Source organism: Spermophilus citellus (assembly GCF_964194105.1).
Source record: "Spermophilus citellus genome assembly, chromosome: 5".
Lineage (NCBI taxonomy): Eukaryota > Metazoa > Chordata > Mammalia > Rodentia > Sciuridae > Spermophilus > Spermophilus citellus.
This window is the reverse complement of record NC_138186.1, coordinates 34,601,668-34,673,756: the sequence shown is the minus strand read 5'-3', so window position 1 is coordinate 34,673,756 and position 72,089 is coordinate 34,601,668.

Genomic DNA, 72,089 nt, shown 5'->3' with positions numbered 1-72,089 from the left:
TTTAACCTAGAAGAACAAAATTTGGTGAGCCAAGTGGGAATGGGGTACTGATCATTACCTGAAAGTCTCATCAAGATTGGGTGAAAAAATGTGTGCTGAGATTTCAAAAAACACGTAGTTCTTTGGAAGCTTGGCAACCCCTTTCCATGAAAGTGGTTTGTGCCAGTCTCTGCTTAGGGCTACATCAATAGGAAACAAACCATAGAGAGAGAACTTGGAACTACTTTATTTTGTCAAGTTTCAAAGACCTAGCACAAACCGTGGTTGATTTAGAGTTCCAACTACATGTATCCATATAGGAGAAAACAGAGTGAAACCTAAAAATTATAACTGTTACTGCCAACGAACGGTTTAACCTAGAAGAACGAAATTTGGTGAGCCAAGTGGGATTGGGGTACTGATCATTCCCTGAAAGTGTAATCAAGATTGGGTGAAAAAATGTGTGCTGAGATTTCAGGAAACTCGTAGTTTTTTGGAAGCTTGGCAACCCCTTTCCATGAAAGTGATTTGTGCTAGTCTCTGCTTAGGGCTACATAAATAGAAAACAAACCATAGAGAGTGAACATGGAACTACTTTATTGTGTCAAGTTTCAAAGAGCTAGCACAAACCGTGTTTGATTTAGAGTTCCAACTACATGTATCCATATAGGAGAAAACAGAGTGAAAACTAAAAATTAAAACTGTTACTGCCAACGAACGGTTTAACCTCGAAGAACGAAATTTGGTGAGCCAAGTGGGATTGCGGTACTGATAATTCCCTGAAAGTGTCATCAAGATTGGGTGAAAAAATATGTGCTGAGATTTCAGGAAACTCGTAGTTTTTTGGAAGCTTGGCAACCCCTTTCCATGAAAGTGATTTGCGCCGGTCTCTGCTTAGGGCTACATCAATAGGAAACAAACCATGGAGATAGAACTTGGAACTACTTTATTGTGTCAAGTTACAAAAAGGTAGCACAAACCGTGTTTGATTTAGAGTTCCAACTACATGTATCCATATAGGAGAAAACAGAGTGAAACCTAAAAATTAAAACTGTTACTGCCATCAAACGGTTTAACCTAGAAGAACGAAATTTGGTGAGCCAAGTGGGATTGCTGTACTGATCATTCTGAGAAAGTTTCATCAAGATTGGGTGAAAAAATATGTGCTGAGATTTCAGGAAACTCGTAGTTTTTTGGAAGCTTGGCAACCCCTTTCCATGAAAGTGATTTGCGCCGGTCTCTGCTTAGGGCTACATCAATAGGAAACAAACCATACAGATAGAACTAGGAACTACTTTATTGTGTCAAGTATGAAAGAGCTAGCAGAAACTGTGTTTGATTTAGAGTTCCAACTACATGTATCCATATAGGAGAAAACGGAGTGAAACCTAAAAATTAAAACTGTTACTGCCATCGATCGGTTTAACCTAGAAGAACAAAATTTAGTGAGCCAAGTAGGATTCGGGTACTGATCATTACCTGAAAGTGTCATCAAGATTGGGTGAAAAAATGTGTGCTGAGATTTCAGGAAACTCGTAGTTTTTGGAAGCTTGGCAACCCCTTTCCATGAAAGGGATTTGCGCCAGTCTCTGCTTAGGGCTACATCAATAGAAAACAAACCATAGAGATAGAACTTGGAACTACTTTATTGTGTCAAGTTTCAAAGAGCTAGCACAAACCGTGTTTGATTTAGAGTTCCAACTACATGTATCCATATAGGAGAAAACAGAGTGAAACCTAAAAATTAAAACTGTTACTGCCATCGAATGGTTTAACCTAGAAGAACAAAATTTGGTGAGCCAAGTGGGAATGGGGTACTGATCATTACCTGAAAGTCTCATCAAGATTGGGTGAAAAAATGTGTGCTGAGATTTCAAAAAACTCGTAGTTTTTTGGAAGCTTGGCAACCCCTTTCCATGAAAGTGGTTTGTGCCAGTCTCTGCTTAGGGCTACATCAATAGGAAACAAACCATAGAGAGAGAACTTGGAACTACTTTATTTTGTCAAGTTTCAAAGACCTAGCACAAACCGTGGTTGATTTAGAGTTCCAACTACATGTATCCATATAGGAGAAAACAGAGTGAAACCTAAAAATTATAACTGTTACTGCCAACGAACGGTTTAACCTAGAAGAACGAAATTTGGTGAGCCAAGTGGGATTGGGGTACTGATCATTCCCTGAAAGTGTAATCAAGATTGGGTGAAAAAATGTGTGCTGAGATTTCAGGAAACTCGTAGTTTTTTGGAAGCTTGGCAACCCCTTTCCATGAAAGTGATTTGTGCTAGTCTCTGCTTAGGGCTACATAAATAGAAAACAAACCATAGAGAGTGAACATGGAACTACTTTATTGTGTCAAGTTTCAAAGAGCTAGCACAAACCGTGTTTGATTTAGAGTTCCAACTACATGTATCCATATAGGAGAAAACAGAGTGAAAACTAAAAATTAAAACTGTTACTGCCAACGAACGGTTTAACCTCGAAGAACGAAATTTGGTGAGCCAAGTGGGATTGCGGTACTGATAATTCCCTGAAAGTGTCATCAATATTGGGTGAAAAAATATGTGCTGAGATTTCAGGAAACTCGTAGTTTTTTGGAAGCTTGGCAACCCCTTTCCATGAAAGTGATTTGCGCCGGTCTCTGCTTAGGGCTACATCAATAGGAAACAAACCATGGAGATAGAACTTGGAACTACTTTATTGTGTCAAGTAACAAAAAGGTAGCACAAACCGTGTTTGATTTAGAGTTCCAACTACATGTATCCATATAGGAGAAAACGGAGTGAAACCTAAAAATTAAAACTGTTACTGCCATCGATCGGTTTAACCTAGAAGAACAAAATTTAGTGAGCCAAGTGGGATTCGGGTACTGATCATTACCTGAAAGTGTCATCAAGATTGGGTGAAAAAATGTGTGCTGAGATTTCAGGAAACTCGTAGTTTTTGGAAGCTTGGCAACCCCTTTCCATGAAAGGGATTTGCGCCAGTCTCTGCTTAGGGCTACATCAATAGAAAACAAACCATAGAGATAGAACTTGGAACTACTTTATTGTGTCAAGTTTCAAAGAGCTAACACAAACCGTGTTTGATTTAGAGTTCTAACTACATGTATCCATATAGGAGAAAACAGAGTGAAACCTAAAAATTAAAACTGTTACTGCCAACGAACAGTTTAACCTAGAAGAATGAAATTTGGTGAGCGAAGTCTGATTGGGTACTGATCATTACCTGAAAGTGTCATCAAGATTGGGTGAAAAAATGTGTGCTGAGATTTCAGGAAACTCGTAGTTTTTGGAAGCTTGGCAACCCCTTTCCATGAAAGTGATTTGCGCCAGTCTCTGCTTAGGGCTACATCAATAGGAAACAAACCATAGAGAGAGAACTTGGAACTACTTTATTTTGTCAAGTTTCAAAGAGCTAGCACAAACCGTGTTTGATTTAGAGTTCCAACTACATGTATCCATATAGGAGAAAACAGAGTGAAACCTAAAAATTAAAACTGTTACTGCCAACGAACGGTTTAACCTAGAAGAACGAAATTTGGTGAGCCAAGTGGGATTGGGGTACTAATCATTCCCTGAAAGTGTAATCAAGATTGGGTGAAAAAATGTGTGCTGAGATTTCAGGAAACTCGTAGTTTTTTGGAAGCTTGGCAACCCCTTTCCATGAAAGTGATTTGTGCTAGTCTCTGCTTAGGGCTACATAAATAGAAAACAAACCATAGAGAGTGAACATGGAACTACTTTATTGTGTCAAGTTTCAAAGAGCTAGCACAAACCGTGTTTGATTTAGAGTTCCAACTACATGTATCCATATAGGAGAAAAAAGAGTGAAACGTAAAAATTAAAACTGTTACTGCCAACGAACGGTTTAACCTCGAAGAACGAAATTTGGTGAGCCAAGTGGGATTGCGGTACTGATAATTCCCTGAAAGTGTCATCAAGATTGGGTGAAAAAATATGTGCTGAGATTTCAGGAAACTCGTAGTTTTTTGGAAGCTTGGCAACCCCTTTCCATGAAAGTGATTTGCGCCGGTCTCTGCTTAGGGCTACATCAATAGGAAACAAACCATGGAGATAGAACTTGGAACTACTTTATTGTGTCAAGTTACAAAAAGGTAGCACAAACCGTGTTTGATTTAGAGTTCCAACTACATGTATCCATATAGGAGAAAACAGAGTGAAACCTAAAAATTAAAACTGTTACTGCCATCAAACGGTTTAACCTAGAAGAACGAAATTTGGTGAGCCAAGTGGGATTGCTGTACTGATCATTCTGAGAAAGTTTCATCAAGATTGGGTGAAAAAATATGTGCTGAGATTTCAGGAAACTCGTAGTTTTTTGGAAGCTTGGCAACCCCTTTCCATGAAAGTGATTTGCGCCGGTCTCTGCTTAGGGCTACATCAATAGGAAACAAACCATACAGATAGAACTAGGAACTACTTTATTGTGTCAAGTATGAAAGAGCTAGCAGAAACTGTGTTTGATTTAGAGTTCCAACTACATGTATCCATATAGGAGAAAACGGAGTGAAACCTAAAAATTAAAACTGTTACTGCCATCGATCGGTTTAACCTAGAAGAACAAAATTTGGTGAGCCAAGTGGGATTCGGTACTGATCATTACCTGAAAGTGTCATCAAGATTGGGTGAAAAAATGTGTGCTGAGATTTCAGGAAACTCGTAGTTTTTGGAAGCTTGGCAACCCCTTTCCATGAAAGGGATTTGCGCCAGTCTCTGCTTAGGGCTACATCAATAGAAAACAAACCATAGAGATAGAACTTGGAACTACTTTATTGTGTGAAGTTTCAAAGAGCTAACACAAACCGTGTTTGATTTAGAGTTCTAACTACATGTATCCATATAGGAGAAAACAGAGTGAAACCTAAAAATTAAAACTGTTACTGCCAACGAACAGTTTAACCTAGAAGAATGAAATTTGGTGAGCGAAGTCTGATTGGGTACTGATCATTACCTGAAAGTGTCATCAAGATTGGGTGAAAAAATGTGTGCTGAGATTTCAGGAAACTCGTAGTTTTTTGGAAGCTTGGCAACCCCTTTCCATGAAAGTGGTTTGTGCCAGTCTCTGCTTAGGGCTACATCAATAGGAAACAAACCATAGAGAGAGAACTTGGAACTACTTTATTTTGTCAAGTTTCAAAGACCTAGCACAAACAGTGTTTGATTTAGAGTTCCAACTACATGTATCCATATAGGAGAAAACAGAGTGAAACCTAAAAATTAAAACTGTTACTGCCAACGAACGGTTTAACCTAGAAGAACGAAATTTGGTGAGCCAAGTTGGATTGGGGTACTGATCATTCCAAGGAAGTGTCATCAAGATTGGGTGAAAAAATGTGTGCTGAGATTTCAGGAAACTCGTAGTTTTTTGGAAGATTGTCAACCCCTTTTCATGAAAGTGATTTGCGCTGGTCTCTGCTTAGGGTTACATCAATAGGATACAAACCATAGAGATAGATCTTGGAACTACTTTATTGTGTCAAGTTTCAAAGAGCTAGCACAAACCGTGTTTGATTTAGAGTTCCAACTACTTGTATCCATATAGGAGAAAACAGAGTGAAACCTAAAAATTAAAACTGTTACTGCCAACGAACGGTATAACCGAGAAGAACGAAATTTGGTGAGCCAAGTGGTATTGGGGTACTGATCATTCCGAGAAAGTATCATCAAGTTTGGGTGAAAAAATGTGTGCTGAGGTTTCAGGAAACTCGTAGTTTTTTGGAAGCTTGGCAACCCTTTTCCATGAAAGTGATTTGCGCTGGTGTCTGCTTAGGGCTACATCAATAGGAAACAAACCATAGAGATAGATCTTGGAACTACTTTATTGTGTCAAGTTTCAAAGAGCTAGCAGAAACTGTGTTTGATTTAGAGTTCCAACTACATGTATCCATATAGGAGAAAACAGAGTGAAACCTAAAAATTAAAACTGTTACTGCCAACGAACGGTTTAACCTAGAAGAATGAAATTTGGTGAGCCAAGTGGGATTGTGGTACTGATCATTACCTGAAAGTGTCATCAAGTTTGGGTGAAAAAATGTGTGCTGAGATTTCAGGAAACTCGTAGTTTTTTGGAAGATTGGCAACCCCTTTCCATGAAAGTGATTTGCGCCAGTCTCTACTTAGGGCTACATCAATAGGAAACAAACCATAGAGAGAGAACTTGGAACTACTTTATTTTGTCAAGTTTCAAAGAGCTAGCACAAACCGTGTTTGATTTAGAGTTCCAACTACATGTATCCATATAGGAGAAAACAGAGTGAAACCTAAAAATTAAAACTGTTACTGCCAACAACCAGTTTAACCTTGAAGAACGAAATTTGGTGAACCAAGTGGGATTGGGGTACTGATCATTCCGAGAAAGTGTCATCAATATTGGGTGAAAAAATGTGTGCTGAGATTTCAGAAACTCGTAGTTTTTTGGAAGCTTGTCAACCCCTTTCCATGAAAGTGATTTGCACCGGTCTATGCTTATGGCTACATAAATAGGAAAAAAACCATAGAGATAGAACTTGGAACTACTTTATTGTGTCAAGTTTCAAAGAGCTAGCACAAACCGTGTTTGATTTAGAGTTCCAACTACATGTATCAATATAGGAGAAAACAGCGTGAAACCTAAAAATTAAAACTCTTACTGCCAACGAACGGTTTAACCTAGAAGAATGAAATTTGGTGAGCCAAGTGGGACTGGGGTACTGATCATTACCTGAAAGTGTCTCCAAGATTGGGTGAAAAAATGTGTGCTGAGATTTCAGGAAACTCGTAGTTTTTTGGAAGCATGTCAACCCCTTCTTATGAAAGGGATTTGCGCCAGTCTCTGCTTAGGGCTACATCAATAGGAAACAAACCATAGAGATAGAACTTGGAACTACTTTATTGTGTCAAGTTTCAAAGAGCTAACAAAAACCGTGTTTGATTTAGAGTTCTAAATACATGTATCAATATAGGAGAAAACAGAGTGAAACCTAAAAATTAAAACTGTTACTGCCAACGAACAGTTTAACCTAGAAGAATGAAATTTGGTGAGCGAAGTCTGATTGGGTACTGATCATTACCTGAAAGTGTCATCAAGATTGGGTGAAAAAATATGTGCTGAGATTTCAGGAAAATCGTAGATTTTTGGAAACTTGGCAATCCCTTTCAATGAAAGTGATTTGTGCCAGTCTCTGCTTGGGGATACATCAATAGGAAACAAACCATACAGAGAGAACTTGGAACTACTTTATTGTGTCAAGTTTCAAAGAGCTAGAGCAAACCGTGTTTGATTTAGAGTTCCAACTACATGTATCCATATAGGAGAAAAAAGAGTGAAACCTAAAAATTTAAACTTTTACTGCCAACAAACGGTTTAACCTAGAAGAACGAAATTTGGTGAGCCAAGTGGGATTGGTGTACTGATCATTCTGAGAAAGTGTCATCAAGATTGGGTGAAAAAATATGTGCTGAGATTTCAGGAAACTCGTAGTTTTTTGGAAGCTTGGCAACCCCTTTCCATGAAAGTGATTTGCGCCGGTCTCTGCTTAGGGCTACATCAGTAGGAAACAAACCATACAGATAGAACTTGGAACTACTTTATTGTGTCAAGTATGAAAGAGCTAGCACAAACCGTGTTTGATTTAGAGTTCCAACTACATGTATCCATATAGGAGAAAACGGAGTGAAACCTAAAAATTAAAACTGTTACTGCCAACGAACGGTTTAACCTAGAAGAACAAAATTTGGTGAGCCAAGTGGGATTGGGGTACTGATCGTTACCTGAAAGTGTCATCAAGATTGGGTGAAAAAATGTGTGCTGAGATTTCAGGAAACTCGTAGTTTTTGGAGGCTTGGCAACCCCTTTCCATGAAAGTAATTTGCGCCAGTCTCTGCTTAAGGCTACATCAATAGGAAACAAACCATAGAGATAGAACTTGGAACTACTTTATTGTGTCAAGTTTCAAAGAGCTAGCACAAACCGTGTTTTATTTAGAGTTAAAACTACATGTATCCATATAGGAGAAAACAGAGTGAAACCTAAAAATTAAAACTGTTACTGCCATTCAATGGTTTAACCTAGAAAAACGAAATTTTCTGAGCCAAGTGGCATTGGGGTACTGATCATTCCGAGAAAGTGTCATCAAGATTGGGTGAAAAAATGTGTGCTGAGATTTCAGGAAACTCATAGTTTTTTGGAAGCTTGGCAACCCCTTTCCATGAAAGTGATTTGCGCCAGTCTCTGCTTAGGGATACATCAATAGGAAACAAACCATAGAGAGAGAACTTTGAACTACTTTATTGTGTCAAGTTTCAAAGAGCTAGCAAAAACCGTGTTTGATTTAGAGTTCCAACTACATGTATCCATATAGGAGAAAACAGAGTGAAGCCTAAAAATTAAAACTGTTACTGCCATCGAATGATTTAAACCAGAAGAACTAAATTTGTGAGCCAAGTGTGATTGCGGTACTGATCATTACCTGAAAGTGTCATCAAGATTGGGTGAAAAAATGTGTGCTGATATTTCAGGAAACTCGTATTTTTTTGGAAGCTTGGCAACCCCTTTCCATGAAAATGATTTGCGCCAGTCTCTGCTTAGGTCTACATCAATAGGAAACAAACCATAGTGAGAGAACTTGGAACTACTTTATTGTGTCAAGTTTCAAAGAGCTAACACAAACCGTGTTTGATTTAGAGTTCCAACTACATATGTCCATATAGTAGAAAACAGAGTGAAACCTAAAAATTAAAACTGTTACTGCCATCGAATGATTTAAACCAGAAGAACTAAATTTGTGAGCCAAGTGTGATTGCGGTACTGATCATTACCTGAAAGTGTCATCAAGATTGGGTGAAAAAATGTGTGCTGATATTTCAGGAAACTCATATATTTTGGAAGCTTGGCAACCCCTTTCCATGAAAATGATTTGCGCCAGTCTCTGCTTAGGTCTACATCAATAGGAAACAAACCATAGAGAGAGAACTTGGAACTACTTTATTGTGTCAAGTTTCAAAGAGCTAGCACAAACCGTGTTTGATTTAGAGTTCCAACTACATGTGTCCATATAGTAGAAAACAGAGTGAAACCTAAAAATTAAAACTGTTACTGCGAACGAACAGTTTAACCTAGAAGAACGAAATTTCGTGAGCCAAGTGGGATTGGGGTACTGATCATTACCTGAAAGTGTCATCAAGATTGGGTGAAAAAATGTGTGCTGAGATTTCAGGAAACTCGTAGTTTTTTGGAACCTTGGCAACCTCTTTCCATGAAAGTGATTTGCGCCAGTCTCTGCTTAGGGCTAATTCAATAGGAAACAAACCATAGAGATAGAACTTGGAACTACTTTATTGTGTCAAGTTTCAAAGAGCTAGCACAAACATGTTTGATTTACAGTTCCAACTACATGTGTCCATATAGGAGAAAACAGAGAGAAACGTAAAAATTAAAACTGTTACTGCCAACGAACGGTTTAACCTAGAAGAACGAAATTTGGTGAGCCAAGTGGGATTGGGGTACTGATCATAACCTGAAAGCGTCATCAAGATTGGGTGAAAAAATATGTGCTGAGATTTCAGGAAACTCGAAGATTTTAGGAAGCTTGGCAACCTCTTTCCATGAAAGTGATTTGCGCCAGTCTCTGCTTAGGGCTAATTCAGTAGGAAACAAACCATAGAGATAGAACTTGGAACTACTTTACTGTTTCAAGTTTCGAAGATCTAGCACAAACCGTGTTTGATTTACAGTTCCAAGTACATGTGTCCATATAGGAGAAAACAGAGTGAAACCTAAAAATTAAAACTGTTACTGCCAACGAACGGTTTAACCTAGAAGAACTAAATTTGTGAGCCAAGTGTGATTGCAGTACTGATCATTACCTGAAAGTGTCATCAAGATTGGGTGAAAAAATGTGTGCTGAGATTTCAGGAAACTCGTAGTTTTTGGGAAGCTTGGCAACCCCTTTCCATGAAAGTGATTTGCGCCAGTCTCTGCTTGGGTCTACATCAATAGAAAACAAACCATAGAGAGAGAACTTGGAACTACTTTATAGTGTCAAGTTTCAAAGAGCTAGCACAAACCGTGTTTGATTTAGAGTTCCAAATACATGTGTCCATATAGGAGAAAACAGAGTTAAACCTAAAAATTAAAACTGTTACTGCCAATGAACGGTTTAACCTAGAAGAACAAAATTTGGTGAACCAAGTGGGAATAGGGTACTGATCATTACCTGAAAGTGTCATCAAGTTTGGGTGAAAAAATGTGTGCTGAGATTTAAGGAAACTCATAGTTTTTTGGAAGCTTGGCAACCCCTTTCCATGAAAGTGATTTGCGCCAGTCTCTGCTTAGGGCTACATCAATAGGAAACAAACCATATAGATAGAACTTGGAGCTACTTTATTGTGTCAAGTTTCAAACAGCTAGCACAAACCGTGTTTGATTTAGAGTTCCAACTACATGTATCCATATAGGAGAAAACAGAGTGAAACCAAAAACTAAACTGTTACTGCCAATGAACGGTTTAAACTAGAAGAACGAAAATTGGTGAGCCAAGTGGGATTGTGGTACTGATCATTCCCTGAAAGTGTCATCAAGATTGGGTGAAAAAATGTGTGCTGAGATTTCAGGAAACTCGTAGTTTTTTGGAAGCTTGGCAACCTCTTTCCCTGAAAGTCATTTGCGCCAGTCTCTGCTTTGGGCTAATTCAATAGGAAACAAACCATGGAGATAGAACTTGGAACTACTTTATTGTGTCAAGTTTCAAAGAGCTAGCACAAACCATGTTTGATTTAGAGTTCCAACTACATGTATCCATATAGGAGAAAACAGAGTGAAACCTAAAAATTAAAACTGTTACTGCCAACGCACGGTTTAACCTAGAAGAACAAAATTTGGTGACCCAAGTGGGAATGGGGTACTGATCATTACCTGAAAGTGTCATCAAGATTGGGTGAAAAAATGTGTGCTGAGATTTCAGGAAACTCGTAGTTTTTTGGAAGCTTGGCAACCCCTTTCCATGAAAGTGATTTGCATTAGTCTCTGCTTAGGGCTACATCAATAGGAAACAAACCATAGAGACAGAACTTGGAACTACTTTATTGTTTCAAGTTTCAAAGAGCTAGCACAAACCGTGTTTGATTTAGAGTTCCAACTACTTGTAACCATATAGGAGAAAACAGAGTGAAACCTAAAAATTAAAACTGTTACTGCCATCCAATGGTTTAACCTAGAAGAACGAAATTTGGTTAGCCAAGTGGGATTGGGGTACTGATCATTCCGAAAAAGTGTCATCAAGATTGGGTGAAAAAATGTGTGCTGAGATTTCAGGAAACTCGTAGTTTTTTGGAAGCTTGGCAACCCCTTTCCATGAAAGTGGTTTGCGACAGTCTCTGCTTAGGGCTACATCAATAGGAAACAAACCATAGAGAGAGAACTTGGAACTAATTTATTTTGTCAAGTTTCAAAGACCTAGCACAAACCGTGTTTGATTTAGAGTTCCAACTACATGTATCCATATAGGAGAAAACAGAGTGAAACCTAAAAATTAAAACTGTTACTGCCAACGAACGGTTTAAACCAGAAGAACTAAATTTGTGAGCCAAGTGTGATTGCGGTACTGATCATTATCTGAAAGTGTCATCAAGATTGGGTGAAAAAATGTGTGCTGATATTTCAGGAAACTCGTATTTTTTTGGAAGCTTGGCAACCCCTTTCCATGAAAATGATTTGCGCCAGTCTCTGCTTAGGTCTACATCAATAGGAAACAAACCATAGAGAGAGAACTTGGAACTACTTTATTGTGTCAAGTTTCAAAGAGCTAGCACAAACCATGTTTGATTTAGAGTTCCAAATACATGTGTCCATATAGTAGAAAACAGAGTGAAACCTAAAAATTAAAACTGTTACTGCGAACGAACAGTTTAACCTAGAAGAACGAAATTTGGTGAGCCAAGTTGGATTCGGGTACTGATCATTACCTGAAAGTGTCATCAAGATTGGGTGAAAAAATGTGTGCTGAGATTTCAGGAAACTCGTAGTTTTTTGGAAGCTTGGCAACCTCTTTGCCTGAAAGTCATTTGCGCCAGTCTCTGCTTTGGGCTAATTCAATAGGAAACAAACCATGGAGATAGAACTTGGAACTACTTTATTGTGTCAAGTTTCAAAGAGCTAGCACAAACCATGTTTGATTTAGAGTTCCAACTACATGTATCCATATAGGAGAAAACAGAGTGAAACCTAAAAATTAAAACTGTTACTGCCAACGCACGGTTTAACCTAGAAGAACAAAATTTGGTGACCCAAGTGGGAATGGGGTACTGATCATTACCTGAAAGTGTCATCAAGATTGGGTGAAAAAATGTGTGCTGAGATTTCAGGAAACTCGTAGTTTTTTGGAAGCTTGGCAACCCCTTTCCATGAAAGTGATTTGCATCAGTCTCTGCTTAGGGCTACATCAATAGGAAACAAACCATAGAGACAGAACTTGGAACTACTTTATTGTTTCAAGTTTCAAAGAGCTAGCACAAACCGTGTTTGATTTAGAGTTCCAACTACTTGTAACCATATAGGAGAAAACAGAGTGAAACCTAAAAATTAAAACTGTTACTGCCATCCAATGGTTTAACCTAGAAGAACGAAATTTGGTTAGCCAAGTGGGATTGGGGTACTGATCATTCCGAAAAAGTGTCATCAAGATTGGGTGAAAAAATGTGTGCTGAGATTTCAGGAAACTCGTAGTTTTTTGGAAGCTTGGCAACCCCTTTCCATGAAAGTGGTTTGCGACAGTCTCTGCTTAGGGCTACATCAATAGGAAACAAACCATAGAGAGAGAACTTGGAACTAATTTATTTTGTCAAGTTTCAAAGACCTAGCACAAACCGTGTTTGATTTAGAGTTCCAACTACATGTATCCATATAGGAGAAAACAGAGTGAAACCTAAAAATTAAAACTGTTACTGACAACGAACGGTTTAAACCAGAAGAACTAAATTTGTGAGCCAAGTGTGATTGCGGTACTGATCATTATCTGAAAGTGTCATCAAGATTGGGTGAAAAAATGTGTGCTGATATTTCAGGAAACTCATATTTTTTTGGAAGCTTGGCAACCCCTTTCCATGAAAATGATTTGCGCCAGTCTCTGCTTAGGTCTACATCAATAGGAAACAAACCAAAGAGAGAGAACTTGGAACTACTTTATTGTGTCAAGTTTCAAAGAGCTAGCACAAACCATGTTTGATTTAGAGTTCCAAATACATGTGTCCATATAGTAGAAAACAGAGTGAAACCTAAAAATTAAAACTGTTACTGCGAACGAACAGTTTAACCTAGAAGAACGAAATTTGGTGAGCCAAGTTGGATTCGGGTACTGATCATTACCTGAAAGTGTCATCAAGATTGGGTGAAAAAATGTGTGCTGAGATTTCAGGAAACTCGTAGATTTTTGGAAGCTTGGCAACCTCTTTCCATGAAAGTGATTTGCGCCAGTCTCTGCTTAGGGCTACATCAATAGAAAACAAACCATAGAGATAGAACTTGGAACTATTTTATTGTGTCAAGTTTCAAAGAGCTAACACAAACCGTGTTTGATTTAGAGTTCTAACTACATGTATCCATATAGGAGAAAACAGAGTGAAACCTAAAAATTAAAACTGTTACTGCCAACGAACAGTTTAACCTAGAAGAATGAAATTTGGTGAGCGAAGTCTGATTGGGTACTGATCATTACCTGAAAGTGTCATCAAGATTGGGTGAAAAAATGTGTGCTGAGATTTCAGGAAACTCGTAGTTTTTGGAAGCTTGGAAACCCCTTTCCATGAAAGTGATTTGCGCCAGTCTCTGCTTAGGGCTACATCAATAGGAAACAAACCATAGAGAGAGAACTTTGAACTACTTTATTGTGTCAAGTTTCAAAGAGCTAGCACAAACTGTGTTTGATTTAGAGTTCCAACTACATGTATCCATATAGGAGAAAACAGAGTGAAACCTAAAAATTAAAACTGTTACTGCCATCGAATGGTTTAACCTAGAAGAACAAAATTTGGTGAGCCAAGTGGGAATGGGGTACTGATCATTACCTGAAAGTCTCATCAAGATTGGGTGAAAAAATGTGTGCTGAGATTTCAGGAAACTCGTAGTTTTTTGGAAGCTTGGCAACCCCTTTCCATGAAAGTGCTTTGTGCCAGTCTCTGCTTAGGGCTACATCAATAGGAAACAAACCATAGAGAGAGAACTTGGAACTACTTTATTGTGTCAAGTTTCAAAGAGCTAGCACAAACAGTGTTTGATTTAGAGTTCCAACTACATGTATCCATATAGGAGAAAACAGAGTGAAACCTAAAAATTAAAACTGTTACTGCCAACGAACGGTTTAACCTAGAAGAACGAAATTTGGTGAGCCAAGTTGGATTGGGGTACTGATCATTCCAAGGAAGTGTCATCAAGATTGGGTGAAAAAATGTGTGCTGAGATTTCAGGAAACTCGTAGTTTTTTGGAAGATTGTCAACCCCTTTTCATGAAAGTGATTTGCGCTGGTCTCTGCTTAGGGTTACATCAATAGGATACAAACCATAGAGATAGATCTTGGAACTACTTTATTGTGTCAAGTTTCAAAGAGCTAGCACAAACCGTGTTTGATTTAGAGTTCCAACTACTTGTATCCATATAGGAGAAAACAGAGTGAAACCTAAAAATTAAAACTGTTACTGCCAACGAACGGTATAACCGAGAAGAACGAAATTTGGTGAGCCAAGTGGTATTGGGGTACTGATCATTCCGAGAAAGTATCATCAAGTTTGGGTGAAAAAATGTGTGCTGATGTTTCAGGAAACTCGTAGTTTTTTGGAAGCTTGGCAACCCTTTTCCATGAAAGTGATTTGCGCTGGTGTCTGCTTAGGGCTACATCAATAGGAAACAAACCATAGAGATAGATCTTGGAACTACTTTATTGTGTCAAGTTTCAAAGAGCTAGCAGAAACTGTGTTTGATTTAGAGTTCCAACTACATGTATCCATATAGGAGAAAACAGAGTGAAACCTAAAAATTAAAACTGTTACTGCCAACGAACGGTTTAACCTAGAAGAATGAAATTTGGTGAGCCAAGTGGGATTGCGGTACTGATCATTACCTGAAAGTGTCATCAAGATTGCGTGAAAAAATGTGTGCTGATATTTCAGGAAACTCATATATTTTTGAAGCTTGGCAACCCCTTTCCATGAAAATGATTTGCGCCAGTCTCTGCTTAGGTCTACATCAATAGGAAACAAACCATAGTGAGAGAACTTGGAACTACTTTATTGTGTCAAGTTTCAAAGAGCTAACACAAACCGTGTTTGATTTAGAGTTCCAACTACATATGTCCATATAGTAGAAAACAGAGTGAAACCTAAAAATTAAAACTGTTACTGCCATCGAATGATTTAAACCAGAAGAACTAAATTTGTGAGCCTAGTGTGATTGCGGTACTGATCATTACCTGAAAGTGTCATCAAGATTGGGTGAAAAAATGTGTGCTGATATTTCAGGAAACTCATATATTTTGGAAGCTTGGCAACCCCTTTCCATGAAAATGATTTGCGCCAGTCTCTGCTTAGGTCTACATCAATAGGAAACAAACCATAGAGAGAGAACTTGGAACTACTTTATTGTGTCAAGTTTCAAAGAGCTAGCACAAACCGTGTTTGATTTAGAGTTCCAACTACATGTGTCCATATAGTAGAAAACAGAGTGAAACCTAAAAATTAAAACTGTTACTGCGAACGAACAGTTTAACCTAGAAGAACGAAATTTCGTGAGCCAAGTGGGATTGGGGTACTGATCATTACCTGAAAGTGTCATCAAGATTGGGTGAAAAAATGTGTGCTGAGATTTCAGGAAACTCGTAGTTTTTTGGAACCTTGGCAACCTCTTTTCATGAAAGTGATTTGCGCCAGTCTCTGCTTAGGGCTAATTCAATAGGAAACAAACCATAGAGATAGAACTTGGAACTACTTTATTGTGTCAAGTTTCAAAGAGCTAGCACAAACATGTTTGATTTACAGTTCCAAGTACATGTGTCCATATAGGAGAAAACAGAGTGAAACCTAAAAATTAAAACTGTTACTGCCAACGAACGGTTTAACCTAGAAGAACTAAATTTGTGAGCCAAGTGTGATTGCAGTACTGATCATTACCTGAAAGTGTCATCAAGATTGGGTGAAAAAATGTGTGCTGAGATTTCAGGAAACTCGAAGTTTTTGGGAAGCTTGGCAACCCCTTTCCATGAAAGTGATTTGCGCCAGTCTCTGCTTGGGTCTACATCAATAGAAAACAAACCATAGAGAGAGAACTTGGAACTACTTTATAGTGTCAAGTTTCAAAGAGCTAGCACAAACCGTGTTTGATTTAGAGTTCCAAATACATGTGTCCATATAGGAGAAAACAGAGTTAAACCTAAAAATTAAAACTGTTACTGCCAATGAACGGTTTAACCTAGAAGAACAAAATTTGGTGAACCAAGTGGGAATAGGGTACTGATCATTACCTGAAAGTGTCATCAAGTTTGGGTGAAAAAATGTGTGCTGAGATTTAAGGAAACTCATAGTTTTTTGGAAGCTTGGCAACCCCTTTCCATGAAAGTGATTTGCGCCAGTCTCTGCTTAGGGCTACATCAATAGGAAACAAACCATATAGATAGAACTTGGAGCTACTTTATTGTGTCAAGTTTCAAACAGCTAGCACAAACCGTGTTTGATTTAGAGTTCCAACTACATGTATCCATATAGGAGAAAACAGAGTGAAACCAAAAACTAAACTGTTACTGCCAATGAACGGTTTAAACTAGAAGAACGAAAATTGGTGAGCCAAGTGGGATTGTGGTACTGATCATTCCCTGAAAGTGTCATCAAGATTGGGTGAAAAAATGTGTGCTGAGATTTCAGGAAACTCGTAGTTTTTTGGAAGCTTGGCAACCTCTTTGCCTGAAAGTCATTTGCGCCAGTCTCTGCTTTGGGCTAATTCAATAGGAAACAAACCATGGAGATAGAACTTGGAACTACTTTATTGTGTCAAGTTTCAAAGAGCTAGCACAAACCGTGTTTTATTTAGAGTTAAAACTACATGTATCCATATAGGAGAAAACAGAGTGAAACCTAAAAATTAAAACTGTTACTGCCAACGAACAGTTTAACCTAGAAGAATGAAATTTGGTGAGCGAAGTCTGATTGGGTACTGATCATTACCTGAAAGTGTCATCAAGATTGGGTGAAAAAATATGTGCTGAGATTTCAGGAAAATCGTAGATTTTTGGAAACTTGGCAATCCCTTTCAATGAAAGTGATTTGTGCCAGTCTCTGCTTGGGGATACATCAATAGGAAACAAACCATACAGAGAGAACTTGGAACTACTTTATTGTGTCAAGTTTCAAAGAGCTAGAGCAAACCGTGTTTGATTTAGAGTTCCAACTACATGTATCCATATAGGAGAAAAAAGAGTGAAACCTAAAAATTAAAACTTTTACTGCCAACAAACGGTTTAACCTAGAAGAACGAAATTTGGTGAGCCAAGTGGGATTGGTGTACTGATCATTCTGAGAAAGTGTCATCAAGATTGGGTGAAAAAATATGTGCTGAGATTTCAGGAAACTCGTAGTTTTTTGGAAGCTTGGCAACCCCTTTCCATGAAAGTGATTTGCGCCGGTCTCTGCTTAGGGCTACATCAATAGGAAACAAACCATACAGATAGAACTTGGAACTACTTTATTGTGTCAAGTATGAAAGAGCTAGCACAAACCGTGTTTGATTTAGAGTTCCAACTACATGTATCCATATAGGAGAAAACGGAGTGAAACCTAAAAATTAAAACTGTTACTGCCAACGAACGGTTTAACCTAGAAGAACAAAATTTGGTGAGCCAAGTGGGATTGGGGTACTGATCGTTACCTGAAAGTGTCATCAAGATTGGGTGAAAAAATGTGTGCTGAGATTTCAGGAAACTCGTAGTTTTTGGAGGCTTGGCAACCCCTTTCCATGAAAGTGATTTGCGCCAGTCTCTGCTTAAGGCTACACAATAGGAAACAAACCATAGAGATAGAACTTGGAACTACTTTATTGTGTCAAGTTTCAAAGAGCTAGCACAAACCGTGTTTTATTTAGAGTTAAAACTACATGTATCCATATAGGAGAAAACAGAGTGAAACCTAAAAATTAAAACTGTTACTGCCATCCAATGGTTTAACCTAGAAGAACGAAATTTGGTGAGCCAAGTGGCATTGGGGTACTGATCATTCCGAGAAAGTGTCATCAAGATTGGGTGAAAAAATGTGTGCTGAGATTTCAGGAAACTCATAGTTTTTTGGAAGCTTGGCAACCCCTTTCCATGAAAGTGATTTGCGCCAGTCTCTGCTTAGGGATACATCAATAGGAAACAAACCATAGAGAGAGAACTTTGAACTACTTTATTGTGTCAAGTTTCAAAGAGCTAGCAAAAACCGTGTTTGATTTAGAGTTCCAACTACATGTATCCATATAGGAGAAAACAGAGTGAAGCCTAAAAATTAAAACTGTTACTGCCATCGAATGATTTAAACCAGAAGAACTAAATTTGTGAGCCAAGTGTGATTGCGGTACTGATAATTACCTGAAAGTGTCATCAAGATTGCGTGAAAAAATGTGTGCTGATATTTCAGGAAACTCGTATTTTTTTGGAAGCTTGGCAACCCCTTTCCATGAAAATGATTTGCGCCAGTCTCTGCTTAGGTCTACATCAATAGGAAACAAACCATAGTGAGAGAACTTGGAACTACTTTATTGTGTCAAGTTTCAAAGAGCTAACACAAACCGTGTTTGATTTAGAGTTCCAACTACATATGTCCATATAGTAGAAAACAGAGTGAAACCTAAAAATTAAAACTGTTACTGCCATCGAATGATTTAAACCAGAAGAACTAAATTTGTGAGCCAAGTGTGATTGCGGTACTGATCATTACCTGAAAGTGTCATCAAGATTGGGTGAAAAAATGTGTGCTGATATTTCAGGAAACTCATATATTTTGGAAGCTTGGCAACCCCTTTCCATGAAAATGATTTGCGCCAGTCTCTGCTTAGGTCTACATCAATAGGAAACAAACCATAGAGAGAGAACTTGGAACTACTTTATTGTGTCAAGTTTCAAAGAGCTAGCACAAACCGTGTTTGATTTAGAGTTCCAACTACATGTGTCCATATAGTAGAAAACAGAGTGAAACCTAAAAATTAAAACTGTTACTGCGAACGAACAGTTTAACCTAGAAGAACGAAATTTCGTGAGCCAAGTGGGATTGGGGTACTGATCATTACCTGAAAGTGTCATCAAGATTGGGTGAAAAAATGTGTGCTGAGATTTCAGGAAACTCGTAGTTTTTTGGAACCTTGGCAACCTCTTTCCATGAAAGTGATTTGCGCCAGTCTCTGCTTAGGGCTAATTCAATAGGAAACAAACCATAGAGATAGAACTTGGAACTACTTTATTGTGTCAAGTTTCAAAGAGCTAGCACAAACATGTTTGATTTACAGTTCCAAGTACATGTGTCCATATAGGAGAAAACAGAGTGAAACCTAAAAATTAAAACTGTTACTGCCAACGAACGGTTTAACCTAGAAGAACTAAATTTGTGAGCCAAGTGTGATTGCAGTACTGATCATTACCTGAAAGTGTCATCAAGATTGGGTGAAAAAATGTGTGCTGAGATTTCAGGAAACTCGTAGTTTTTGGGAAGCTTGGCAACCCCTTTCCATGAAAGTGATTTGCGCCAGTCTCTGCTTGGGTCTACATCAATAGAAAACAAACCATAGAGAGAGAACTTGGAACTACTTTATAGTGTCAAGTTTCAAAGAGCTAGCACAAACCGTGTTTGATTTAGAGTTCCAAATACATGTGTCCATATAGGAGAAAACAGAGTTAAACCTAAAAATTAAAACTGTTACTGCCAATGAACGGTTTAACCTAGAAGAACAAAATTTGGTGAACCAAGTGGGAATAGGGTACTGATCATTACCTGAAAGTGTCATCAAGTTTGGGTGAAAAAATGTGTGCTGAGATTTAAGGAAACTCATAGTTTTTTGGAAGCTTGGCAACCCCTTTCCATGAAAGTGATTTGCGCCAGTCTCTGCTTAGGGCTACATCAATAGGAAACAAACCATATAGATAGAACTTGGAGCTACTTTATTGTGTCAAGTTTCAAACAGCTAGCACAAACCGTGTTTGATTTAGAGTTCCAACTACATGTATCCATATAGGAGAAAACAGAGTGAAACCAAAAACTAAACTGTTACTGCCAATGAACGGTTTAAACTAGAAGAACGAAAATTGGTGAGCCAAGTGGGATTGTGGTACTGATCATTCCCTGAAAGTGTCATCAAGATTGGGTGAAAAAATGTGTGCTGAGATTTCAGGAAACTCGTAGTTTTTTGGAAGCTTGGCAACCTCTTTGCCTGAAAGTCATTTGCGCCAGTCTCTGCTTTGGGCTAATTCAATAGGAAACAAACCATGGAGATAGAACTTGGAACTACTTTATTGTGTCAAGTTTCAAAGAGCTAGCACAAACCATGTTTGATTTAGAGTTCCAACTACATGTATCCATATAGGAGAAAACAGAGTGAAACCTAAAAATTAAAACTGTTACTGCCAACGCACGGTTTAACCTAGAAGAACAAAATTTGGTGACCCAAGTGGGAATGGGGTACTGATCATTACCTGAAAGTGTCATCAAGATTGGGTGAAAAAATGTGTGCTGAGATTTCAGGAAACTCGTAGTTTTTTCGAAGCTTGGCAACCCCTTTCCATGAAAGTGATTTGCATCAGTCTCTGCTTAGGGCTACATCAATAGGAAACAAACCATAGAGACAGAACTTGGAACTACTTTATTGTTTCAAGTTTCAAAGAGCTAGCACAAACCGTGTTTGATTTAGAGTTCCAACTACTTGTAACCATATAGGAGAAAACAGAGTGAAACCTAAAAATTAAAACTGTTACTGCCATCCAATGGTTTAACCTAGAAGAACGAAATTTGGTTAGCCAAGTGGGATTGGGGTACTGATCATTCCGAAAAAGTGTCATCAAGATTGGGTGAAAAAATGTGTGCTGAGATTTCAGGAAACTCGTAGTTTTTTGGAAGCTTGGCAACCCCTTTCCATGAAAGTGGTTTGCGACAGTCTCTGCTTAGGGCTACATCAATAGGAAACAAACCATAGAGAGAGAACTTGGAACTAATTTATTTTGTCAAGTTTCAAAGACCTAGCACAAACCGTGTTTGATTTAGAGTTCCAACTACATGTATCCATATAGGAGAAAACAGAGTGAAACCTAAAAATTAAAACTGTTACTGCCAACGAACGGTTTAAACCAGAAGAACTAAATTTGTGAGCCAAGTGTGATTGCGGTACTGATCATTATCTGAAAGTGTCATCAAGATTGGGTGAAAAAATGTGTGCTGATATTTCAGGAAACTCGTATTTTTTTGGAAGCTTGGCAACCCCTTTCCATGAAAATGATTTGCGCCAGTCTCTGCTTAGGTCTACATCAATAGGAAACAAACCATAGAGAGAGAACTTGGAACTACTTTATTGTGTCAAGTTTCAAAGAGCTAGCACAAACCGTGTTTGATTTAGAGTTCCAAATACATGTGTCCATATAGTAGAAAACAGAGTGAAACCTAAAAATTAAAACTGTTACTGCGAACGAACAGTTTAACCTAGAAGAACGAAATTTGGTGAGCCAAGTTGGATTCGGGTACTGATCATTACCTGAAAGTGTCATCAAGATTGGGTGAAAAAATGTGTGCTGAGATTTCAGGAAACTCGTAGATTTTTGGAAGCTTGGCAACCTCTTTCCATGAAAGTGATTTGCACCAGTCTCTGCTTAGGGCTAATTCAATAGAAAACAAACCATAGAGATAGAACTTGGAACTACTTTATTGTGTCAAGTTTCAAAGAGCTAGCACAAACATGTTTGATTTACAGTTCCAACTACATGTGTCCATATAGGAGAAAACAGAGTGAAGCCTAAAAATTAAAACTGTTACTGCCAACGAACGGTTTAACCTAGAAGAACGAAATTTGGTGAGCCAAGTGGGATTGGGGTACTGATCATTACCTGAAAGTGTCATCAAGATTGGGTGAAAAAATATGTGCTGAGATTTCAGGAAACTCGTAGTTTTTAGGAAGCTTGGCAACCTCTTTCCATGAAAGAGATTTGCGCCAGTCTCTGCCTAGGGCTAATTAAATAGGAAACAAATCATAGAGATAGAACTTGGAACTACTTTACTGTTTCAAGTTTCGAAGAGCTAGCACAAACCGTGTTTGATTTACAGTTCCAAGTACATGTTTCCATATAGGAGAAAACGGAGTGAAACCTAAAAATTAAAACTGTTACTGCCAACCAACGGTTTAACCTAGAAGAACTAAATTTGTGAGCCAAGTGTGATTGCGGTACTGATCATTACCTGAAAGTGTCATCAAGATTGGGTGAAAAAATGTGTGCTGAGATTTCAGGAAACTCGTAGTTTTTTGGAAGCTTGGCAACCCCTTTCCATGAAAGTGATTTGCACCAGTCTCTGCTTAGGTCTACATCAATAGGAAACAAACCATAGAGAGAGAACTTGGAACTACTTTATAGTGTCAAGTTTCAAAGAGCTAGCACAAACCGTGTTTGATTTAGAGTTCCAACTACATGTATCCATATAGGAGAAAACAGAGTGAAACCTAAAAATTAAAACTGTTACTGCCAACGAACGGTTTAACCTAGAAGAACGAAATTTGGTGAGCCATGTGGGATTGGGGTACTGATCATTTCGAGAAAGTGTCATCAAGATTGGGTGAAAAATTGTGTGTTGAGATTTCAGGAAACTCGTAGTATTTAGGAAGCTTGGCAACCCCTTTCCAAGGAAGTGATTTGCACCGGTCTCTGCTTTGGGCTACATCAATAGGAAACAAACCATAGAGATAGAACTTGGAACTACTTTATTGTGCCAAGTTTCAAATAGCTAGCACAAACCTTGTTTGTTTTAGAGTTCCAACTACATGTATCCATATAGGAGAAAACACAGTGAAACCTAAAAATTAAAACTGTTACTGCCAACGAACGGTTTAACCTAGAAGAACGAAATTTGGTGAGCCAAGTGGGATTGTGGTACTGATCATTACCTGAAAGTGTCATCAAGATTGGGTGAAATAATGTGTGCTGAGATTCCAGGAAACTCGTAGTTTTTTGGAAGCTTGGCAACCTCTTTCCATGAAAGTGATTTGCGCCAGTCTCTGTATAGGGCTACATCAATAGGAAACAAACCATAGAGATAGAACTTGGAACTACTTTATTGTGTCAAATTTCAAAGAGTTAGCACAAACCGTGTTTGCTTTAGAGTTCCAACTACATGTATCCATATAGGAGAAAACAGAGTGAAACCTAAAAATTAAAACTGTTAGTGCCAACGAACGGTTTAACCTAGAAGAATGAAAATTGGTGAGCCAAGTGGGATTGGGGTACTGATTATTACCTGAAAGTGTCATCGAGATTGGGTGAAAAAATGTGTGCTGAGATTTCAGGAAACTCGTAGTTTTTTGGAAGCTTGGCAACCCCTTTCTATGAAAGTGATTCGCGCCAGTCTCTACTTAGGGCTACATCAATAGAAAACAAACCATAGAGATAGAACTTGGAACTAGTTTATTGTGTCAAGTTTCAAAGAACTAGCACAAACCGTGTTTGATTTAGAGTTCCAACTACATGTGTCCATATAGGAGAAAACAGAGTGAAACCTAAAAATTAAAAGTGTTACTGCCATCAAATGGTTTAACCTAGAAGAACGAAATTTGGTGAGCCATGTGGAATTGGGGTACTGATCATTACCTGAAAGTGTCATCAAGATTGGGTGAAAAAATGTGTGCTGAGATTTCAGGAAACTCGTAGTTTTTTGGAAGCTTGGCAACCCCTTTCCATGAAAGTAATTTGCGCCGGTCCCTGCTTAGGGCTACATCAATAGGAAACAAAACATAGAGAGAGAACTTGGAATACTATATTGTGTCATGTTTCAAAGAGCTAGCACAAACCGTGTTTGATTTAGAGTTCCAACTACATGTATCCCTATAGGAGAAAACAGAGTGAAACCTAAAAATTAAAACTGTTACTGCCAACGAATGGTTTAACCTAGAACAACGAAATTTGGTGAGCCAAGTGGCATTGGGGTACTGATCATTCCGAGAAAGTGTCATCAAGATTGGGTGAAAAAATGTGTGCTGAGATTTCAGGAAACTCGTAGTTTTTTGGAAGCTTGGCAACCCCTTTCCATGAAAGTGATTTGCGCCGGTCTCTGCTTAGGGCTACATCAATAGGAAACAAACCATAGAGATAGAACTTGGAGTATTTTATTGTTCAAATTTCAAAGAGGTAGCACAAACTGTGTTTGATTTAGAGTTCCAACTACATGTATCCATATAGGAGAAAACAGAGTGAAACCTAAAAATTAAAACTGTTACTGCAAACAAATGGTTTAACCAAGAAGAACGAAATTTGGTGAGCCAAGTGGCATTGGGGTACTGATCATTCCGATAAAGTGTCATCAAGATTGGGTGAAAAAATGTGTGCTGAGATTTCAGGAAACTCGTAGTTTTTTGGAAGCTTGGCAACCCCTTTCCATGAAAGTGATTTGCGCCAGTCTCTGCTTAGGGATACATCAATAGGAAACAAACCATAGAGAGAGAACTTGGAACTACTTTATTGTGTCAAGTTTCAAAGAGCTAGCACAAACTGTGTTTGATTTAGAGTTCCAACTACATGTGTCCATATAGGAGAAAACAGAGTGAAACCTAAAAATTAAAACTGTTACTGCCAACGAACGTTTTAACCTAGAAGAACAAAATTTGGTGAGCCAAGTGGGAATGGGGTACTGATCATTACCTGAAAGTGTCATCAAGATGGGGTGAAAAAATGTGTGCTGAGGTTTCAGAAAACTCGTAGTTTTTGGGAAGCTTGGCAAACCCTTTCCATGAAAGTAATTTGCACCGGTCTGTGCTTATGGCTACATCAATAGGAAACAAACCATAGAGATAGAACTTGGAACTACTTTATTGTGTCAAGTTTCAAAGAGCTAGCACAAACCGTGTTTGATTTAGAGTTCCAACTACATGTGTCCATATAGGAGAAAACAGAGTGAAACCTAAAAATTAAAACTGTTACTGCCAACGAACGTTTTAACCTAGAAGAACAAAATTTGGTGAGCCAAGTGGGAATGGGGTACTGATCATTACCTGAAAGTGTCATCAAGATGGGGTGAAAAAATGTGTGCTGAGATTTCAAAAAATTTGTAGTTTTTGGGAAGCTTGGCAACCCCTTTCCATGAAAGTGATTTGCACCGGTCTCTGCTTATGGCTACATCAATAGGAAACAAACCATAGAGATAGAACTTGGAACTACTTTATTGTGTCAAGTTTCAAAGAGCTAGCACAAACCGTGTTTGATTTAGAGTTCCAACTACATGTATCCATATAGGAGAAAACAGAGTGAAACCTAAAAATTAAAACTGTTACTGCCAACGAACGGTTTAAACTAGAAGAACGACATTTGGTGAGCCAAGTGGGATTGGGGTACTGATCATTACCTGAAAGTGTCATCAAGATGGGGTGAAAAAATGTGTGCTGAGATTTCAGGAAACTCGTAGTTTTTTGGAAGCTTGGCAACCCCTTTCTATGAAAGTGATTTGCGCTGGTCTCTGCTTAGGGCTACATCAATAGGAAACAAACCATAGAGATATTACTTGGAACTACTTTATTGTGTCAAGTTTCAAAGAGCTAGCACAAACCGTGTTTGATTTAGTGTTCCAACTACAAGTATCCATATAGGAGAAAACAGAGTGAAACCTAAAAATGAAAACTGTTACTGCCAACGAACGGTTTAACCTAGAAGAACGAAATTTGGTGAGCCAAGTGGCATTGGGGTACTGATCATTCCGAGAAAGTGTCATCAAGATTGGGTGAAAAAATGTGTGCTGAGATTTCAGGAAACTCGTAGATTTTTGGAAGCTTGTCAACCCCTTTCTATTAAAGTGATTTGCGCCAGTCTCTGCTTAGGGCTACATCAATAGGAAACAAACCATAGAGAGAGAACTTGGAACTACTTTATTGTGTCAAGTTTCAAAGAGCTAGCACAAACCGTGTTTGATTTAGAGTTCCAACTACATGTGTCCATATAGGAGAAAACAGAGTGAAACCTAAAAATTAAAACTGTTACTGCCAACGAACGATTTAACCTAGAAGAACAAAATTTGGTGGGCCAAGTGGGAATGGGGTACTGATCATTACCTGAAAGTGTCATCAAGATGGGGTGAAAAAATGTGTGCTGAGATTTCAGAAAACTCGTAGTTTTTTGGAAGCTTGGCAACCCCTTTCCATGAAAGTGATTTGCGCCTGTCTCTGCTTATGGCAACATCAATAGGAAACAAACCATAGAGATAGAACTTGGAACTACTTTATTGTATCAAGTTTCAAAGAGCTAGCACAAACCGTGTTTGATTTAGAGTTCCAACTACATGTATCCATATAGGAGAGAACAGAGTGAAACCTAAAAATGAAAACTGTTACTGCAAACAAATGGTTTAACCTAGAAGAACGAAATTTGGTGAGCCAATTGGCATTGGGGTACTGATCATTCCGAGAAAGTGTCATCAATATTGGGTGAAAAAATGTGTGCTGAGATTTCAGGAAACTCGTAGTTTTTTGGAAGCTTGGCAACCCCTTTCCATGAAAGTGATTTGCGCCAGTCTCTGCTTAGGGCTACATCAATAGAAAACAAACCATAGAGAGAGAACTTGGAACTACTTTATTGTGTCAAGTTTCAAAGAGCTAGCACAAACCGTGTTTGATTTAGAGTTCCAACGACATGTGTCCATATAGGAAAAAAAGAGTGAAACCTAAAAATTAAAACTGTTACTGCCAATGAACGTTTTAACCTAGAAGAACAAAATTTGGTGAGCCAAGTGGGAATGGGGTACTGATCATTCAGAGAAAGTGTCATCAAGATGGGGTGAAAAAATGTGTGCTGAGATTTCAGAAAACTCGTAGTTTTTGGGAAGCTTGGCAACACCTTTCCATGAAAGTGATTTGCACTGGTCTCTGCTTATGGCTACATCAATAGGAAACAAACCATGGAGATAGAACTTGGAACTACTTTATTGTGTCAAGTTTCAAAGAGCTAGCACAAACCGTGTTTGATTTAGAGTTCCAACTACATGTATCCATATAGGAGAAAACAGAGTGAAACCTAAAAAGTAAAACTGTTACTGCCAACGAACGGTTTAAACTAGAAGAACGAAATTTGGTGAGCCAAGTGGGATTGGGGTACTGATCATTCCGAGAAAGTGTCATCAAGATTGGGTGAAAAAATGTGTGCTGAGATTTCAGGAAACTCGTAGTTTTTTGGAAGCTTGGCAACCCCTTTCCATGAAAGTGATTTGCGCTGGTCTCTGCTTAGGGCTACATCAATAGGAAACAAACCATAGAGATAGATCTTGGAACTACTTTATTGTGTCAAGTTTCAAAGAGCTAGCACAAACCGTGTTTGATTTAGAGTTCCAACTACATGTATCCATATAGGAGAAAACAGAGTGAAACCTAAAAATTAAAACTGTTACTGCCAACAAACGGTTTAACCTAGAAGAACGAAATTTGTTGAGCCAAGTGGGATTGGGGTACTGATCATTCCGAGAAAGTGTCATCAAGATTGGGTGAAAAAATGTGAGCTTAGATTTCAGGAAACTTGTAGTTTTTTGGAAGCTTGCAACCCCTTTCCATGAAAGTGATTAGCGCCAGTCTCTGCTTAGGGCTACATCAATAGTAAACAAACCATACAGATAGAACTTGGTACTACTTTATTGTGTCAAGTTTCAAAGAGCTAGCACAAACCGTGTTTGATTTAGAGTTCCAACTACATGTATCCATATAGGATAAAACAGAGTGAAACCTAAAAATTAAAACTGTTACTGCCAACGAACGGTTTAACCTAGAAGAATGAAATTTGGTGAGCGAAGTCTGATTGGGTACTGATCATTACCTGAAAGTGTCATCAAGATTGGGTGAAAAAATATGTGCTGAGATTTCAGGAAACTCGTAGTTTTTTGGAAGCTTGGCAACCCCTTTCCATGAAAGTGATTTGCGCTGGTCTCTGCTTAGGGCTACATCAATAGGACACAAACCATAGAGATACAACTTAGAACTACTTTATTGTGTCAAGTTTCAAAGAGCTAGCACAAACCGTGTTTGATTTAGAGTTCCAACTACATGTATCCATATAGGAGAAAACAGAGTGAAACCTAAAAATTAAAACTGTTACTGCCAACAAACGGTTTAACCTAGTAGAACGAAATTTGTTGAGCCAAGTGGGATTGGGGTACTGATCATTCCGAGAAAGTGTCATCAAGATTGGGTGAAAAAATGTGTGCTGAGATTTCAGGAAACTTTTTTTTTTTGGAAGTTGGCAACCCCTTTCATTGAAACTGATTTGCGCCAGTCTCTGCTTAGGGCTACATCAATAGGAAACAAACCATAGAGATAGAACTTGGAACTACTTTATTGTGTCAAGTTTCAAAGAGCTAGCACAAACCGTGTTTGATTTAGAGTTAAAACTACATGTATCCATATAGGCGAAAACAGAGTGAAACCTAAAAATTAAAACTGTTACTGCCAAGGAACGGTTTAACCTAGAAGAACGAAATTTGGTGAGCCAAGTGGGATTGGCGTACTGATCATTACCTGAAAGTGTCATCAAGATTGGGTGAAAAAATGTGTGCTGAGATTTCAGGAAACTCGTAGTTTTTTGGAAGCTTGGCAACCCCTTTCCATGAAAGTGATTTGCGCTGGTCCCTGCTTAGGCCTACATCAATAGGAAACAAAACATAGAGAGAGAACTTGGAATACTATATTGTGTCATGTTTCAAAGAGCTAGCACAAACCGTGTTTGATTTAGAGTTCCAACTACATGTATCCCTATAGGAGAAAACAGAGTGAAACCTAAAATTTAAAACTGTTACTGCCAACGAATGGTTTAACCTAGAAGAACGAAATTTGGTGAGCCAAGTGGCATTGGGGTACTGATCATTCCGAGAAAGTGTCATCAAGATTGGGTGAAAAAATTTGTGCTGAGATTTCAGGAAACTCGTAGTTTTTTGGAAGCTTGGCAACCCCTTTCCATGAAAGTGATTTGCGCCGGTCTCTGCTTAGGGCTACATCAATAGGAAACAAACCAAAGAGATAGAACTTGGAGTATTTTATTGTTCAAATTTCAAAGAGCTAGCACAAACCGTGTTTGATTTAGAGTTCCAACTACATGTATCCATATAGGAGAAAACAGAGTGAAACCTAAAAATTAAAACTGTTACTGCAAACAATTGGTTTAACCAAGAAGAACGAAATTTGGTGAGCCAAGTGGCATTGGGGTACTGATCATTCCGAGAAAGTGTCATCAAGATTGGGTGAAAAAATGTGTGCTGAGATTTCAGGAAACTCGTAGTTTTTTGGAAGCTTGGCAACCCCTTTCCATGAAAGTGATTTGCGCCAGTCTCTGCTTAGGGATACATCAATAGGAAACAAACCATAGAGAGAGAACTTGGAACTACTTTATTGTGTCAAGTTTCAAAGAGCTAGCAGAAACCGTGTTTGATTTAGAGTTCCAACTACATGTGTCCATATAGGAGAAAACAGAGTGAAACCTAAAAATTAAAACTGTTACTGCCAACGAACGTTTTAACCTAGAAGAACAAAATTTGGTGAGCCAAGTGGGAATGGGGTACTGATCATTACCTGAAAGTGTCATCAAGATGGGGTGAAAAAATGTGTGCTGAGGTTTCAGAAAACTCGTAGTTTTTGGGAAGCTTGGCAAACCCTTTCCATGAAAGTAATTTGCACCGGTCTGTGCTTATGGCTACATCAATAGGAAACAAACCATAGAGATAGAACTTGGAACTACTTTATTGTGTCAAGTTTCAAAGAGCTAGCACAAACCGTGTTTGATTTAGAGTTCCAAATACATGTATCCATATAGGAGAAAACAGAGTGAAACCTAAAAATTAAAACTGTTACTGCCAACGAACGGTTTAAACTAGAAGAACGAAATTTGGTGAGCCAAGTGGGATTGGGGTACTGATCATTACCTGAAAGTGTCATCAAGATGGGGTGAAAAAATGTGTGCTGCGATTTCAGGAAACCCGTAGTTTTTTGGAAGCTTAGCAACCCCTTTCTATGAAAGTGATTTGCGCTGGTCTCTGCTTAGGGCTACATCAATAGGAAACAAACCATAGAGATAGATCTTTGAACTACTTTATTGTGTGAAGTTTCAAAGAACTAGCACAAACCGTGTTTGATTTAGAGTTCCAACTACATGTATCCATATAGGAGAAAACAGAGTGAAACCTAAAAATTAAAACTGTTACTGCCAACGAACGGTTTAACCTAGAAGAAGGAAATTTGGTGAGCCTTGTGGGATTGGGGTACTGATCATTTCGAGAAAGTGTCATCAAGATTGGGTGAAAAAATGTGTGTTGAGATTTCAGGAAACTCGTAGTTTTTTGGAAGCTTGGCAACCCCTTTCCATGAAAGTGATTTGCGCCGGTCTCTGCTTAGGGCTATATCAATTGGAAACAAAACATAGAGATACAACTTGGAACTACATTATTGTGTCAATTTTCAAAGAGCTAGCAAAAACCATGTTTTATTTAGAGTTCCAACTACATGTATCCATATAGGAGAAAACAGAGTGAAACCTAAAAATTAAAACTGTTACTGCCAACGAACGGTTTAACTTATAAGAACTAAATTTGGTGAGCCATGTGGAACTGGGGTACTGATCATTCCGAGAAAGTGTCATCAAGATTGGGTTAAAAAATGTGTGCTGAGATTTCAGGAAACTCGTAGTTTTTAGGAAGCTTGGCAACCCCTTTCCATGAAAGTGATTTGCGCCGGTCCCTGCTTAGGGCTACATCAATAGGAAACAAAACATAGAGAGAGAACTTGGAATACTTTATTGTGTCAAGTTTCAAAGAGCTAGCACAAACCGTGTTTGATTTAGAGTTTCAACTACATGTATCCCTATAGGAAAAAACAGAGTGAAACCTAAAAATTAAAACTGTTACTGCCAACGAATGGTTTAACCTAGAAGAACGAAATTTGGTGAGCCAAGTGGCATTGGGGTTCTGATCATTCCGAGAAAGTGTCATCAAGATTGGGTGAAAAGATGTGTGCTGAGATTTCAGGAAACTTGTAGTTTTTTGGAAGCTTGGCAACCCCTTTCCATGAAAGAGATTTGCGCCGGTCTCTGCTTAGGGCTACATCAATAGGAAACAAACCATAGAGATAGAACTTGGAGTATTTTATTGTGTCAAATTTCAAAGAGCTAGCACAAACCGTGTTTGATTTAGAGTTCCAACTACATGTATCCATATAGGAGAAAACAGAGTGAAACCTAAAAATTAAAACTGTTACTGCAAACAAATGGTTTAACCAAAAAGAATGAAATTTGGTGAGCCAAGTGGCATTGGGTACTGATCATTCCGATAAAGTGTCATCAAGATTGGGTGAAAAAATGTGTGCTGAGATTTCAGGAAACTCGTAGTTTTTTGGAAGCTTGGCAACCCCTTTCCATGAAAGTGATTTCCGCCAGTCTCTGCTTAGGGATACATCAATAGGAAACAAACCATAGAGAGAGAACTTGGAACTACTTTATTGTGTCAAGTTTCAAAGAGCTAGCACAAACCGTGTTTGATTTAGAGTTCCAACTACATGTGTCCATATAGGAGAAAACAGAGTGAAACCTAAAAATTAAAACTGTTACTGAAAACGAACGTTTTAACCTAGAAGAACAAAATATGGTGAGTCAAGTGGGAATGGGGTACGGATCATTACCTGAAAGTGTCATCAAGATGGGGTGAAAAAATGTGTGCTGAGGTTTCAGAAAACTCGTAGTTTTTGGGAAGCTTGGCAAACCCTTTCAATGAAAGTAATTTGCACCGGTCTGTGCTTATGGCTACATCAATAGGAAACAAACCATAGAGATAGAACTTGGAACTACTTTATTGTGTCAATTTCAAAGAGCTAGCACAAACCGTGTTTGATTTAGAGTTCCAACTACATGTGTCCATATAGGAGAAAACAGAGTGAAACCTAAAAATTAAAACTGTTACTGCCAACGAACGATTTAACCTAGAAGAACAAAATTTGGTGGGCCAAGTGGGAATGGGGTACTGATCATTACCTGAAAGTGTCATCAAGATGGGGTGAAAAAATGTGTGCTGAGATTTCAGGAAACTCGTAGTTTTTTGGAAGCTTGGCAACCCCTTTCCATGAAAGTGATTTGCGCCGGTCCCTGCTTAGGGCTACATCAATAGGAAACAAAACATAGAGAGAGAACTTGGAATACTATATTGTGTCATGTTTCAAAGAGCTAGCACAAACCGTGCTTGATTTAGAGTTCCAACTACATGTATCCCTATAGGAGAAAACAGAGTGAAACCTAAAAATTAAAACTGTTACTGCCAACGAATGGTTTAACCTAGAAGAACGAAATTTGGTGAGCCAAGTGGCATTGGGGTACTGATCATTCAGAGAAAGTGTCATCAAGATTGGGTGAAAAAATGTGTGCTGAGATTTCAGGAAACACGTAGTTTTTTGGAAGCTTGACAACCCCTTTCCATGAAAGTGATTTGCGCCGGTCTCTGCTTAGGGCTACATCAATAGGAAACAAACCATAGTGATAGAACTTGGAGTATTTTATTGTTCAAATTTCAAAGAGCTAGCACAAACCGTGTTTGATTTAGAGTTCCAACTACATGTATCCATATAGGAGAAAACAGAGTGAAACCTAAAAATTAAAACTGTTACTGCAAACAAATGGTTTAACCAAGAAGAACGAAATTTGGTGAGCCAAGTGGCATTGGGGTACTGATCATTCTGATAAAGTGTCATCAAGATTGGGTGAAAAAATGTGTGCTGAGATTTCAGGAAACTCGTAGTTTTTTGGAAGCTTGGCAACCCCTTTCCATGAAAGTGATTTGCGCCAGTCTCTGCTTAGGGATACATCAATAGGAAACAAACCATAGAGAGAGAACTTGGAACTACTTTATTGTGTCACGTTTCAAAGAGCTAGCACAAACCATGTTTGATTTAGAGTTCCAACTACATGTGTCCATATAGAAGAAAACAGAGTGAAACCTAAAAATTAAAACTGTTACTGCCATCGAACGATTTAACCTAGAAGAACAAAATTTGGTGGGCCAAGTGGGAATGGGGTACTGATCATTACCTGAAAGTGTCATCAAGATGGGGTGAAAAAATGTGTGCTGAGATTTCAGAAAACTCGTAATTTTTTGGAAGCTTGGCAACCCCTTTCCATGAAAGTGATTTGCGCCTGTCTCTGCTTATGGCAACATCAATAGGAAACAAACCATAGAGATAGAACTTGGAACTACTTTATTGTATCAAGTTTCAAAGAGCTAGCACAAACCGTGTTTGATTTAGAGTTCCAACTACATGTATCCATATAGGAGAGAACAGAGTGAAACCTAAAAATGAAAACTGTTACTGCAAACAAATGGTTTAACCTAGAAGAACGAAATTTGGTGAGCCAAGTGGCATTGGGGTACTGATCATTCCGAGAAAGTGTCATCAAGATTGGGTGAAAAAATGTGTGCTGAGATTTCAGGAAACTCGTAGTTTTTTGGAAGCTTGGCAACCCCTTTCCATGAAAGTGATTTGCGCCAGTCTCTGCTTAGGGCTACATCAATAGGAAACAAACCAGAGAGAGAGAACTTGGAACTACTTTATTGTGTCACGTTTCAAAGAGCTAGCACAAACCGTGTTTGATTTAGAGTTCCAACGACATGTGTCCATATAGGAGAAAACAGAGTGAAACCTAAAAATTAAAACTGTTACTGCCAATGAACGTTTTAACCTAGAAGAATAAAATTTGGTGAGCCAAGTGGGAATGGGGTACTGATCATTCCGAGAAAGTGTCATCAAGATGGGGTGAAAAAATGTGTGCTGAGATTTCAGAAAACTCGTAGTTTTTGGGAAGCTTGGCAACCCCTTTCCATGAAAGTGATTTGCACCGGTCTCTGCTTATGGCTACATCAATAGGAAACAAACCATGGAGATAGAACTTGGAACTACTTTATTGTGTCAAGTTTCAAAGAGCTAGCACAAACCGTGTTTGATTTAGAGTTCCAACTACATATATCCATATAGGAGAAAACAGAGTGAAACCTAAAAAGTAAAACTGTTACTGCCAACGAACGGTTTAAACTAGAAGAACGAAATTTGGTGAGCCAAGTGGGATTGGGGTACTGATCATTCCGAGAAAGTGTCATCAAGATTGGGTGAAAAAATGTGTGCTGAGATTTCAGGAAACTCGTAGTTTTTTGGAAGCTTGTCAACCCCTTTCCATGAAAGTGATTTGCGCTGGTCTCTGCTTAGGGCTACATCAATAGGAAACAAACCATAGAGATAGATCTTGGAACTACTTTATTGTGTCAAGTTTCAAAGAGCTAGCACAAACCGTGTTTGATTTAGAGTTCCAACTACATGTATCCATATAGGAGAAAACAGAGTGAAACCTAAAAATTAAAACTGTTACTGCCAACAAACGGTTTAACCTAGAAGAACGAAATTTGTTGAGCCAAGTGGGATTGGGGTACTGATCATTCCGAGAAAGTGTCATCAAGATTGGGTGAAAAAATGTGAGCTTAGATTTCAGGAAACTTGTAGTTTTTTGGAAGCTTGCAACCCCTTTCCATGAAAGTGATTAGCGCCAGTCTCTGCTTAGGGCTACATCAATAGTAAACAAACCATACAGATAGAACTTGGTACTACTTTATTGTGTCAAGTTTCAAAGAGCTAGCACAAACCGTGTTTGATTTAGAGTTCCAACTACATGTATCCATATAGGATAAAACAGAGTGAAACCTAAAAATTAAAACTGTTACTGCCAACGAACAGTTTAACCTAGAAGAATGAAATTTGGTGAGCGAAGTCTGATTGGGTACTGGTCATTACCTGAAAGTGTCATCAAGATTGGGTGAAAAAATATGTGCTGAGATTTCAGGAAACTCGTAGTTTTTTGGAAGCTTGTCAACCCCTTTCCATGAAAGTGATTTGCGCTGGTCTCTGCTTAGGGCTACATCAATAGGAAACAAACCATAGAGATAGATCTTGGAACTACTTTATTGTGTCAAGTTTCAAAGAGCTAGCACAAACCGTGTTTGATTTAGAGTTCCAACTACATGTATCCATATAGGAGAAAACAGAGTGAAACCTAAAAATTAAAACTGTTACTGCCAACAAACGGTTTAACCTAGAAGAACGAAATTTGTTGAGCCAAGTGGGATTGGGGTACTGATCATTCCGAGAAAGTGTCATCAAGATTGGGTGAAAAAATGGGAGCTTAGATTTCAGGAAACTTGTAGTTTTTTGGAAGCTTGCAACCCCTTTCCATGAAAGTGATTTGCGCCAGTCTCTGCTTAGGGCTACATCAATAGTAAACAAACCATACAGATAGAACTTGGTACTACTTTATTGTGTCAAGTTTCAAAGAGCTAGCACAAACCGTGTTTGATTTAGAGTTAAAACTACATGTATCCATATAGGCGAAAACAGAGTGAAACCTAAAAATTAAAACTGTTACTGCCAACGAACGGTTTAACCTAGAAGAACGAAATTTGGTGAGCCAAGTGGGATTGGCGTACTGATCGTTACCTGAAAGTGTCATCAAGATTGGGTGAAAAAATGTGTGCTGAGATTTCAGGAAACTCGTAGTTTTTTGGAAGCTTGGCAACCCCTTTCCATGAAAGTGATTTGCAACGGTCCCTGCTTAGGGCTACATCAATAGGAAACAAAACATAGAGAGAGAACTTGGAATACTATATTGTGTCATGTTTCAAAGAGCTAGCACAAACCGTGTTTGATTTAGAGTTCCAACTACATGTATCCCTATAGGATAAAACAGAGTGAAACCTAAAAATTAAAACTGTTACTGCCAACGAATGGTTTAACCTAGAAGAACGAAATTTGGTGAGCCAAGTGGCATTGGGGTACTGATGATTCCGAGACAGTGTCATCAAGATTGGGTGAAAAAATGTGTGCTGAGATTTCAGGAAACTCGTAGGTTTTTGGAAGCTTGGCAACCCCTTTCCATGAAAGTGATTTGCGCCGGTCTCTGCTTAGGGCTACATCAATAGGAAACAAACCATAGAGATAGAACTTGGAGTATTTTATTGTTCAAATTTCAAAGAGCTAGCACAAACCGTGTTTGATTTAGAGTTCCAACTACATGTATCCATATAGGAGAAAACAGAGTGAAACCTAAAAATTAAAACTGTTACTGCCAAAGAACGGTTTAACCTAGAAGAACGAAATTTGGTGAGCCAAGTGGCATTGGGGTACTGATCATTCCGAGAAAGTGTCATCAAGATTGGGTGAAAAAATGTGTGCTGAGATTTCAGGAAACTCGTAGTTTTTTGGAAGCTTGACAACCCCTTTCCATGAAAGTGATTTGCGCCGGTCTCTGCTTAGGGCTACATCAATAGGAAACAAACCATAGAGATAGAACTTGGAGTATTTTATTGTTCAAATTTCAAAGAGCTAGCACAAACCGTGTTTGATTTAGAGTTCCAACTACATGTATCCATATAGGAGAAAACAGAGTGAAACCTAAAAATTAAAACTGTTACAGCAAACAAATGGTTTAACCAAGAAGAACGAAATTTGGTGAGCAAAGTGGCATTGGGGTACTGATCATTCCGATAAAGTGTCATCAAGATTGGGTGAAAAAATGTGTGCTGAGATTTCAGGAAACTCGTACTTTTTTGGAAGCTTGGCAACCCCTTTCCATGAAAGTGATTTGCGCCAGTCTCTGCTTAGGGATACATCAATAGGAAACAAACCATAGAGAGAGAACTTGGAACTACTTTATTGTGTCACGTTTCAAAGAGCTAGCACAAACCGTGTTTGATTTAGAGTTCCAACTACATGTGTCCATATAGGAGAAAACAGAGTGAAACCTAAAAATTAAAACTGTTACTGCCAACGAACGATTTAACCTAGAAGAACAAAATTTGGTGGGCCAAGTGGGAATGGGGTACTGATCATTACCTGAAAGTGTCATCAAGATGGGGTGAAAAAATGTGTGCTGAGATTTCAGAAAACTCGTAGTTTTTTGGAAGCTTGGCAACCCCTTTCCATGAAAGTGATTTGCGCCTGTCTCTGCTTATGGCAACATCAATAGGAAACAAACCATAGAGATAGAACTTGGAACTACTTTATTGTATCAAGTTTCAAAGAGCTAGCACAAACCGTGTTTGATTTAGAGTTCCAACTACATGTATCCATATAGGAGAGAACAGAGTGAAACCTAAAAATGAAAACTGTTACTGCAAACAAATGGTTTAACCTAGAAGAACGAAATTTGGTGAGCCAAGTGGCATTGGGGTACTGATCATTCCGAGAAAGTGTCATCAAGATTGGGTGAAAAAATGTGTGCTGAGATTTCAGGAAACTCGTAGTTTTTTGGAAGCTTGGCAACCCCTTTCCATGAAAGTGATTTGCGCCAGTCTCTGCTTAGGGCTACATCAATAGGAAACAAACCAGAGAGAGAGAACTTGGAACTACTTTATTGTGTCAAGTTTCAAAGAGCTAGCACAAACCGTGTTTGATTTAGAGTTCCAACGACATGTGTCCATATAGGAGAAAACAGAGTGAAACCTAAAAATTAAAACTGTTACTGCCAATGAACGTTTTAACCTAGAAGAACAAAATTTGGTGAGCCAAGTGGGAATGGGGTACTGATCATTCCGAGAAAGTGTCATCAAGATGGGGTGAAAAAATGTGTGCTGAGATTTCAGAAAACTCGTAGTTTTTGGGAAGCTTGGCAACCCCTTTCCATGAAAGTGATTTGCACCGGTCTCTGCTTATGGCTACATCAATAGGAAACAAACCATGGAGATAGAACTTGGAACTACTTTATTGTGTCAAGTTTCAAAGAGCTAGCACAAACCGTGTTTGATTTAGAGTTCCAACTACATATATCCATATAGGAGAAAACAGAGTGAAACCTAAAAAGTTAAACTGTTACTGCCAACGAACGGTTTAAACTAGAAGAACGAAATTTGGTGAGCCAAGTGGGATTGGGGTACTGATCATTCCGAGAAAGTGTCATCAAGATTGGGTGAAAAAATATGTGCTGATATTTCAGGAAACTCGTAGTTTTTTGGAAGCTTGTCAACCCCTTTCCATGAAAGTGATTTGCGCTGGTCTCTGCTTAGGGCTACATCAATAGGAAACAAACCATAGAGATAGATCTTGGAACTACTTTATTGTGTCAAGTTTCAAAGAGCTAGCACAAACCGTGTTTGATTTAGAGTTCCAAATACATGTATCCATATAGGAGAAAACAGAGTGAAACCTAAAAATTAAAACTGTTACTGCCAACAAACGGTTTAACCTAGAAGAACGAAATTTGTTGAGCCAAGTGGGATTGGGGTACTGATCATTCCGAGAAAGTGTCATCAAGATTGGGTGAAAAAATGTGAGCTTAGATTTCAGGAAACTTGTAGTTTTTTGGAAGCTTGCAACCCCTTTCCATGAAAGTGATTAGCGCCAGTCTCTGCTTAGGGCTACATCAATAGTAAACAAACCATACAGATAGAACTTGGTACTACTTTATTGTGTCAAGTTTCAAAGAGCTAGCACAAACCGTGTTTGATTTAGAGTTCCAACTACATGTATCCATATAGGATAAAACAGAGTGAAACCTAAAAATTAAAACTGTTACTGCCAACAAACGGTTTAACCTAGAAGAACGAAATTTGTTGAGCCAAGTGGGATTGGGGTACTGATCATTCCGAGAAAGTGTCATCAAGATTGGGTGAAAAAATGTGTGCTGAGATTTCAGGAAACTCGTAGTTTTTTGGAAGCTTGACAACCCCTTTCCATGAAAGTGATTTGCGCCGGTCTCTGCTTAGGGCTACATCAATAGGAAACAAACCATAGAGATAGAACTTGGAGTATTTTATTGTTCAAATTTCAAAGAGCTAGCACAAACCGTGTTTGATTTAGAGTTCCAACTACATGTATCCATATAGGAGAAAACAGAGTGAAACCTAAAAATTAAAACTGTTACAGCAAACAAATTGTTTAACCAAGAAGAACGAAATTTGGTGAGCAAAGTGGCATTGGGGTACTGATCATTCCGATAAAGTGTCATCAAGATTGGGTGAAAAAATGTGTGCTGAGATTTCAGGAAACTCGTAGTTTTTTGGAAGCTTGGCAACCCCTTTCCATGAAAGTGATTTGCGCCAGTCTCTGCTTAGGGATACATCAATAGGAAACAAACCATAGAGAGAGAACTTGGAACTACTTTATTGTGTCACGTTTCAAAGAGCTAGCACAAACCGTGTTTGATTTAGAGTTCCAACTACATGTTTCCATATAGGAGAAAACAGAGTGAAACCTAAAAATTAAAACTGTTACTGCCAACGAACGATTTAACCTAGAAGAACAAAATTTGGTGGGCCAAGTGGGAATGGGGTACTGATCATTACCTGAAAGTGTCATCAAGATGGGGTGAAAAAATGTGTGCTGAGATTTCAGAAAACTCGTAGTTTTTTGGAAGCTTGGCAACCCCTTTCCATGAAAGTGATTTGCGCCTGTCTCTGCTTATGGCAACATCAATAGGAAACAAACCATAGAGATAGACCTTGGAACTACTTTATTGTATCAAGTTTCAAAGAGCTAGCACAAACCCTGTTTGATTTAGAGTTCCAACTACATGTATCCATATAGGAGAGAACAGAGTGAAACCTAAAAATGAAAACTGTTACTGCAAACAAATGGTTTAACCTAGAAGAACGAAATTTGGTGAGCCAAGTGGCATTGGGGTACTGATCATTCCGAGAAAGTGTCATCAAGATTGGGTGAAAAAATGTGTGCTGAGATTTCAGGAAACTCGTAGTTTTTTGGAAGCTTGGCAACCCCTTTCCATGAAAGTGATTTGCACCAGTCTCTGCTTAGGGCTACATCAATAGGAAACAAACCAGAGAGAGAGAACTTGGAACTACTTTATTGTGTCAAGTTTCAAAGAGCTAGCACAAACCGTGTTTGATTTAGAGTTCCAACGACATGTGTCCATATAGGAGAAAACAGAGTGAAACCTAAAAATTAAAACTGTTACTGCCAATGAACGTTTTAACCTAGAAGAACAAAATTTGGTGAGCCAAGTGGGAATGGGGTACTGATCATTCCGAGAAAGTGTCATCAAGATGGGGTGAAAAAATGTGTGCTGAGATTTCAGAAAACTCGTAGTTTTTGGGAAGCTTGGCAACCCCTTTCCATGAAAGTGATTTGCACCGGTCTCTGCTTATGGCTACATCAATAGGAAACAAACCATGGAGATAGAACTTGGAACTACTTTATTGTGTCAAGTTTCAAAGAGCTAGCACAAACCGTGTTTGATTTAGAGTTCCAACTACATATATCCATATAGGAGAAAACAGAGTGAAACCTAAAAAGTTAAACTGTTACTGCCAACGAACGGTTTAAACTAGAAGAACGAAATTTGGTGAGCCAAGTGGGATTGGGGTACTGATCATTCCGAGAAAGTGTCATCAAGATTGGGTGAAAAAATGTGTGCTGAGATTTCAGGAAACTCGTAGTTTTTTGGAAGCTTGTCAACCCCTTTCCATGAAAGTGATTTGCGCTGGTCTCTGCTTAGGGCTACATCAATAGGAAACAAACCATAGAGATAGATCTTGGAACTACTTTATTGTGTCAAGTTTCAAAGAGCTAGCACAAACCGTGTTTGATTTAGAGTTCCAACTACATGTATCCATATAGGAGAAAACAGAGTGAAACCTAAAAATTAAAACTGTTACTGCCAACAAACGGTTTAACCTAGAAGAACGAAATTTGTTGAGCCAAGTGGGATTGGGGTACTGATCATTCCGAGAAAGTGTCATCAAGATTGGGTGAAAAAATGTGAGCTTAGATTTCAGGAAACTTGTAGTTTTTTGGAAGCTTGCAACCCCTTTCCATGAAAGTGATTAGCGCCAGTCTCTGCTTAGGGCTACATCAATAGTAAACAAACCATACAGATAGAACTTGGTACTACTTTATTGTGTCAAGTTTCAAAGAGCTAGCACAAACCGTGTTTGATTTAGAGTTCCAACTACATGTATCCATATAGGATAAAACAGAGTGAAACCTAAAAATTAAAACTGTTACTGCCAACGAACAGTTTAACCTAGAAGAATGAAATTTGGTGAGCGAAGTCTGATTGTGTACTGATCATTACCTGAAAGTGTCATCAAGATTGGGTGAAAAAATATGTGCTGAGATTTCAGGAAACTTTTTTTTTTGGAAGTTGGCAACCCCTTTCCATGAAACTGATTTGCGCCAGTCTCTGCTTAGGGCTACATCAATAGGAAACAAACCATAGAGACAGAACTTGGAACTACTTTATTGTGTCAAGTTTCAAAGAGCTAGCACAAACCGTGTTTGATTTAGAGTTAAAACTACATGTATCCATATAGGCGAAAACAGAGTGAAACCTAAAAATTAAAACTGTTACTGCCAACGAACGGTTTAACCTAGAAGAACGAAATTTGGTGAGCCAAGTGGCATTGGGGTACTGATCATTCCGATAAAGTGTCATCAAGATTGGGTGAAAAAATGTGTGCTGAGATTTCAGGAAACTCGTAGTTTTTTGGAAGCTTGGCAACCCCTTTCCATGAAAGTGATTTGCGCCGGTCCCTGCTTAGGGCTACATCAATAGGAAACAAAACATAGAGAGAGAACTTGGAATACTATATTGTGTCATGTTTCAAAGAGCTAGCACAAAGCCTGTTTGATTTAGAGTTCCAACTACATGTATCCCTATAGGAGAAAACAGAGTGAAACCTAAAAATTAAAACTGTTACTGCCAACGAATGGTTTAACCTAGAAGAACGAAATTTGGTGAGCCAAGTGGGATTGGGGTACTGATCATTCCGAGAAAGTGTCATCAAGATTGGGTGAAAAAATGGGAGCTTAGATTTCAGGAAACTTGTAGTTTTTTGGAAGCTTGCAACCCCTTTCCATGAAAGTGATTTGCGCCAGTCTCTGCTTAGGGCTACATCAATAGTAAACAAACCATACAGATAGAACTTGGTACTACTTTATTGTGTCAAGTTTCAAAGAGCTAGCACAAACCGTGTTTGATTTAGAGTTAAAACTACATGTATCCATATAGGCGAAAACAGAGTGAAACCTAAAAATTAAAACTGTTACTGCCAACGAACGGTTTAACCTAGAAGAACGAAATTTGGTGAGCCAAGTGGGATTGGCGTACTGATCGTTACCTGAAAGTGTCATCAAGATTGGGTGAAAAAATGTGTGCTGAGATTTCAGGAAACTCGTAGTTTTTTGGAAGCTTGGCAACCCCTTTCCATGAAAGTGATTTGCAACGGTCCCTGCTTAGGGCTACATCAATAGGAAACAAAACATAGAGAGAGAACTTGGAATACTATATTGTGTCATGTTTCAAAGAGCTAGCACAAACCGTGTTTGATTTAGAGTTCCAACTACATGTATCCCTATAGGATAAAACAGAGTGAAACCTAAAAATTAAAACTGTTACTGCCAACGAATGGTTTAACCTAGAAGAACGAAATTTGGTGAGCCAAGTGGCATTGGGGTACTGATGATTCCGAGACAGTGTCATCAAGATTGGGTGAAAAAATGTGTGCTGAGATTTCAGGAAACTCGTAGGTTTTTGGAAGCTTGGCAACCCCTTTCCATGAAAGTGATTTGCGCCGGTCTCTGCTTAGGGCTACATCAATAGGAAACAAACCATAGAGATAGAACTTGGAGTATTTTATTGTTCAAATTTCAAAGAGCTAGCACAAACCGTGTTTGATTTAGAGTTCCAACTACATGTATCCATATAGGAGAAAACAGAGTGAAACCTAAAAATTAAAACTGTTACTGCCAAAGAACGGTTTAACCTAGAAGAACGAAATTTGGTGAGCCAAGTGGCATTGGGGTACTGATCATTCCGAGAAAGTGTCATCAAGATTGGGTGAAAAAATGTGTGCTGAGATTTCAGGAAACTCGTAGTTTTTTGGAAGCTTGACAACCCCTTTCCATGAAAGTGATTTGCGCCGGTCTCTGCTTAGGGCTACATCAATAGGAAACAAACCATAGAGATAGAACTTGGAGTATTTTATTGTTCAAATTTCAAAGAGCTAGCACAAACCGTGTTTGATTTAGAGTTCCAACTACATGTATCCATATAGGAGAAAACAGAGTGAAACCTAAAAATTAAAACTGTTACAGCAAACAAATGGTTTAACCAAGAAGAACGAAATTTGGTGAGCAAAGTGGCATTGGGGTACTGATCATTCCGATAAAGTGTCATCAAGATTGGGTGAAAAAATGTGTGCTGAGATTTCAGGAAACTCGTACTTTTTTGGAAGCTTGGCAACCCCTTTCCATGAAAGTGATTTGCGCCAGTCTCTGCTTAGGGATACATCAATAGGAAACAAACCATAGAGAGAGAACTTGGAACTACTTTATTGTGTCACGTTTCAAAGAGCTAGCACAAACCGTGTTTGATTTAGAGTTCCAACTACATGTGTCCATATAGGAGAAAACAGAGTGAAACCTAAAAATTAAAACTGTTACTGCCAACGAACGATTTAACCTAGAAGAACAAAATTTGGTGGGCCAAGTGGGAATGGGGTACTGATCATTACCTGAAAGTGTCATCAAGATGGGGTGAAAAAATGTGTGCTGAGATTTCAGAAAACTCGTAGTTTTTTGGAAGCTTGGCAACCCCTTTCCATGAAAGTGATTTGCGCCTGTCTCTGCTTATGGCAACATCAATAGGAAACAAACCATAGAGATAGAACTTGGAACTACTTTATTGTATCAAGTTTCAAAGAGCTAGCACAAACCGTGTTTGATTTAGAGTTCCAACTACATGTATCCATATAGGAGAGAACAGAGTGAAACCTAAAAATGAAAACTGTTACTGCAAACAAATGGTTTAACCTAGAAGAACGAAATTTGGTGAGCCAAGTGGCATTGGGGTACTGATCATTCCGAGAAAGTGTCATCAAGATTGGGTGAAAAAATGTGTGCTGAGATTTCAGGAAACTCGTAGTTTTTTGGAAGCTTGGCAACCCCTTTCCATGAAAGTGATTTGCGCCAGTCTCTGCTTAGGGCTACATCAATAGGAAACAAACCAGAGAGAGAGAACTTGGAACTACTTTATTGTGTCAAGTTTCAAAGAGCTAGCACAAACCGTGTTTGATTTAGAGTTCCAACGACATGTGTCCATATAGGAGAAAACAGAGTGAAACCTAAAAATTAAAACTGTTACTGCCAATGAACGTTTTAACCTAGAAGAACAAAATTTGGTGAGCCAAGTGGGAATGGGGTACTGATCATTCCGAGAAAGTGTCATCAAGATGGGGTGAAAAAATGTGTGCTGAGATTTCAGAAAACTCGTAGTTTTTGGGAAGCTTGGCAACCCCTTTCCATGAAAGTGATTTGCACCGGTCTCTGCTTATGGCTACATCAATAGGAAACAAACCATGGAGATAGAACTTGGAACTACTTTATTGTGTCAAGTTTCAAAGAGCTAGCACAAACCGTGTTTGATTTAGAGTTCCAACTACATATATCCATATAGGAGAAAACAGAGTGAAACCTAAAAAGTTAAACTGTTACTGCCAACGAACGGTTTAAACTAGAAGAACGAAATTTGGTGAGCCAAGTGGGATTGGGGTACTGATCATTCCGAGAAAGTGTCATCAAGATTGGGTGAAAAAATATGTGCTGATATTTCAGGAAACTCGTAGTTTTTTGGAAGCTTGTCAACCCCTTTCCATGAAAGTGATTTGCGCTGGTCTCTGCTTAGGGCTACATCAATAGGAAACAAACCATAGAGATAGATCTTGGAACTACTTTATTGTGTCAAGTTTCAAAGAGCTAGCACAAACCGTGTTTGATTTAGAGTTCCAACTACATGTATCCATATAGGAGAAAACAGAGTGAAACCTAAAAATTAAAACTGTTACTGCCAACAAACGGTTTAACCTAGAAGAACGAAATTTGTTGAGCCAAGTGGGATTGGGGTACTGATCATTCCGAGAAAGTGTCATCAAGATTGGGTGAAAAAATGTGAGCTTAGATTTCAGGAAACTTGTAGTTTTTTGGAAGCTTGCAACCCCTTTCCATGAAAGTGATCAGCGCCAGTCTCTGCTTAGGGCTACATCAATAGTAAACAAACCATACAGATAGAACTTGGTACTACTTTATTGTGTCAAGTTTCAAAGAGCTAGCACAAACCGTGTTTGATTTAGAGTTCCAACTACATGTATCCATATAGGATAAAACAGAGTGAAACCTAAAAATTAAAACTGTTACTGCCAACAAACGGTTTAACCTAGAAGAACGAAATTTGTTGAGCCAAGTGGGATTGGGGTACTGATCATTCCGAGAAAGTGTCATCAAGATTGGGTGAAAAAATGTGTGCTGAGATTTCAGGAAACTCGTAGTTTTTTGGAAGCTTGACAACCCCTTTCCATGAAAGTGATTTGCGCCGGTCTCTGCTTAGGGCTACATCAATAGGAAACAAACCATAGAGATAGAACTTGGAGTATTTTATTGTTCAAATTTCAAAGAGCTAGCACAAACCGTGTTTGATTTAGAGTTCCAACTACATGTATCCATATAGGAGAAAACAGAGTGAAACCTAAAAATTAAAACTGTTACAGCAAACAAATTGTTTAACCAAGAAGAACGAAATTTGGTGAGCAAAGTGGCATTGGGGTACTGATCATTCCGATAAAGTGTCATCAAGATTGGGTGAAAAAATGTGTGCTGAGATTTCAGGAAACTCGTAGTTTTTTGGAAGCTTGGCAACCCCTTTCCATGAAAGTGATTTGCGCCAGTCTCTGCTTAGGGATACATCAATAGGAAACAAACCATAGAGAGAGAACTTGGAACTACTTTATTGTGTCACGTTTCAAAGAGCTAGCACAAACCGTGTTTGATTTAGAGTTCCAACTACATGTGTCCATATAGGAGAAAACAGAGTGAAACCTAAAAATTAAAACTGTTACTGCCAACGAACGATTTAAACTAGAAGAACAAAATTTGGTGGGCCAAGTGGGAATGGGGTACTGATCATTACCTGAAAGTGTCATCAAGATGGGGTGAAAAAATGTGTGCTGAGATTTCAGAAAACTCGTAGTTTTTTGGAAGCTTGGCAACCCCTTTCCATGAAAGTGATTTGCGCCTGTCTCTGCTTATGGCAACATCAATAGGAAACAAACCATAGAGATAGACCTTGGAACTACTTTATTGTATCAAGTTTCAAAGAGCTAGCACAAACCCTGTTTGATTTAGAGTTCCAACTACATGTATCCATATAGGAGAGAACAGAGTGAAACCTAAAAATGAAAACTGTTACTGCAAACAAATGGTTTAACCTAGAAGAACGAAATTTGGTGAGCCAAGTGGCATTGGGGTACTGATCATTCCGAGAAAGTGTCATCAAGATTGGGTGAAAAAATGTGTGCTGAGATTTCAGGAAACTCGTAGTTTTTTGGAAGCTTGGCAACCCCTTTCCATGAAAGTGATTTGCACCAGTCTCTGCTTAGGGCTACATCAATAGGAAACAAACCAGAGAGAGAGAACTTGGAACTACTTTATTGTGTCAAGTTTCAAAGAGCTAGCACAAACCGTGTTTGATTTAGAGTTCCAACGACATGTGTCCATATAGGAGAAAACAGAGTGAAACCTAAAAATTAAAACTGTTACTGCCAATGAACGTTTTAACCTAGAAGAACAAAATTTGGTGAGCCAAGTGGGAATGGGGTACTGATCATTCCGAGAAAGTGTCATCAAGATGGGGTGAAAAAATGTGTGCTGAGATTTCAGAAAACTCGTAGTTTTTGGGAAGCTTGGCAACCCCTTTCCATGAAAGTGATTTGCACCGGTCTCTGCTTATGGCTACATCAATAGGAAACAAACCATGGAGATAGAACTTGGAACTACTTTATTGTGTCAAGTTTCAAAGAGCTAGCACAAACCGTGTTTGATTTAGAGTTCCAACTACATATATCCATATAGGAGAAAACAGAGTGAAACCTAAAAAGTTAAACTGTTACTGCCAACGAACGGTTTAAACTAGAAGAACGAAATTTGGTGAGCCAAGTGGGATTGGGGTACTGATCATTCCGAGAAAGTGTCATCAAGATTGGGTGAAAAAATGTGTGCTGAGATTTCAGGAAACTCGTAGTTTTTTGGAAGCTTGTCAACCCCTTTCCATGAAAGTGATTTGCGCTGGTCTCTGCTTAGGGCTACATCAATAGGAAACAAACCATAGAGATAGATCTTGGAACTACTTTATTGTGTCAAGTTTCAAAGAGCTAGCACAAACCGTGTTTGATTTAGAGTTCCAACTACATGTATCCATATAGGAGAAAACAGAGTGAAACCTAAAAATTAAAACTGTTACTGCCAACAAACGGTTTAACCTAGAAGAACGAAATTTGTTGAGCCAAGTGGGATTGGGGTACTGATCATTCCGAGAAAGTGTCATCAAGATTGGGTGAAAAAATGTGAGCTTAGATTTCAGGAAACTTGTAGTTTTTTGGAAGCTTGCAACCCCTTTCCATGAAAGTGATTAGCGCCAGTCTCTGCTTAGGGCTACATCAATAGTAAACAAACCATACAGATAGAACTTGGTACTACTTTATTGTGTCAAGTTTCAAAGAGCTAGCACAAACCGTGTTTGATTTAGAGTTCCAACTACATGTATCCATATAGGATAAAACAGAGTGAAACCTAAAAATTAAAACTGTTACTGCCAACGAACAGTTTAACCTAGAAGAATGAAATTTGGTGAGCGAAGTCTGATTGTGTACTGATCATTACCTGAAAGTGTCATCAAGATTGGGTGAAAAAATATGTGCTGAGATTTCAGGAAACTTTTTTTTTTGGAAGTTGGCAACCCCTTTCCATGAAACTGATTTGCGCCAGTCTCTGCTTAGGGCTACATCAATAGGAAACAAACCATAGAGACAGAACTTGGAACTACTTTATTGTGTCAAGTTTCAAAGAGCTAGCACAAACCGTGTTTGATTTAGAGTTAAAACTACATGTATCCATATAGGCGAAAACAGAGTGAAACCTAAAAATTAAAACTGTTACTGCCAACGAACGGTTTAACCTAGAAGAACGAAATTTGGTGAGCCAAGTGGCATTGGGGTACTGATCATTCCGATAAAGTGTCATCAAGATTGGGTGAAAAAATGTGTGCTGAGATTTCAGGAAACTCGTAGTTTTTTGGAAGCTTGGCAACCCCTTTCCATGAAAGTGATTTGCGCCGGTCCCTGCTTAGGGCTACATCAATAGGAAACAAAACATAGAGAGAGAACTTGGAATACTATATTGTGTCATGTTTCAAAGAGCTAGCACAAAGCCTGTTTGATTTAGAGTTCCAACTACATGTATCCCTATAGGAGAAAACAGAGTGAAACCTAAAAATTAAAACTGTTACTGCCAACGAATGGTTTAACCTAGAAGAACGAAATTTGGTGAGCCAATTGGCATTGGGGTACTGATGATTCCGAGACAGTGTCATCAAGATTGGGTGAAAAAATGTGTGCTGAGATGTCAGGAAACTCGTAGGTTTTTGGAAGCTTGGCAACCCCTTTCCATGAAAGTGATTTGCGCCGGTCTCTGCTTAGGGCTACATCAATAGGAAACAAACCATAGAGATAGAACTTGGAGTATTTTATTGTTCAAATTTCAAAGAGCTAGCACAAACCGTGTTTGATTTAGAGTTCCAACTACATGTATCCATATAGGAGAAAACAGAGTGAAACCTAAAAATTAAAACTGTTACTGCAAACAAATGGTTTAACCGAGAAGAACGAAATTTGGTGAGCCAAGTGGCATTGGGGTACTGATCATTCCGATAAAGTGTCATCAAGATTGGGTGAAAAAATGTGTGCTGAGATTTCAGGAAACTCGTAGTTTTTTGGAAGCTTGGCAACCCCTTTCCATGAAAGTGATTTGCGCCAGTCTCTGCTTAGGGATACATCAATAGGAAACAAACCATAGAGAGAGAACTTGGAACTACTTTATTGTGTCACGTTTCAAAGAGCTAGCACAAACCGTGTTTGATTTAGAGTTCCAACTACATGTGTCCATATAGGAGAAAACAGAGTGAAACCTAAAAATTAAAACTGTTACTGCCAACGAACGATTTAACCTAGAAGAACAAAATTTGGTGGGCCAAGTGGGAATGGGGTACTGATCATTACCTGAAAGTGTCATCAAGATGGGGTGAAAAAATGTGTGCTGAGATTTCAGAAAACTCGTAGTTTTTTGGAAGCTTGGCAACCCCTTTCCATGAAAGTGATTTGCGCCTGTCTCTGCTTATGGCAACATCAATAGGAAACAAACCATAGAGATAGAACTTGGAACTACTTTATTGTATCAAGTTTCAAAGAGCTAGCACAAACCGTGTTTGATTTAGAGTTCCAACTACATGTATCCATATAGGAGAGAACAGAGTGAAACCTAAAAATGAAAACTGTTACTGCAAACAAATGGTTTAACCTAGAAGAACGAAATTTGGTGAGCCAAGTGGCATTGGGGTACTGATCATTCCGAGAAAGTGTCTTCAAGATTGGGTGAAAAAATGTGTGCTGAGATTTCAGGAAACTCGTAGTTTTTTGGAAGCTTGGCAACCCCTTTCCATGAAAGTGATTTGCGCCAGTCTCTGCTTAGGGCTACATCAATAGGAAACAAACCAGAGAGAGAGAACTTGGAACTACTTTATTGTGTCACGTTTCAAAGAGCTAGCACAAACCGTGTTTGATTTAGAGTTCCAACGACATGTGTCCATATAGGAGAAAACAGAGTGAAACCTAAAAATTAAAACTGTTACTGCCAACGAACGATTTAACCTAGAAGAACAAAATTTGGTGGGCCAAGTGGGAATGGGGTACTGATCATTACCTGAAAGTGTCATCAAGATGGGGTGAAAAAATGTGTGCTGAGATTTCAGAAAACTCGTAGTTTTTTGGAAGCTTGGCAACCCCTTTCCATGAAAGTGATTTGCGCCTGTCTCTGCTTATGGCAACATCAATAGGAAACAAACCATAGAGATAGAACTTGGAACTACTTTATTGTATCAAGTTTCAAAGAGCTAGCACAAACCGTGTTTGATTTAGAGTTCCAACTACATGTATCCATATAGGAGAGAACAGAGTGAAACCTAAAAATGAAAACTGTTACTGCAAACAAATGGTTTAACCTAGAAGAACGAAATTTGGTGAGCCAAGTGGCATTGGGGTACTGATCATTCCGAGAAAGTGTCTTCAAGATTGGGTGAAAAAATGTGTGCTGAGATTTCAGGAAACTCGTAGTTTTTTGGAAGCTTGGCAACCCCTTTCCATGAAAGTGATTTGCGCCAGTCTCTGCTTAGGGCTACATCAATAGGAAACAAACCAGAGAGAGAGAACTTGGAACTACTTTATTGTGTCAAGTTTCAAAGAGCTAGCACAAACCGTGTTTGATTTAGAGTTCCAACGACATGTGTCCATATAGGAGAAAACAGAGTGAAACCTAAAAATTAAAACTGTTACTGCCAATGAACGTTTTAACCTAGAAGAACAAAATTTGGTGAGCCAAGTGGGAATGGGGTACTGATCATTCCGAGAAAGTGTCATCAAGATGGGGTGAAAAAATGTGTGCTGAGATTTCAGAAAACTCGTAGTTTTTGGGAAGCTTGGCAACCCCTTTCCATGAAAGTGATTTGCACCGGTCTCTGCTTATGGCTACATCAATAGGAAACAAACCATGGAGATAGAACTTGGAACTACTTTATTGTGTCAAGTTTCAAAGAGCTAGCACAAACCGTGTTTGATTTACAGTTCCAACTACATATATCCATATAGGAGAAAACAGAGTGAAACCTAAAAAGTTAAACTGTTACTGCCAACGAACGGTTTAAACTAGAAGAACGAAATTTGGTGAGCCAAGTGGGATTGGGGTACTGATCATTCTGAGAAAGTGTCATCAAGATTGGGTGAAAAAATGTGTGCTGAGATTTCAGGAAACTCGTAGTTTTTTGGAAGCTTGTCAACCCCTTTCCATGAAAGTGATTTGCGCTGGTCTCTGCTTAGGGCTACATCAATAGGAAACAAACCATAGAGATAGATCTTGGAACTACTTTATTGTGTCAAGTTTCAAAGAGCTAGCACAAACCGTGTTTGATTTAGTGTTCCAACTACATGTATCCATATAGGAGAAAACAGAGTGAAACCTAAAAATTAAAACTGTTACTGCCAACAAACGGTTTAACCTAGAAGAACGAAATTTGTTGAGCCAAGTGGGATTGGGGTACTGATCATTCCGAGAAAGTGTCATCAAGATTGGGTGAAAAAATGTGAGCTTAGATTTCAGGAAACTTGTAGTTTTTTGGAAGCTTGCAACCCCTTTCCATGAAAGTGATTAGCGCCAGTCTCTGCTTAGGGCTACATCAATAGTAAACAAACCATACAGATAGAACTTGGTACTACTTTATTGTGTCAAGTTTCAAAGAGCTAGCACAAACCGTGTTTGATTTAGAGTTCCAACTACATGTATCCATATAGGATAAAACAGAGTGAAACCTAAAAATTAAAACTGTTACTGCCAACGAACAGTTTAACCTAGAAGAATGAAATTTGGTGAGCGAAGTCTGATTGGGTACTGATCATTACCTGAAAGTGTCATCGAGATTGGGTGAAAAAATATGTGCTGAGATTTCAGGAAACTCGTAGTTTTTTGGAAGCTTGGCAACCCCTTTCCATGAAAGTGATTTGCGCTGGTCTCTGCTTAGGGCTACATCAATAGGAAACAAACCATAGAGATAGATCTTGGAACTACTTTATAGTGTCAAGTTTCAAAGAGCTAGCACAAACCGTGTTTGATTTAGAGTTCCAACTACATGTATCCATATAGGAGAAAACAGAGTGAAACCTAAAAATTAAAACTGTTACTGCCAACAAACGGTTTAACCTAGAAGAACGAAATTTGTTGAGCCAAGTGGGATTGGGGTACTGATCATTCCGAGAAAGTGTCATCAAGATTGGGTGAAAAAATGGGAGCTTAGATTTCAGGAAACTTGTAGTTTTTTGGAAGCTTGCAACCCCTTTCCATGAAAGTGATTTGCGCCAGTCTCTGCTTAGGGCTACATCAATAGTAAACAAACCATACAGATAGAACTTGGTACTACTTTATTGTGTCAAGTTTCAAAGAGCTAGCACAAACTGTGTTTGATTTAGAGTTCCAAATACATGTATCCATATAGGATAAAACAGAGTGAAACCTAAAAATTAAAACTGTTACTGCCAACGAACGGTTTAACCTAGAAGAATGAAATTTGGTGAGCGAAGTCTGATTGGGTACTGATCATTACCTGAAAGTGTCATCAAGATTGGGTGAAAAAATATGTGCTGAGATTTCAGGAAACTTTTTTTTTTGGAAGTTGGCAACCCCTTTCCATGAAACTGATTTGCGCCAGTCTCTGCTTAGGGCTACATCAATAGGAAACAAACCATAGAGATAGAACTTTGAACTACTTTATTGTGTCAAGTTTCAATGAGCTAGCACAAACCGTGTTTGATTTAGAGTTAAAACTACATGTATCCATATAGGCGAAAACAGAGTGAAACCTAAAAATTAAAACTGTTACTGCCAACGAACGGTTTAACCTAGAAGAACGAAATTTGGTGAGCCAAGTGGGATTGGCGTACTGATCGTTACCTGAAAGTGTCATCAAGATTGGGTGAAAAAATGTGTGCTGAGATTTCAGGAAACTCGTAGTTTTTTGGAAGCTTGGCAACCCCTTTCCATGAAAGTGATTTGCAACGGTCCCTGCTTAGGGCTACATCAATAGGAAACAAAACATAGAGAGAGAACTTGGAATACTATATTGTTTCATGTTTCAAAGAGCTAGCACAAACCCTGTTTGATTTAGAGTTCCAACTACATGTATCCCTATAGGAGAAAACAGAGTGAAACCTAAAAATTAAAACTGTTACTGCCAACGAATGGTTTAACCTAGAAGAACGAAATTTGGTGAGCCAATTGGCATTGGGGTACTGATGATTCCGAGACAGTGTCATCAAGATTGGGTGAAAAAATGTGTGCTGAGATTTCAGGAAACTCGTAGGTTTTTGGAAGCTTGGCAACCCCTTTCCATGAAAGTGATTTGCGCCGGTCTCTGCTTAGGGCTACATCAATAGGAAACAAACCATAGAGATAGAACTTGGAGTATTTTATTGTTCAAATTTCAAAGAGCTAGCACAAACCGTGTTTGATTTAGAGTTCCAACTACATGTATCCATATAGGAGAAAACAGAGTGAAACCTAAAAATTAAAACTGTTACTGCAAACAAATGGTTTAACCGAGAAGAACGAAATTTGGTGAGCCAAGTGGCATTGGGGTACTGATCATTCCGATAAAGTGTCATCAAGATTGGGTGAAAAAATGTGTGCTGAGATTTCAGGAAACTCGTAGTTTTTTGGAAGCTTGGCAACCCCTTTCCATGAAAGTGATTTGCGCCAGTCTCTGCTTAGGGATACATCAATAGGAAACAAACCATAGAGAGAGAACTTGGAACTACTTTATTGTGTCACGTTTCAAAGAGCTAGCACAAACCGTGTTTGATTTAGAGTTCCAACTACATGTGTCCATATAGGAGAAAACAGAGTGAAACCTAAAAATTAAAACTGTTACTGCCAACGAACGATTTAACCTAGAAGAACAAAATTTGGTGGGCCAAGTGGGAATGGGGTACTGATCATTACCTGAAAGTGTCATCAAGATGGGGTGAAAAAATGTGTGCTGAGATTTCAGAAAACTCGTAGTTTTTTGGAAGCTTGGCAACCCCTTTCCATGAAAGTGATTTGCGCCTGTCTCTGCTTATGGCAACATCAATAGGAAACAAACCATAGAGATAGAACTTGGAACTACTTTATTGTATCAAGTTTCAAAGAGCTAGCACAAACCGTGTTTGATTTAGAGTTCCAACTACATGTATCCATATAGGAGAGAACAGAGTGAAACCTAAAAATGAAAACTGTTACTGCAAACAAATGGTTTAACCTAGAAGAACGAAATTTGGTGAGCCAAGTGGCATTGGGGTACTGATCATTCCGAGAAAGTGTCTTCAAGATTGGGTGAAAAAATGTGTGCTGAGATTTCAGGAAACTCGTAGTTTTTTGGAAGCTTGGCAACCCCTTTCCATGAAAGTGATTTGCGCCAGTCTCTGCTTAGGGCTACATCAATAGGAAACAAACCAGAGAGAGAGAACTTGGAACTACTTTATTGTGTCAAGTTTCAAAGAGCTAGCACAAACCGTGTTTGATTTAGAGTTCCAACTACATGTATCCCTATAGGAGAAAACAGAGTGAAACCTAAAAATTAAAACTGTTACTGCCAACGAATGGTTTAACCTAGAAGAACGAAATTTGGTGAGCCAAGTGGCATTGGGGTACTGATGAATCCGAGACAGTGTCATCAAGATTGGGTGAAAAAATGTGTGCTGAGATTTCAGGAAACTCGTAGTTTTTTGGAAGCTTGGCAACCCTTTTCCATGAAAGTGATTTGCACCGGTCTCTGCTTAGGGCTACATCAATAGGAAACAAACCATAGAGATAGAATTTGGAGTCTTTTATTGTTCAAATTTCAAAGAGCTAGCACAAACCGTGTTTGATTTAGAGTTCCAACTACATGTATCCATATAGGAGAAAACAGAGTGAAACCTAAAAATTAAAACTGTTACTGCCAAAGAACGGTTTAACCTAGAAGAACGAAATTTGGTGAGCCAAGTGGCATTGGGAACTGATCATTCCGATAAAGTGTCATCAAGATTGGGTGAAAAAATGTGTGCTGAGATTTCAGGAAACTCGTAGTTTTTGGGAAGCTTGGCAACCCCTTTCCATGAAAGTGATTTGCGCCGGTCCCTGCTTAGGGCTACATCAATAGGAAACAAAACATAGAGAGAGAACTTGGAATACTATATTGTGTCATGTTTCAAAGAGCTAGCACAAACCCTGTTTGATTTAGAGTTCCAACTACATGTATCCCTATAGGAGAAAACAGAGTGAAACCTAAAAATTAAAACTGTTACTGCCAACGAATGGTTTAACCTAGAAGAACGAAATTTGGTGAGCCAAGTGGCATTGGGGTACTGATCATTCCGAGAAAGTGTCATCAAGATTGGGTGAAAAAATGTGTGCTGAGATTTCAGGAAACTCGTAGTTTTTTGGAAGCTTGACAACCCCTTTCCTTGAAAGTGATTTGCGCCGGTCTCTGCTTAGGGCTACATCAATAGGAAACAAACCATAGAGATAGAACTTGGAGTATTTTATTGTTCAAATTTCAAAGAGCTAGCACAAACCGTGTTTGATTTAGAGTTCCAACTACATGTATCCATATAGGAGAAAACAGAGTGAAACCTAAAAATTAAAACTGTTACTGCAAACAAATGGTTTAACCAAGAAGAACGAAATTTGGTGAGCCAAGTGGCATTGGGGTACTGATCATTCCGATAAAGTGTCATCAAGATTGGGTGAAAAAATGTGTGCTGAGATTTCAGGAAACTCGTAGTTTTTTGGAAGCTTGGCAACCCCTTTCCATGAAAGTGATTTGCGCCAGTCTCTGCTTAGGGATACATCAATAGGAAACAAACCAGAGAGAGAGAACTTGGAACTACTTTATTGTGTCAAGTTTCAAAGAGCTAGCACAAACCGTGTTTGATTTAGAGTTCCAACTACATGTGTCCATATAGGAGAAAACAGAGTGAAACCTAAAAATTAAAACTGTTACTGCCAACGAACGTTTTAACCTAGAAGAACAAAATTTGGTGAGTCAAGTGGGAATGGGGTACTGATCATTACCTGAAAGTGTCATCAAGATGGGGTGAAAAAATGTGTGCTGAGGTTTCAGAAAACTCGTAGTTTTTGGGAAGCTTGGCAAACCCTTTCCATGAAAGTAATTTGCACCGGTCTGTGCTTAGGGCTACATCAATAGGAAACAAACCATAGAGAGAGAACTTGGAACTACTTTATTGTGTCAAGTTTCAAAGAGCTAGCACAAACCGTGTTTGATTTAGAGTTCCAAATACATGTATCCATATAGGAGAAAACAGAGTGAAACCTAAAAATTACAACTGTTACTGCCAACGAACGGTTTAACCTAGAAGAACGAAATTTGGTGAGCCAAGTGGGATTGGGGTACTGATCATTCCGAGAAAGTGTCATCAATATTGGGTGAAAAAATGTGTGCTGAGATTTCAGGAAATTCGTAGTTTTTTGGAAGCTTGTCAACCCCCTCCATGAAAGTGATTTGCGCTGGTCTCTGCTTAGGGCTACATCAATAGGAAACAAACCATAGAGAGAGAACTTGGAACTACTTTTTTTGTCAAGATTCAAAGAGCTAGCACAAACCGTGGTTGATTTAGAGTTCCAACTACATGTATCCATATAGGAGAAAACAGAGTGAAACCTAATAATTAAAACTGTTACTGGCAACGAACAGATTAACCTAGAAGAATGAAATTTGGTGAGACGAGTGGGATTGCGGTACTTATCATTACCTGATAGTGTCATCAAGATTGAGTGAAAAAATGTGTGCTGAGATTTCAGGAAACTCGTAGTTTTTTGGAAGCTTGGCAACCCCTTTCCATGAAAGTGATTTGCGCCAGTCTCTGCTTAGGGCTACATCAATAGGAAACAAACCATAGAGATACAACTTAGAACTACTTTATTGTGTCAAGTTTCAAAGAGCTAGCACAAACCGTGTTTGATTTAGTGTTTCAACTACATGTATCCATATAGGAGAAAACAGAGTGAAACCTAAAAATTAAAACTGTTACTGCCAACGAACGGTTTAACCTAGAAGAACGAAATTTGGTGAGCCAAGTGGGATTGTGGTACTGATCATTACCTGAAAGTGTCATCAAGATTGGTTGAAAAAATGTGTGCTGAGGTTTCAGAAAACTCGTAGTTTTTGGGAAGCTTGGCAAACCCTTTCCATGAAAGTAATTTGCACCGGTCTGTGCTTATGGCTACATCAATAGGAAACAAACCATAGAGATAGAACTTGGAACTACTTTATTGTGTCAAGTTTCAAAGAGCTAGCACAAACCGTGTTTGATTTAGAGTTCCAAATACATGTATCCATATAGGAGAAAACAGAGTGAAACCTAAAAATTAAAACTGTTACTGCCAACGAACAGTTTAACCTAGAAGAATGAAATTTGGTGAGCGAAGTCTGATTGGGTACTGATCATTACCTGAAAGTGTCATCAAGATTGGGTGAAAAAATATGTGCTGAGATTTCAGGAAACTCGTAGTTTTTTGGAAGCTTGGCAACCCCTTTCCATGAAAGTGATTTGCGCTGGTCTCTGCTTAGGGCTACATCAATAGGAAACAAACCATAGAGATAGATCTTGGAACTACTTTATTGTGTCAAGTTTCAAAGAGCTAGCACAAACCGTGTTTGATTTAGAGTTCCAACTACATGTATCCATATAGGAGAAAACAGAGTGAAACCTAAAAATTAAAACTGTTACTGCCAACAAACGGTTTAACCTAGAAGAACGAAATTTGTTGAGCCAAGTGGGATTGGGGTACTGATCATTCCGAGAAAGTGTCATCAAGATTGGGTGAAAAAATGGGAGCTTAGATTTCAGGAAACTTGTAGTTTTTTGGAAGCTTGCAACCCCTTTCCATGAAAGTGATTTGCGCCAGTCTCTGCTTAGGGCTACATCAATAGTAAACAAACCATACAGATAGAACTTGGTACTACTTTATTGTGTCAAGTTTCAAAGAGCTAGCACAAACTGTGTTTGATTTAGAGTTCCAAATACATGTATCCATATAGGATAAAACAGAGTGAAACCTAAAAATTAAAACTGTTACTGCCAACGAACGGTTTAACCTAGAAGAATGAAATTTGGTGAGCGAAGTCTGATTGGGTACTGATCATTACCTGAAAGTGTCATCAAGATTGGGTGAAAAAATATGTGCTGAGATTTCAGGAAACTTTTTTTTTTGGAAGTTGGCAACCCCTTTCCATGAAACTGATTTGCGCCAGTCTCTGCTTAGGGCTACATCAATAGGAAACAAACCATAGAGATAGAACTTGGAACTACTTTATTGTGTCAAGTTTCAATGAGCTAGCACAAACCGTGTTTGATTTAGAGTTAAAACTACATGTATCCATATAGGCGAAAACAGAGTGAAACCTAAAAATTAAAACTGTTACTGCCAACGAACGGTTTAACCTAGAAGAACGAAATTTGGTGAGCCAAGTGGGATTGGCGTACTGATCGTTACCTGAAAGTGTCATCAAGATTGGGTGAAAAAATGTGTGCTGAGATTTCAGGAAACTCGTAGTTTTTTGGAAGCTTGGCAACCCCTTTCCATGAAAGTGATTTGCAACGGTCCCTGCTTAGGGCTACATCAATAGGAAACAAAACATAGAGAGAGAACTTGGAATACTATATTGTGTCATGTTTCAAAGAGCTAGCACAAACCGTGTTTGATTTAGAGTTCCAACTACATGTATCCCTATAGGAGAAAACAGAGTGAAACCTAAAAATTAAAACTGTTACTGCCAACGAATGGTTTAACCTAGAAGAACGAAATTTGGTGAGCCAAGTGGCATTGGGGTACTGATGATTCCGAGACAGTGTCATCAAGATTGGGTGAAAAAATGTGTGCTGAGATTTCAGGAAACTCGTAGTTTTTTGGAAGCTTGGCAACCCTTTTCCATGAAAGTGATTTGCACCGGTCTCTGCTTAGGGCTACATCAATAGGAAACAAACCATAGAGATAGAACTTGGAGTCTTTTATTGTTCAAATTTCAAAGAGCTAGCACAAACCGTGTTTGATTTAGAGTTCCAACTACATGTATCCATATAGGAGAAAACAGAGTGAAACCTAAAAATTAAAACTGTTACTGCCAAAGAACGGTTTAACCTAGAAGAACGAAATTTGGTGAGCCAAGTGGCATTGGGGTACTGATCATTCCGATAAAGTGTCATCAAGATTGGGTGAAAAAATGTGTGCTGAGATATCAGGAAACTCGTAGTTTTTTGGAAGCTTGACAACCCCTTTCCATGAAAGTGATTTGCGCCGGTCTCTGCTTAGGGCTACATCAATAGGAAACAAAACATAGAGAGAGAACTTGGAGTATTTTATTGTTCAAATTTCAAAGAGCTAGCACAAACCGTGTTTGATTTAGAGTTCCAACTACATGTATCCATATAGGAGAAAACAGAGTGAAACCTAAAAATTAAAACTGTTACAGCAAACAAATGGTTTAACCAAGAAGAATGAAATTTGGTGAGCAAAGTGGCATTGGGGTACTGATCATTCCGATAAAGTGTCATCAAGATTGGGTGAAAAAATGTGTGCTGAGATTTCAGGAAACTCGTAGTTTTTTGGAAGCTTGGCAACCCCTTTCCATGAAAGTGATTTGCGCCAGTCTCTGCTTAGGGATACATCAATAGGAAACAAACCATAGAGAGAGAACTTGGAACTACTTTATTGTGTCACGTTTCAAAGAGCTAGCACAAACCGTGTTTGATTTAGAGTTCCAACTACATGTGTCCATATAGGAGAAAACAGAGTGAAACCTAAAAATTAAAACTGTTACTGCCAACGAACGATTTAACCTAGAAGAACAAAATTTGGTGGGCCAAGTGGGAATGGGGTACTGATCATTACCTGAAAGTGTCATCAAGATGGGGTGAAAAAATGTGTGCTGAGATTTCAGAAAACTCGTAGTTTTTTGGAAGCTTGGCAACCCCTTTCCATGAAAGTGATTTGCGCCTGTCTCTGCTTATGGCAACATCAATAGGAAACAAACCATAGAGATAGAACTTGGAACTACTTTATTGTATCAAGTTTCAAAGAGCTAGCACAAACCGTGTTTGATTTAAAGTTCCAACTACATGTATCCATATAGGAGAGAACAGAGTGAAACCTAAAAATGAAAACTGTTACTGCAAACAAATGGTTTAACCTAGAAGAACGAAATTTGGTGAGCCAAGTGGCATTGGGGTACTGATCATTCCGAGAAAGTGTCATCAAGATTGGGTGAAAAAATGTGTGCTGAGATTTCAGGAAACTCGTAGTTTTTTGGAAGCTTGGCAACCCCTTTCCATGAAAGTGATTTGCGCCAGTCTCTGCTTAGGGCTACATCAATAGGAAACAAACCAGAGAGAGAGAACTTGGAACTACTTTATTGTGTCAAGTTTCAAAGAGCTAGCACAAACCGTGTTTGATTTAGAGTTCCTACGACATGTGTCCATATAGGAGAAAACAGAGTGAAACCTAAAAATTAAAACTGTTACTGCCAATGAACGTTTTAACCTAGAAGAACAAAATTTGGTGAGCCAAGTGGGAATGGGGTACTGATCATTCCGAGAAAGTGTCATCAAGATGGGGTGAAAAAATGTGTGCTGAGATTTCAGAAAACTCGTAGTTTTTGGGAAGCTTGGCAACCCCTTTCCATGAAAGTGATTTGCACCGGTCTCTGCTTATGGCTACATCAATAGGAAACAAACCATGGAGATAGAACTTGGAACTACTTTATTGTGTCAAGTTTCAAAGAGCTAGCACAAACCGTGTTTGATTTAGAGTTCCAACTACATATATCCATATAGGAGAAAACAGAGTGAAACCTAAAAAGTTAAACTGTTACTGCCAACGAACGGTTGAAACTAGAAGAACGAAATTTGGTGAGCCAAGTGGGATTGGGGTACTGATCATTCCGAGAAAGTGTCATCAAGATTGGGTGAAAAAATGTGTGCTGATATTTCAGGAAACTCGTAGTTTTTTGGAAGCTTGTCAACCCCTTTCCATGAAAGTGATTTGCGCTGGTCTCTGCTTAGGGCTACATCAATAGGAAACAAACCATAGAGATAGATCTTGGAACTACTTTATTGTGTCAAGTTTCAAAGAGCTAGCACAAACCGTGTTTGATTTAGAGTTCCAACTACATGTATCCATATAGGAGAAAACAGAGTGAAACCTAAAAATTAAAACTGTTACTGCCAACAAACGGTTTAACCTAGAAGAACGAAATTTGTTGAGCCAAGTGGGATTGGGGTACTGATCATTCCGAGAAAGTGTCATCAAGATTGGGTGAAAAAATGTGAGCTTAGATTTCAGGAAACTTGTAGTTTTTTGGAAGCTTGCAACCCCTTTCCATGAAAGTGATTAGCGCCAGTCTCTGCTTAGGGCTACATCAATAGTAAACAAACCATACAGATAGAACTTGGTACTACTTTATTGTGTCAAGTTTCAAAGAGCTAGCACAAACCGTGTTTGATTTAGAGTTCCAACTACATGTATCCATATAGGATAAAACAGAGTGAAACCTAAAAATTAAAACTGTTACTGCCAACAAACGGTTTAACCTAGAAGAACGAAATTTGTTGAGCCAAGTGGGATTGGGGTACTGATCATTCCGAGAAAGTGTCATCAAGATTGGGTGAAAAAATGTGTGCTGAGATTTCAGGAAACTCGTAGTTTTTTGGAAGCTTGACAACCCCTTTCCATGAAAGTGATTTGCGCCGGTCTCTGCTTAGGGCTACATCAATAGGAAACAAACCATAGAGATAGAACTTGGAGTATTTTATTGTTCAAATTTCAAAGAGCTAGCACAAACCGTGTTTGATTTAGAGTTCCAACTACATGTATCCATATAGGAGAAAACAGAGTGAAACCTAAAAATTAAAACTGTTACAGCAAACAAATGGTTTAACCAAGAAGAACGAAATTTGGTGAGCAAAGTGGCATTGGGGTACTGATCATTCCGATAAAGTGTCATCAAGATTGGGTGAAAAAATGTGTGCTGAGATTTCAGGAAACTCGTAGTTTTTTGGAAGCTTGGCAACCCCTTTCCATGAAAGTGATTTGCGCCAGTCTCTGCTTAGGGATACATCAATAGGAAACAAACCATAGAGAGAGAACTTGGAACTACTTTATTGTGTCACGTTTCAAAGAGCTAGCACAAACCGTGTTTGATTTAGAGTTCCAACTACATGTGTCCATATAGGAGAAAACAGAGTGAAACCTAAAAATTAAAACTGTTACTGCCAACGAACGATTTAACCTAGAAGAACAAAATTTGGTGGGCCAAGTGGGAATGGGGTACTGATCATTACCTGAAAGTGTCATCAAGATGGGGTGAAAAAATGTGTGCTGAGATTTCAGAAAACTCGTAGTTTTTTGGAAGCTTGGCAACCCCTTTCCATGAAAATGATTTGCGCCTGTCTCTGCTTATGGCAACATCAATAGGAAACAAACCATAGAGATAGAACTTGGAACTACTTTATTGTATCAAGTTTCAAAGAGCTAGCACAAACCGTGTTTGATTTAGAGTTCCAACTACATGTATCCATATAGGAGAGAACAGAGTGAAACCTAAAAATGAAAACTGTTACTGCAAACAAATGGTTTAACCTAGAAGAACGAAATTTGGTGAGCCAAGTGGCATTGGGGTACTGATCATTCCGAGAAAGTGTCATCAAGATTGGGTGAAAAAATGTGTGCTGAGATTTCAGGAAACTCGTAGTTTTTTGGAAGCTTGGCAACCCCTTTCCATGAAAGTGATTTGCGCCAGTCTCTGCTTAGGGCTACATCAATAGGAAACAAACCAGAGAGAGAGAACTTGGAACTACTTTATTGTGTCAAGTTTCAAAGAGCTAGCACAAACCGTGTTTGATTTAGAGTTCCAACGACATGTGTCCATATAGGAGAAAACAGAGTGAAACCTAAAAATTAAAACTGTTACTGCCAATGAACGTTTTAACCTAGAAGAACAAAATTTGGTGAGCCAAGTGGGAATGGGGTACTGATCATTCCGAGAAAGTGTCATCAAGATGGGGTGAAAAAATGTGTGCTGAGATTTCAGAAAACTCGTAGTTTTTGGGAAGCTTGGCAACCCCTTTCCATGAAAGTGATTTGCACCGGTCTCTGCTTATGGCTACATCAATAGGAAACAAACCATGGAGATAGAACTTGGAACTACTTTATTGTGTCAAGTTTCAAAGAGCTAGCACAAACCGTGTTTGATTTAGAGTTCCAACTACATATATCCATATAGGAGAAAACAGAGTGAAACCTAAAAAGTTAAACTGTTACTGCCAACGAACGGTTTAAACTAGAAGAACGAAATTTGGTGAGCCAAGTGGGATTGGGGTACTGATCATTCCGAGAAAGTGTCATCAAGATTGGGTGAAAAAATGTGTGCTGAGATTTCAGGAAACTCGTAGTTTTTTGGAAGCTTGTCAACCCCTTTCCATGAAAGTGATTTGCGCTGGTCTCTGCTTAGGGCTACATCAATAGGAAACAAACCATAGAGATAGATCTTGGAACTACTTTATTGTGTCAAGTTTCAAAGAGCTAGCACAAACCGTGTTTGATTTAGAGTTCCAACTACATGTATCCATATAGGAGAAAACAGAGTGAAACTTAAAATTAAAACTGTTACTGCCAACAAACGGTTTAACCTAGAAGAACGAAATTTGTTGAGCCAAGTGGGATTGGGGTACTGATCATTACCTGAAAGTGTCATCAAGATTGGGTGAAAAAATGTGTGCTGATATTTCAGGAAACTCGTAGTTTTTTGGAAGCTTGTCAACCCCTTTCCATGAAAGTGATTTGCGCTGGTCTCTGCTTAGGGCTACATCAATAGGAAACAAACCATAGAGATAGATCTTGGAACTACTTTATTGTGTCAAGTTTCAAAGAGCTAGCACAAACCGTGTTTGATTTAGAGTTCCAACTACATGTATCCATATAGGAGAAAACAGAGTGAAACCTAAAAATTAAAACTGTTACTGCCAACAAACGGTTTAACCTAGAAGAACGAAATTTGTTGAGCCAAGTGGGATTGGGGTACTGATCATTCCGAGAAAGTGTCATCAAGATTGGGTGAAAAAATGTGAGCTTAGATTTCAGGAAACTTGTAGTTTTTTGGAAGCTTGCAACCCCTTTCCATGAAAGTGATTAGCGCCAGTCTCTGCTTAGGGCTACATCAATAGTAAACAAACCATACAGATAGAACTTGGTACTACTTTATTGTGTCAAGTTTCAAAGAGCTAGCACAAACCGTGTTTGATTTAGAGTTCCAACTACATGTATCCATATAGGATAAAACAGAGTGAAACCTAAAAATTAAAACTGTTACTGCCAACAAACGGTTTAACCTAGAAGAACGAAATTTGTTGAGCCAAGTGGGATTGGGGTACTGATCATTCCGAGAAAGTGTCATCAAGATTGGGTGAAAAAATGTGTGCTGAGATTTCAGGAAACTCGTAGTTTTTTGGAAGCTTGACAACCCCTTTCCATGAAAGTGATTTGCGCCGGTCTCTGCTTAGGGCTACATCAATAGGAAACAAACCATAGAGATAGAACTTGGAGTATTTTATTGTTCAAATTTCAAAGAGCTAGCACAAACCGTGTTTGATTTAGAGTTCCAAATACATGTATCCATATAGGAGAAAACAGAGTGAAACCTAAAAATTAAAACTGTTACAGCAAACAAATGGTTTAACCAAGAAGAACGAAATTTGGTGAGCAAAGTGGCATTGGGGTACTGATCATTCCGATAAAGTGTCATCAAGATTGGGTGAAAAAATGTGTGCTGAGATTTCAGGAAACTCGTAGTTTTTTGGAAGCTTGGCAACCCCTTTCCATGAAAGTGATTTGCGCCAGTCTCTGCTTAGGGATACATCAATAGGAAACAAACCATAGAGAGAGAACTTGGAACTACTTTATTGTGTCACGTTTCAAAGAGCTAGCACAAACCGTGTTTGATTTAGAGTTCCAACTACATGTGTCCATATAGGAGAAAACAGAGTGAAACCTAAAAATTAAAACTGTTACTGCCAACGAACGATTTAACCTAGAAGAACAAAATTTGGTGGGCCAAGTGGGAATGGGGTACTGATCATTACCTGAAAGTGTCATCAAGATGGGGTGAAAAAATGTGTGCTGAGATTTCAGAAAACTCGTAGTTTTTTGGAAGCTTGGCAACCCCTTTCCATGAAAATGATTTGCGCCTGTCTCTGCTTATGGCAACATCAATAGGAAACAAACCATAGAGATAGAACTTGGAACTACTTTATTGTATCAAGTTTCAAAGAGCTAGCACAAACCGTGTTTGATTTAGAGTTCCAACTACATGTATCCATATAGGAGAGAACAGAGTGAAACCTAAAAATGAAAACTGTTACTGCAAACAAATGGTTTAACCTAGAAGAACGAAATTTGGTGAGCCAAGTGGCATTGGGGTACTGATCATTCCGAGAAAGTGTCATCAAGATTGGGTGAAAAAATGTGTGCTGAGATTTCAGGAAACTCGTAGTTTTTTGGAAGCTTGGCAACCCCTTTCCATGAAAGTGATTTGCGCCAGTCTCTGCTTAGGGCTACATCAATAGGAAACAAACCAGAGAGAGAGAACTTGGAACTACTTTATTGTGTCAAGTTTCAAAGAGCTAGCACAAACCGTGTTTGATTTAGAGTTCCAACGACATGTGTCCATATAGGAGAAAACAGAGTGAAACCTAAAAATTAAAACTGTTACTGCCAATGAACGTTTTAACCTAGAAGAACAAAATTTGGTGAGCCAAGTGGGAATGGGGTACTGATCATTCCGAGAAAGTGTCATCAAGATGGGGTGAAAAAATGTGTGCTGAGATTTCAGAAAACTCGTAGTTTTTGGGAAGCTTGGCAACCCCTTTCCATGAAAGTGATTTGCACCGGTCTCTGCTTATGGCTACATCAATAGGAAACAAACCATGGAGATAGAACTTGGAACTACTTTATTGTGTCAAGTTTCAAAGAGCTAGCACAAACCGTGTTTGATTTAGAGTTCCAACTACATATATCCATATAGGAGAAAACAGAGTGAAACCTAAAAAGTTAAACTGTTACTGCCAACGAACGGTTTAAACTAGAAGAACGAAATTTGGTGAGCCAAGTGGGATTGGGGTACTGATCATTCCGAGAAAGTGTCATCAAGATTGGGTGAAAAAATGTGTGCTGAGATTTCAGGAAACTCGTAGTTTTTTGGAAGCTTGTCAACCCCTTTCCATGAAAGTGATTTGCGCTGGTCTCTGCTTAGGGCTACATCAATAGGAAACAAACCATAGAGATAGATCTTGGAACTACTTTATTGTGTCAAGTTTCAAAGAGCTAGCACAAACCGTGTTTGATTTAGAGTTCCAACTACATGTATCCATATAGGAGAAAACAGAGTGAAACTTAAAATTAAAACTGTTACTGCCAACAAACGGTTTAACCTAGAAGAACGAAATTTGTTGAGCCAAGTGGGATTGGGGTACTGATCATTCCGAGAAAGTGTCATCAAGATTGGGTGAAAAAATGTGAGCTTAGATTTCAGGAAACTTGTAGTTTTTTGGAAGCTTGCAACCCCTTTCCATGAAAGTGATTAGCGCCAGTCTCTGCTTAGGGCTACATCAATAGTAAACAAACCATACAGATAGAACTTGGTACTACTTTATTGTGTCAAGTTTCAAAGAGCTAGCACAAACCGTGTTTGATTTAGAGTTCCAACTACATGTATCCATATAGGATAAAACAGAGTGAAACCTAAAAATTAAAACTGTTACTGCCAACGAACAGTTTAACCTAGAAGAATGAAATTTGGTGAGCGAAGTCTGATTGGGTACTGATCATTACCTGAAAGTGTCATCAAGATTGGGTGAAAAAATATGTGCTGAGATTTCAGGAAACTCGTAGTTTTTTGGAAGCTTGGCAACCCCTTTCCATGAAAGTGATTTGCGCTGGTCTCTGCTTAGGGCTACATCAATAGGAAACAAACCATAGAGATAGATCTTGGAACTACTTTATTGTGTCAAGTTTCAAAGAGCTAGCACAAACCGTGTTTGATTTAGAGTTCCAACTACATGTATCCATATAGGAGAAAACAGAGTGAAACCTAAAAATTAAAACTGTTACTGCCAACAAACGGTTTAACCTAGAAGAACGAAATTTGTTGAGCCAAGTGGGATTGGGGTACTGATCATTCCGAGAAAGTGTGATCAAGATTGGGTGAAAAAATGGGAGCTTAGATTTCAGGAAACTTGTAGTTTTTTGGAAGCTTGCAACCCCTTTCCATGAAAGTGATTTGCGCCAGTCTCTGCTTAGGGCTACATCAATAGTAAACAAACCATACAGATAGAACTTGGTACTACTTTATTGTGTCATGTTTCAAAGAGCTAGCACAAACTGTGTTTGATTTAGAGTTCCAAATACATGTATCCATATAGGATAAAACAGAGTGAAACCTAAAAATTAAAACTGTTACTGCCAACGAACGGTTTAACCTAGAAGAATGAAATTTGGTGAGCGAAGTCTGATTGGGTACTGATCATTACCTGAAAGTGTCATCAAGATTGGGTGAAAAAATATGTGCTGAGATTTCAGGAAACTTTTTTTTTTGGAAGTTGGCAACCCCTTTCCATGAAACTGATTTGCGCCAGTCTCTGCTTAGGGCTACATCAATAGGAAACAAACCATAGAGATAGAACTTGGAACTACTTTATTGTGTCAAGTTTCAATGAGCTAGCACAAACCGTGTTTGATTTAGAGTTAAAACTACATGTATCCATATAGGCGAAAACAGAGTGAAACCTAAAAATTAAAACTGTTACTGCCAACGAAAGGTTTAACCTAGAAGAACGAAATTTGGTGAGCCAAGTGGGATTGGCGTACTGATCGTTACCTGAAAGTGTCATCAAGATTGGGTGAAAAAATGTGTGCTGAGATTTCAGGAAACTCGTAGTTTTTTGGAAGCTTGGCAACCCCTTTCCATGAAAGTGATTTGCAACGGTCCCTGCTTAGGGCTACATCAATAGGAAACAAAACATAGAGAGAGAACTTGGAATACTATATTGTGTCATGTTTCAAAGAGCTAGCACAAACCGTGTTTGATTTAGAGTTCCAACTACATGTATCCCTATAGGAGAAAACAGAGTGAAACCTAAAAATTAAAACTGTTACTGCCAACGAATGGTTTAACCTAGAAGAACGAAATTTGGTGAGCCAAGTGGCATTGGGGTACTGATGATTCCGAGACAGTGTCATCAAGATTGGGTGAAAAAATGTGTGCTGAGATTTCAGGAAACTCGTAGTTTTTTGGAAGCTTGGCAACCCTTTTCCATGAAAGTGATTTGCGCCGGTCTCTGCTTAGGGCTACATCAATAGGAAACAAACCATAGAGATAGAACTTGGAGTCTTTTATTGTTCAAATTTCAAAGAGCTAGCACAAACCGTGTTTGATTTAGAGTTCCAACTACATGTATCCATATAGGAGAAAACAGAGTGAAACCTAAAAATTAAAACTGTTACTGCCAAAGAACGGTTTAACCTAGAAGAACGAAATTTGGTGAGCCAAGTGGCATTGGGGTACTGATCATTCCGATAAAGTGTCATCAAGATTGGGTGAAAAAATGTGTGCTGAGATTTCAGGAAACTCGTAGTTTTTTGGAAGCTTGGCAACCCCTTTCCATGAAAGTGATTTGCGCCGGTCCCTGCTTAGGGCTACATCAATAGGAAACAAAACATAGAGAGAGAACTTGGAATACTATATTGTGTCATGTTTCAAAGAGCTAGCACAAACCCTGTTTGATTTAGAGTTCCAACTACATGTATCCCTATAGGAGAAAACAGAGTGAAACCTAAAAATTAAAACTGTTACTGCCAACGAATGGTTTAACCTAGAAGAACGAAATTTGGTGAGCCAAGTGGCATTGGGGTACTGATCATTCCGAGAAAGTGTCATCAAGATTGGGTGAAAAAATGTGTGCTGAGATTTCAGGAAACTCGTAGTTTTTTGGAAGCTTGACAACCACTTTCCTTGAAAGTGATTTGCGCCGGTCTCTGCTTAGGGCTACATCAATAGGAAACAAACCATAGAGATAGAACTTGGAGTATTTTATTGTTCAAATTTCAAAGAGCTAGCACAAACCGTGTTTGATTTAGAGTTCCAACTACATGTATCCATATAGGAGAAAACAGAGTGAAACCTAAAAATTAAAACTGTTACTGCAAACAAATGGTTTAACCAAGAAGAACGAAATTTGGTGAGCCAAGTGGCATTGGGGTACTGATCATTCCGATAAAGTGTCATCAAGATTGGGTGAAAAAATGTGTGCTGAGATTTCAGGAAACTCGTAGTTTTTTGGAAGCTTGGCAACCCCTTTCCATGAAAGTGATTTGCGCCAGTCTCTGCTTAGGGATTCATCAATAGGAAACAAACCAGAGAGAGAGAACTTGGAACTACTTTATTGTGTCAAGTTTCAAAGAGCTAGCACAAACCGTGTTTGATTTAGAGTTCCAACTACATGTGTCCATATAGGAGAAAACAGAGTGAAACCTAAAAATTAAAACTGTTACTGCCAACGAACGTTTTAACCTAGAAGAACAAAATTTGGTGAGTCAAGTGGGAATGGGGTACTGATCATTACCTGAAAGTGTCATCAAGATGGGGTGAAAAAATATGTGCTGAGGTTTCAGAAAACTCGTAGTTTTTGGGAAGCTTGGCAAACCCTTTCCATGAAAGTAATTTGCACCGGTCTGTGCTTAGGGCTACATCAATAGGAAACAAACCATAGAGAGAGAACTTGGAACTACTTTATTGTGTCAAGTTTCAAAGAGCTAGCACAAACCGTGTTTGATTTAGAGTTCCAAATACATGTATCCATATAGGAGAAAACAGAGTGAAACCTAAAAATTAAAACTGTTACTGCCAACGAACGGTTTAACCTAGAAGAACGAAATTTGGTGAGCCAAGTGGGATTGGGGTACTGATCATTCCGAGAAAGTGTCATCAATATTGGGTGAAAAAATGTGTGCTGAGATTTCAGGAAATTCGTAGTTTTTTGGAAGCTTGTCAACCCCCTCCATGAAAGTGATTTGCGCTGGTCTCTTCTTAGGGCTACATCAATAGGAAACAAACCATAGAGAGAGAACTTGGAACTACTTTTTTTGTCAAGATTCAAAGAGCTAGCACAAACCGTGGTTGATTTAGAGTTCCAACTACATGTATCCATATAGGAGAAAACAGAGTGAAACCTAATAACTAAAACTGTTACTGGCAACGAACAGATTAACCTAGAAGAATGAAATTTGGTGAGACAAGTGGGATTGCGGTACTTATCATTACCTGATAGTGTCATCAAGATTGAGTGAAAAAATGTGTGCTGAGATTTCAGGAAACTCGTAGTTTTTTGGAAGCTTGGCAACCCCTTTCCATGAAAGTGATTTGCGCCAGTCTCTGCTTAGGGCTACATCAATAGGAAACAAACCATAGAGATACAACTTAGAACTACTTTATTGTGTCAAGTTTCAAAGAGCTAGCACAAACCGTGTTTGATTTAGTGTTTCAACTACATGTATCCATATAGGAGAAAACAGAGTGAAACCTAAAAATTAAAACTGTTACTGCCAACGAACGGTTTAACCTAGAAGAACGAAATTTGGTGAGCCAAGTGGGATTGTGGTACTGATCATTACCTGAAAGTGTCATCAAGATTGGTTGAAAAAATGTGTGCTGAGGTTTCAGAAAACTCGTAGTTTTTGGGAAGCTTGGCAAACCCTTTCCATGAAAGTAAATTGCACCGGTCTGTGCTTATGGCTACATCAATAGGAAACAAACCATAGAGATAGAACTTGGAACTACTTTATTGTGTCAAGTTTCAAAGAGCTAGCACAAACCGTGTTTGATTTAGAGTTCCAAATACATGTATCCATATAGGAGAAAACAGAGTGAAACCTAAAAATTAAAACTGTTACTGCCAACGAACGGTTTAAACTAGAAGAACGAAATTTGGTGAGCCAAGTGGGATTGGGGTACTGATCATTACCTGAAAGTGTCATCAAGATGGGGTGAAAAAATGTGTGCTGCGATTTCAGGAAACCCGTAGTTTTTTGGAAGCTTAGCAACCCCTTTCTATGAAAGTGATTTGCGCTGGTCTCTGCTTAGGGCTACATCAATAGGAAACAAACCATAGAGATAGATCTTGGAACTACTTTATTGTGTGAAGTTTCAAAGAACTAGCACAAACCGTGTTTGATTTAGAGTTCCAACTACATGTATCCATATAGGAGAAAACAGAGTGAAACCTAAAAATTAAAACTGTTACTGCCAACGAACGGTTTAACCTAGAAGAAGGAAATTTGGTGAGCCTTGTGGGATTGGGGTACTGATCATTTCGAGAAAGTGTCATCAAGATTGGGTGAAAAAATGTGTGTTGAGATTTCAGGAAACTCGTAGTTTTTTGGAAGCTTGGCAACCCCTTTCCATGAAAGTGATTTGCGCCGGTCTCTGCTTAGGGCTATATCAATTGGAAACAAAACATAGAGATACAACTTGGAACTACATTATTGTGTCAATTTTCAAAGAGCTAGCAAAAACCATGTTTTATTTAGAGTTCCAACTACATGTATCCATATAGGAGAAAACAGAGTGAAACCTAAAAATTAAAACTGTTACTGCCAACGAACGGTTTAACTTATAAGAACTAAATTTGGTGAGCCATGTGGAATTGGGGTACTGATCATTCCGAGAAAGTGTCATCAAGATTGGGTGAAAAAATGTGTGCTGAGATTTCAGGAAACTCGTAGTTTTTAGGAAGCTTGGCAACCCCTTTCCATGAAAGTGATTTGCGCCGGTCCCTGCTTAGGGCTACATCAATAGAAAACAAAACATAGAGAGAGAACTTGGAATACTTTATTGTGTCAAGTTTCAAAGAGCTAGCACAAACCGTGTTTGATTTAGAGTTCCAACTACATGTATCCCTATAGGAGAAAACAGAGTGAAACCTAAAAATTAAAACTGTTACTGCCAACGAATGGTTTAACCTAGAAGAACGAAATTTGGTGAGCCAAGTGGCATTGGGGTACTGATCATTCCGAGAAAATGTCATCAAGATTGGGTGAAAAAATGTGTGCTGAGATTTCAGGAAACTCGTAGTTTTTTGGAAGCTTGCA